Raw genomic sequence first — 72089 nt, forward strand, 5'->3', positions numbered from 1 at the left:
GCAATGTTTTCAAAGTTTGCAAATGTCCAAGCATATGAAGGTACACCCTAAATGAAAAGCTTCTTCCACTGTAAGCTCATTTCAAATTGCTCCATCCATCTTTCAACCACCACAAACCATTAATTAAGCCACCCTCATTTTACTTTTCCAACTTGTCCAATTCCTCATTGTCAATAAAAGTGACTAGAAAATGCTTGGGACATAAGCCTTTCACTATCACCCCTAAATGGCCTTCAAATCTTAACTTACCCATAAGCACTGAGGCATCAAATTCTACCTTCATTCTGCCAACCCCTAATCTCTCATGCCAATGAAGATTCTTCTCACTCGTAACACCTGGACATCTCATAGTTACTGGGCTGCATCTTCCATTGGTAGAGAAATACTCCATTATGTCATCTTTCATGCCACATCATACTTGAGCACATGACCAATTTAGTTTCTCAGTTCTTGCATTGTCATCTGATTTTTATTTATAAGGATTTTTGGTTCCATTTATTTATCATGGTTGTTTTTCCTCTTCCTTCAAAAAAGTCCTTTTCGTCGTGACTTGCTAGGTTAACATTAAGCCTCTTGTTTAAGAACTAGGCACAGTTTAGCATGGAACATGCCCTTTTCACTTTATTTAGGGCCCATACCTAACAAATCTATGCTTTCTTTCGGTTAAATTCTTTTTTCTTGACACAAACATGTTGAAACATGTCGACAACATTTCCTTTTTGCTTAAAAAATTCCTAAAGCCATCTCCACTAAGCTTTTTCTAAAATGTTATTGTTGGCTCTATAAGTTTTTGATGATAACAATGCATTTCCATTCATTAATGTCTAACTATACTACTTGAGTGTGCAAAATAAAAATGTATGTCAATGATAACTTAATTACTTGAAAGCAAATATCAAAACTCATCAGAATAAGGAGTACAAATGAGCTACAAACAGAAGTCGCTTAGTCAGATAACCAAGGGAGTTAGTTAGCTAAAATCTAAAAGTGAAATTGGCTACTTCAAAGATAGTAAGCTCTTAATCGGTTATAGTAAAACTTTAATTGATTAACAGAGTAAAACAGATTGTGAGACAGAGAAGACTTAATCGACTAAGAAGTGTGGTTAGCCAGCTAAAAGCTCACTGTCAAAGAATTTGAATTTGACTGTCTGAAGACAAACTAATGGCTAGAAAAGATTTTAAACTGTTTCCAACGATCTGAAGCTGTCAACATCCATCAGAGTTGATTTTTCAAGTATAAAAGACATCTCCAACAGTTAAAAAGACAATGAGATGCTTCCAAGAATAAAAAGCGCCCAAAAATAGCAAAGATTCTCTCAATTCTTATTACTTTTCACCCCAATCTTTGTAATAAAGTTTAGCACTTCATATTGTACCATTCAGATCAGGTTAGTGATCATAGGTACTTCTTCATATCTGTATTGCTTGATTACTTAGAGTGTGCGAGTCACTCTAAGGAGATTAATCATGCTTGTGTTAGCTTGATTGTTAGTATAGGTTCTAATTCAACTTTAGAAAAGTTAGTTTTGGGTTTTGGTTGATCTTGGGAAAACCATTGTTAAGGTTGTGGCTGAACTTGTGAAAACCCATTATAAAAGCTTGGTGGAAGCTTGAGAATTCCACCGATTCTAGTGACTTGATTTGAAAATCCTTAATTGAAAGATCAAGGTAGTGGATTTAGGTCAAAGAGACCGAACCACTATAAATCTTTGTGCATTGTCTACACTCTTTTATTTTTTCATTTCATTCTTCTTTAAATCATTCTTCCACCTGGTTTTTAACTTCTCATTTTCGACCTTTAACAAGTTTTTAATTAGAAGTTAAGTTTAGTGACATTTAGAAAGTGATATTCACCCATTTCTAGGACATATCTAAGGACCAACAAGTGGTATCAGAGTCTAACCCTCATTCTTAAGGCTTAACACCCTTAGGGAAAATCCAAATGGCTCATCAAAAATCTGTTGTTACTGAAGGACAGTTCACAAATAGACCACCTCTATTTGATGGATCAAACTCCCCTTATTGGAGCACTAGAATGTCTATTTAAATAAAAGCAATAGATTATAAAATGTGGGATGTTATCATTGATGGACCTTATATCCCATCGACCATAAATGTTGTGACTAGTGAAAGGATTCCTAAGTCGAGAGCTGAATGGATTGAAGCTGAAACCAAAAACGTTCAAACAAACTTTAAGGCAATAAATACTTTACATTGTGCCTTGACTCCTATAGAATTTAACAAAGTGTTAAGTTGCACCATTGCCAAACAAGTTTGGGACAAACTTAGAATCATTCATGAAGGGACCTCACAAGTCAAGGAGTCCAAAATTACTCTCCTAACCCATAATTATGAAATGTTCAAAATGGAACCTGGTGAAGATATCACCAGTATGCTTGATAAGTTTACTAACATCACCAACAAACTTAGTCAGTTAGGTAAGCCAATCCCTAAACATGAACTTGTCAAAAAATATTTTAGAAACCTACCTAAAAATTGAAAGCCAAAAGTGACTGCTATTTGAGAGGCTGAGGATTTGAATGTCATCACTCTTGATGAAATCTATCACTCTTTTCTCACTTATGAGTTAGAGCTTAAAGAAGAAGAAGAAAAAAACAAGAGAGAAGCCAAAGAAATGAGGAAAAGCATTGCTCTGAAAGCAAACACTTTTGAAGAAAAATTAAATAATTTATCATGTAATGATGATGAAGAGTTAGCCATGGTAGCTAGAAGATTTAGAAAACTTATGTGACAAAGAGATAAAAGACTTGCTAAGAAAAACTACAGAAGATATCAAAGTTCCTCATGGAAGATTAGAAATAAAAATGAATATAACAAGAAGGAAGATATTATATGTAGAGCTAGCTCGGCCCAACCCAGCCTAGCCTAACCCAAACCTTTGTGGGCTAAGAAAATATGGGCCTGGTCGAGCCAGCTTATTTTTTATATGGGCCATCAAAACCTCAACCCAGCCCACCCCTTGCTAGCCCATGGGCTGGGTTGGGTCAGCCCCATTTTTATTTTTTTCAAAAAAATCATTTTTATAATTTTATAATAAAATTATTTTATGATTTAATTTATAAATGAAAATTATTAATTTGATAAGTAAAGATTAAACACATTAAAATATATAAAATAAACAATATTATTGATAATTAAATTATTAATCTTATATAATTAAATATATAAAATTATTAAATTAATTAAAATTATTTAATTTTTTGGCCCACAAGGTTGGCCCGCCCAAGCCCACCCTAACCCATTGATTTGGTGGGCTAGCCCATTTAGGCCCGGTTCAAATATGGGCCTAAATTTTTAGGCCCAACCCACCCCATATTTGATAAAAAATGAGCCGATCCAATGGACTAAGCCCATTTTGACAAGTATAATTATATGTTTTGAGCACAAGAAACCTGGACACTTCAGATCAAAATGCCCATTGCTGAAGGAGGAAACTCCCACGAAAATTACAAAGAAAGTTATAGTAGTTGTAACTTGGTTTGACAGTGATGCATCAAATTCGGAAGTTGATGAAGAAATAGTGGAAGAAAGAGCAAACCTATGTTTGATAGCCAAAGATGATGGATCCAAGGTATCCTCTATCCTTTGTGATATTTTATTTGATGAATTTCAATAAGAATATGAATGCTTCTAGATAAGTTTGAAAAACTTGCATCAAAATATAAGGCCGTAAAAGAAGACTACATCTCTTAAGAATGATCTAGAAAAGATAAGATATGATTTCAACTTTGTTTTTGAACAAAGAAATTTCTTTCAAATTGAACTAGAACATTCTAGAACAGATTTTGAACTTTTGAAATTGGAACTTGAAAACAGAAATGTAGTGTTCCAAAAGGCAATTGATGAAAACATTGCTCTTAAGGGCTTAATAGAAGAAATATCAAGAAGAAATACAACCTTTAAGAGAAATTCTCATGGTTTCTCATGTAGGTGTTATGTATGTGGTAAAATAAGTCATCTTTCTTATGAATGTCATAGAAGAAAAAGCACTCAAAGAACAAAAATGATTTAGGTACTAAAAGGCTCTCATGCATCAACTAACCTTCAAAGACCTATCAAGGTATGGGTTCTTTTTAGGAAAAATTGAAAATTTTTTTTGCATGTTGAGCTAAACCGAGAGGACAGTGGCTGCTCAAGGCATATGATAGGAAATGAGATGTTGTTTGCTCAATTGGATAAGAAAAAGGGTGGTATAGTATCATTTAAAGATGATTCAAAAGGCAAAATTCATGGTATGAGAACTATTGGTAAAAATTCTCATGCTCAAATTGATCATGTTCTATTTGTTAAAGGCTTAAAGCATAATCTATTAAGTATCAGTCAACTGTATGGCAAAGGTTTTGAAATATATTTTGATTTACATAAATGTGAAGTTATAGATATTAGTACCAGCAAAACTGCATTTATTGGAAAAGAATAAAAAACATGTTTGTTATATTTCTTGAAGATCTTGAGCTAGATTGTGAGACATATCTTATAGTAAATGATGAAAATGATAGCTGGTTATGGCATCGAAGACTTGGACATGCAAGCATGCACACCATTTCAAAACTAATGAGAAAAAATCTAGTTATTGGATTGCCTAAAATAAAATTAAAAAATGATCAGATTTGTAATGCTTGTCAATTAAGGAAACAAGTTAGAACATCATTCAAAGCCAAAAAGATTATTTCAACTTCTAGACCTCTTGAATTATTGCATATATATCTATTTGGTTTAATCAGTGTAACTAGCTTAGGAGGTAAATCATATGGTTTTATGAGAGTTGATGATTATTCTAGGTATACTTGGGTTTGCTTCCTCGCTTACAAAAATGATGCATTACCTACATTTGCAAATCTCTATAAGAGAGTTCAAAATGAAAAGGACTTCTCATTGTTAGTATTAGAAGTGATCATGGTGGTGAGTTTGAAGGAGACGAATTTGAAAGTTTTTACAATGAAAAAGGTTAGACCACAACTTTTCTGCACCTAGAACACCTCAACAAAATGGAGTTGTTGAGAGAAAAATTCAACTTCAAAAGAAATGGCTTGAACCATGCTTTGTGAAAATAATTTACCAAAGTATTTTTAGGCAGAAGCTGTTAATGCAGCAACCTACATTCTAAACAAAGTTTCAATAAGGGCAATGATATCTAAAACTCCTTATGAATTATACAAAAGCAGAAAATCAAATATTTCTCATTTTAGAAGTTTTGGTTGTAAATGCTTTATTCTTAACAATGGAAAACATACTCTTGGAAAATTTGATGCTAAGAGTGATGAGGGAATATTTCTAAGATATACATTAAATTCAAAAGCATATAGAATTTTTAACAAAAGAACTTTAATGATTGAAAAGTCCATTCATGTAGTGTTTGATAAAACTAATATTGTGCAAAAGAAAGCTTTGTTGATGATAATGGTGTAGAGGACATTGGAAGACAAATGGAAGAAATAAGCTTGGAGAACAAGCAAAACAACGAAGAAAACTCCCATGAAAGAGAAGCAGAAGTTTCATCTTTAGAAGATCTGCAAAGAGTTGAAAACCAACACAATGATCTACCAAAAAGTTGAAAATATGTCAAAGACCACCAACAAAAGCAAATTATTGGTAATCCTTCATAAGGAGTTAGAACCAGAAGAGGAGTTAAAGAAACATGTGAATACTTAGCTTTCATGTCACAAGTTGAGCTTAAAAATTTCGAAAAAGCAGAAAAGGAAGAAAGCTATATGTTGGCCATGCAAAAAGAGCTTGAAAATTTTGAAAAGAACAGAGTATGGACATTAGTTCCAAGGCCATTCAATCACCCAATTATTGATACAAAATGGGTGTTTAGAAACAATGTAGATGAAAAAGGTAATGTAATAAAAAACAAAGCTAGGCTAGTTGCTGAAGGATATAATCAGGAATAAGGTATTGACTATGATGAAACCTTTGCTCCTATTGCCAAGTTAGAAGTTATAAGATTATTACTTGCATTTTCATGTTTCATGAATTTGAAATTATTTCAAATGAATGTGAAAAGTGTGTTTTTAAGTGGCCTTATTCAAGAAGAAGTTTATGTCAAACAACTCCTTGTTTTTGAAGATTTTGAAAAGCTTAATATGTCTTTAAATTACATAAGGCCTTATATGGATTAAAACAAGCTCCAAGAGCTTGGTATGAAAAACTTTTAAAATTTTTTATTGAAAAAGGTTACATTAGAGGAAGTATCGATACAACCCTGTTTATTAAGAAATGCCTAAATGATTTAATTATAGTTCAAATTTATGTGGATGATATTTTATTGGGTGCTACTGATGAGACTTTGTATAAGAACTTTGCTAAAGAAATGCAGGGTGAGTTTCAAATAAGCATGATGGGTGAGCTAAAATTCTTTCTTGGTCTTCAAATTAAACAATGTGAGGATGGTATTTTTATCAATCAAGAAAGATACACAAATGAAATGCTGAAAAAGTTTGATGTGATGAAGTTGAAGTCAATCGGCACGCCAATGAGTCCTTCCACCAAGCTTGGTAAAGAGGAAAAAGGAAAGAGTGTTGATCAAAAGCTTTATAGAAGTATGATTGGCTTTTTACTCGACTTAAGTGCTAGCAGACCTAACATACAGTTTAGTTTATGCTTATGTGCACGATTCCAATCACATCCCAAAGAATCACATTTAATCGTTGTGAAAAGAATCTTTAGGTACCTCTTGGACACACAAAGTTTATGATTATGGTATCCAAAAGAATCATCTTTTAATCTTATTAGATACTCAAATGCTGATTTTGCTGGAAGTAAAATAGATAGGAAAAACACTAGTGGCACTTATCAGTTTTTAGGAAATATGCTTGTATCTTAGTCATGTAAAAAGCAAAACTTTATTGCATTATCAATAGTTGAAGCAGAATACATATCCTTAGGAAGTTGTTGTGCACAAATTATATGGATTAAATAGCAATTAAAAGATTTTGGAATAACCATGCATAATAGACCCATATTTTGTGATAACACAAGTGCTATAATCATTTCAAAGAATCCAGTTCAGCACTTTATAACTAAAATACATTGAAATTCGACAACATTTAATTAAAGATCATGTACATAAAAGAGATATTAAGATTGAATTCGTTAACACTGTGCATCAATTGTCTGATATCTTCACAAAACCCTTAAGTGATGAATGATTTTGCGAAATTAGAAGAAATCTAGGGATGCTTAATGTAAATGAGCTTTAGATAAATCTTTTAAGTTCACCTTATACAACTTAAGTAATTTGTCAGAAATATTTCTTGAACAAAAGACATATACCGATTAAGTTACCAGTTGCATAATTGAATAAATTAAACAAGTCAATGAAAACTTAGTTGGTTAAGAGAATCATTTAACTTATTTAAAAACTTTCTGTGCTTGACCTAGTTAATTAAATGTAAGACTTAATCAGATAAGAAACTAAAATAATTAAAAAAAAAAGGAAGAAAAGAGGAAAGGAGAACGAAGGAAAAGAAAACTGTCTAACTGCTGAAAACAAAAAACAAAGGCCAAAATTTTGAATTTTGAAAAGGAGATGTCAGACCTTATTTAAAACGGGAGATTAATAACTTCTCTTAACTTCTTATCTCCCATCCATAGTCTTTTTCCTTGAACTGCCATTTCAAAACTAAAACTCCTCATCTCAAACTCTTTAAACATCTCTCCAAACCCTAAGTCAAAAACCATCAAGAACAATGGCCAAATCTTCACTACCAAGTGACGCTTGGGAAAAGAAAAAAGGAAAACGTCCATCACCCAAGGCTCAAAAGAAAGTGAAAAAGAACGACCTAGTACCAATGATAGAAAAGGTTGGAAAGAAACAAAAAGAGAAGGCATCAGGATCAAACAAAAAGGTTGAAAAAGGAAACCCCAACAACAAAGGTAACTCTACATCCTCAAAATTAGGGAATAAAATTCATGAGGAAAGATTTAAGAAAGTAGAGAATGCACCCATATCTTGTGGAAAATTCATTGATTGGGAAAGTTTTGATGAAGTTCCTAATATCAAAAGAGGTCTATCAGAATATTTTGAGGAACTTAAATTAAAGAAACTAAGTGTTTTTTAGAATAGATTTTATAGTACTAATCTTGCCAAAGAATTTTACTTTAGCATTGCACTAGATAAAATAGAGTTTGATGATCTAGAGGATTTTGTCGAGGATCGTCTTAATATGTTTTTGAATGGAAAAGAATTTGTGCTTACCACTATTGATTTGCATAACTTGTTGAATATTGAATGTAATGTGGGAGAATATGAGATTCCAGAGGAATATGATTCCTCATTTATATGGGAAATCATTACTGAGAAAAAGGAAAGGTACTCCTCTTGGAGTTATGCAAGCTTCATTAAGAGTCCTCAAACTAGGATTTAGCACTATTTTATTGCAACAACAATTCATGGACAAAGCGATAGTTTTAGCTATGTAAGTCTTCAAGACATGTGGCTGATGGAACATGCATTCAATGCAACTCTTTTCAACCTTGGAAGGTTTATGATTGAGAGAATGAAGGGAACTTGTCATGTAGATAAAATTAATCTGGCCTATAGGAACCTCATTACCTTCGTGGTAAGGAAAAAGGGAATTTGGAGTATAATATATCAAATGGATCAAGTCAGAAGTAGAGACCAAGCCATTATTTGGGAAGTCTACCAAAAATGGGATATAAACTCGAAAGAGAAAAATTTATTAAAACTCTGAAAGACACCCAAAGAAATAAAAATCTTCCCTCTGCTCAAACCAAGTCAGCCCCCTCTCAAATCTCCAGTGAATTGATTTTAAATTTATTGATGAGAATAGATGGCAAGCTAACTGATCAGTCTGACATGATTCTGAAAATTAACGATCAATTACAAAGCCTAGCCAATATTGTGAAAGAAAAAAGGAAGAACACCATCTGGTCTTGCATTTGAAGGTACTTTAGTAACCCACAGTCCTATACTAGAAGGACAAACTATTGAGAATACTGCACCTTAGACTAAAGGTGGTGAACCTGAACTTGCCACAGCAAAGAAACAACTTACTCCTGAACCTAAAATAGAACAAGAACGCAATGATGGTACAGAAGTAATTGGTTCTCTTGATGACATCATTGACAATTTTAATCTTTAACAACATGATGAAGTACAAAAAACTAAGCAATCTCCAACAAATTCTAAAAAAATCTTAATTATGGATGTGTTTCATCAAATGGTAAGGGAAGAGCAAGTTGTAAAAAAAGAAGTAAAAAGCAAAATATAGACATCTGCACCTACAAGGACTCCACCTAACTCAATTCACACTACAGGCAGAAGTGAACCTACTGACAAAATAAAAGGGAAAGCAGCTGCATCTGCACAGTCTATAGTCAAACCTACTGGAAAAGGAAAAAAGACAATGGTAATGAAAACTAGGTTCCTTAAAAGAAGAATATCTTCTAGGTTGACTGACAAAGCTAGATCCTCAATTAAATCCTCTAGCCAAAACCTTTTCCAAGTCTTGGACACTCTTTCCCTTGATTCTTCACCCTAAAAATCATCACCCTTATCATCTCCCAAACCCATTAATGTTCACTTTGGGATTAATGAATCCACCCTCTCTGAATCTTCTTGAATCAGAATACCACCTCTATTTTGCTGATGACAAAAAAAGGGAGAAAGTAGAAGTAATAATACAGTGATTTAGGAATTTTATTCTAATGATGCTGATGACGCTTAGTTATTTATGACATTCTGTTATTATTGATTGTTGATGGTTAGCATTTAGATGGTGATAACCTTTTGGTATGCTATTTTGTTATTTTTGTTGGCTTGTTAATGACATTTGGGTCTAAAATGGATATGGTCAGTTGATGATGATATGTTGATGACTTTTGGTTACAATATTGATGATATCTTGTCACTTATTATTGATAGTTATGCAAGTTTGTATGTTGACTCATGAATATGCTTTGTTAAATGTCTCATAAGAACAGAATCAATGCTTGTTAACTACATTAAGAAATAGATAGAAATTAGCTTGCATGCTGAGCAGGAAAAAAAATAACTTGAAAATATCATGCATACATTAAGGGGGAGCACACACTCAGAAGGAGCAATTCCTCACCATGTGCAGCACAAAAGGAATGAATAGACATTGTGCTATTAATTAAGGGATGTTTTGTCATCATAAAAAAAAAAAAGAGATTGTTAGCTCCATAAGTCTTTGATGATAACAAAACATTCCCATTCATTAATGTCTAACTATACTATTTGAGTGTGTAGGATAAAAATCTATATCAATGATAAATTAATTACTTGAAAGCAAACATCAAAACGCATTCGAATAAGAAGTTACAAATGAGCTACAAACAGAAGTTTCTTAGTCAGCTAACTAAGGGAGTTAGTCAGTTAAAATCCAAAAGTGAAATTGGCTGCTTCAAAGATAGTAAGCTTTTAATTTATTAAAGTCTTACTTAAATGATTAACAGAGTAAAGCAAATTGCGAGACAAAGAAGACTTAATCGACTAAGAAGTGTGGTTAGCCAGCTAAAAGCTCACTGTCAAAGAATTTGATTGCGAGATAGAGAAAACTTAATCGACTAAGAAGTATGATTAGCCAGCTAAAAGATCACTGTCAAAGAATTTAAATTTGAATGTCTAAAGACAAACTAATGGCTAGAAAGGATTTTAAACTATTTTCAACGGTCGAAAGCTGTCAACATCCATCAGAGTTAATTTTCAAGTATAAAAGACATCTCCAACGGCTAAGAAGAAAATGAAATGCTTCCATGAAAAAAAAAAGCCAAAAAATAGCAAAGATTCTCTCAATTCTTATTACGTTTCACTTTAATCTTTGTAATAAAGTTTAGCACTTCATCTTGTACCATTCAAATCAGGTTAGTGATCATAAGTACTTCTTCATATTTGTATTCCTTGATTACTTAGAGTGTACGAGTCACTCTAAGGGGATTAATCAAGCTTGGGTTAGCTTGATTGCTATTATAGGTTCTAACTCAACCTTAAGAAAAGTTAGTTTTGGGTTTTGGTTGATCCCGAGAAAAATCATTGTTAAAGGTTGTAGCTGAGCTTGTGAAAAGCCATTGTAAAAACTTGGTAGAAGTTTGGGAATTCCAACGATTCTAGTGATTTGATTTAAAAATCCTTGAATGGAAGATCAAGGTAGTGGATGTAAGTCAAAGAGACCGAACCACTATAAATCTTTGTGCATTATCTACCATTTTTTATTTTTTCATTTCACTTTTCTTTAAATCATTCTTCCATCTGGTTTTTAACTTCTCATCATCGACCTTTAACAAGCTGTTAATTAGAAATTAAGTTTAGCGACATTCAAAAAATGCTATTCACCCCCCTCTAACACACATATAGGGACCAACAGTTATTAACAAACATAGAAAATGATTTCTTGCCTTTTGGGAAACTGTTTTGAAAACTTTCTTGAAAACCAACCTAAATATATCTTCATGCAATCATTAAGCCTCTTTTACATATGTAATAACCTCTATCTCTTATATACATCTAGCAAAACCCTTTTCGATTAATGCTACATATGGGTACCCCTCACTCTCATGATAAGACTAATTATCCATGGGATCATAAAAATTATACTAAATTTTTGTTAAAAAAAAATCTTGCCCTGCGATTTTTTCTCAACGTTAGGAGTCTCTTGTTTATAGGAACCTAGATACTTTAAATAGCAAGAATGCTACAAAATAGCAAGAAGAAGAGGACATTGGGGCAAGGTAGTGTAAGATAAAAAATGGAGAAAATTTACACAAAAAGTGGGCTAGTTGAATGATACTAAAAGTGAAATGAATGATAAAGGATCTTAGCTTAAGAATAGGTCAAATGCAATAGATGGATTTTATTTAATAAATAAACTCAAGTGAAGAAAGGCTGATAGGAGATGATGGCACATGCCACTCTCCCGTACACAAGCTAGCAATGCCCTCATTATTAGGGGAATATTGTAACTTTTCGCACATTCACCTACCCTTTTTACCTTTGCATTGTTCGTTCCTCCTTTGTCACATTGATGGAGAACCGTTTGTCGCTTGGCACCCTCTAATAGCTCCCAACCTCAACTCCCTCATAGGTTCCCTATTCACCTTGATGGCACCTGTTGGTGCTTTCTCACGCAAGTGCACGTATCATTAACAAGTAATATAGTAATGAAGTAGAGTATCGTTCCCACAAAGAATTGTTTAATTCTTACTATTAAGTACTAAAATTATAATACCCTAATTTTATCCAAACAAATAAAAATAAAAAAAAATTAAAACTAATAAACTAAAACTAAAATTAAATAGTAAATAAAACTCACTTAACTACCAAATCTAAGATTATAATATCCCTCAATACTTCATCTGATTATTGTCTCTCTTTCTTAACTCAGTTTAATGGATTAAGTTGCTAACTTAGAGTCCTAAATTATTTACAAGTCTCTGTTGAGTTTCTCATAAAAATACCTCTCCCAATTAATTTACTATATGTCTATGCAAATTATATTGAAGAAAGATTCACTAAGTTTGTGCTCTAATCCTGACTACGTATGGCTTATAAGTGTATGTCTACCTTATATGCAAATCAAATCACCTAATCAACTAAGTGCATTCGATCATATGTTATTCTATTCAAGGTCTACCTAAATTTCCTTCGTCAAGGTTTAACCTAGGTTCCCAATTCAATCTAGTTGGTGATCAGGCAATTAGAAGCATTAAGAATAGAATAAAATAAACAACTTAAATCTATCAAATATAAACAAAAGAAAGATAAATAAATCAAACTACATATTAAGTTCAATCATAATCTTAGATTAACGAATTAGTTCCCCATCAAGTCACACATCATTGTTGAATAAAGTTTAAACAATAAAAACAAACTAAGAAAATAAAAGAATACTCAAAAAGATAAAACTTAAGAATTATAATTTTGATCTTCCAAGTCTTCTTGAATCCTTCAAAATCTTCTCAGCTTCAACGACTTTGTAGCTTGATTCTCAGCTTTCAATCTAGTGTACGTTTTCGCTCTTCTCTTTCTCATCTGAAAGGTTGTTTTTATAGGCTTTGAAGTTGGCCAAGTTGGATGAAAAAAAGAACTCATTTTCAGCTAGAATTTCCTCATAAGACTATGTTAGTCGCAATTTTGCCCAATTAATTAACAAAAATCATAATTGCTCTAGGACTTGCTATAGTATGTCTAATTTGACATGATTTTTTACCATGTTGCAGACCGAAATGGGTAAAGTCATAAACATAAAAGTTGTAACTTTTTCTCTTATCTTTCCAATGGTCTAAGAATTGCTTCATTTGGAGCTTTGTAGAGAAATTTATGGTCAAAATACTAAAATATATGCATTACAAGTCTGCACCTTGAAATTGCTTTCCTTCTTTTACTCAAATTCTTCTTTCTAACACCTACAAAAGCACAAATAAATTAATAACAACCTGTCTTAACCATATTAACACTAAATTAAGCATAAAATTAACCATGATTAGATTGACTCACATAAAATAACTAATTTAAAATAATTAAATAAAATTCACTAATTTTTATGAATTACTATAAGAACTAAGCTAATTTACTATCATAGAGTTATCAGCACCTTGTTGCTTAGGCTCTTGCTGTGGCGGCTCATGTTTGTTACTTTCGCAATCAATCGCTAAAAACCATTTCTTGATTGGGTAGCCTTTCACTTGATGGGCATCTTCACACAAGTAGCACATGAAAACTCCTTTCTCTCGACGTTTGTTTAAAATCTTAACCTTGCAACGGGGAAACTTCCCCTTGACTTCCCTGTCAAACAAGGAGCCTTCATCACTCTCTTCCTCATTACCTTGCCATTATTTGGGGAAGTCACACGTTCAAACTTGACTAATGATTTTAACATAGCTATGGCCCTACTCATATCCTACATGCCTCAATGTTGCAACTCAGCCTTTACCCACAGTTTCAACCCATCAATGAAGTAAAACAGCATCTCTCACTCACTTATGTTTGATACCATGGGCAACAACTCAGAGAACTCTTGACAATAGTCTCTCACCTTGCCATTCTACATGAGCTTGCAGATCTTTCTCCGAGCTTCATCCTCTGCATAATTGGCTAGAACAGTTATCTTAGCTCTTGCGTGAACTCTTTTCATGTGGTCACAGCATGCTCACCGGGCTTCATCCCCATCGTCCTTATGATACCACCATATGAGAGCAATATTTAAAAAAAAAAATGAAAATGCTCACCTTGGTCTCTTTCTCTAGTGTGGCCACTCAAAAATACTACTCCATGCTCCACACGAAGTTCTCAAGTTACTTGGAAGAGCGACTCCCCACAAAATGGCAGTGGCATGGGCATTTCCACCAGAGAACCCCACAAACCAGTAATCGAAGTGGCTCGACAAGAAACTTCCTCTCCCTGCTACTGCTTAAGTTTTTACTTCAATGTCTCCACCATGGCTTCCAGGCTCGTATTCTTCTGGGTCAAGATGTCGAGTGACTAGTTTAAGGCTCCTTGCATCTCCACGAGTAACTTGTTCCCCTAGAACTCTGGCCACTCGATGCATGCCTCGATCTCATCATACTACTTTTTTAGCTCACCCATTGTGAGCTCACACTCTAATCACCTAGGTCTCTCTCAAAGACAACACATCCTTCGAGCTCGATTTCTTCCACTCGTAGCCCCATAGCCTTGCCTAACTTCTAGAGTTGATGCGACTTGTTCTCTTCCTCCACTCATCACTCACACCTAATCATCTTGCTTGAATACCACTTGTCACATGGTGGCTCTTTAAATCACCCCATGTTCCACCTTAGGTCCTCATAACTCCCCCGAGTCCAACCTAAGTCAGCGTAGATAGCCTACCCCTTCACTTGGTTAGCTTTCACTCACACAACTAGCAAGCGAAAAAAGAAAACAAGGCAGCAAAATGAAGGCAAGAGAAAGACTTTATAAGCTTAGGGAAACCCTCCACGGGCAGATTTTTGAATCAGCCTGCAAACTCTAACAAGGGCATGAGGTTGGCATAGTGGGTGTTAGTGCTAACGAGACAATCTGTGTGACTCACCCGGTTTCGTAACTCAACTAAGTTGCTACAACTCTATGTGCTTGACCTGTCTGGCTTATTGCCTGTTCACGTGCCTGGCCTGTATGCTTGGGTAAGTAACCATTTATGGCTCATGAGTGACCTTCTCATCCCTTTCATGGTCTACTATCTACTGGCTCGACACCTCCAATGGCCCTTCCTCGGCCTCTCGGTCATGTCGCATGTGACAAAAGCATGTTATCTAAAAACATGATCATGTAAGGATTTCACAAAGTTTGCAATATAGTTTAGCTAAGAAATTACCTATGTTATGCCATATAGTTCAAGAATGTCTTGTAGATTAAGAATGCCTATTCCATATAATGTTAAGAATGATTTGGTATGCCATGTGGCACTAAGGGCACATTCCTTATATAGTATACTATGTAGCATTAAAGGCATTTTTTGTTATTTGGTATGTCATATAACTTTGTGGTATATATTGTTGTAATTTTATTTATTGTGTGGTATTTGTATGGTTGGATTTTAATTTCATATAAGACTCCGTTTAATAACTAAAAAATAACTTAATGAGGGAAAATATTTTTTTGTGTAAAAATATTTTATAAGAAAATATAACGTTTCCTATTGTTTGGGTAAACTGTTGAAAACATTTTATATTATTCGGATTATCCTGTGAAGAATATAGATTTTTCATGAAAGCATTTTCTTGAAAAACTATTATTGTTATTGTTTGGATGATATTGTAGAAAATATTTTTGATTTAAGAAGATTAATATAATTTATTTAATTTCTATAATAATAATTTCAAAATCATGTATATATATATATATATATATATTGCTCAATAAGTTGTGAATTTATTAAGGATAAAAGTCTTTTATCCAAAATCTGAAAAAAATAACTCGAAACCCATAGAAGAAAAAGAAAGGATAAGTTGGTGGACTTGTCTTTTTCCCATCTCCAAAATTTGTTTTTCACATCTCTAATATTATAAATATTATAAGATACAAACAAAATCAATAACTCGAATAGAGAACTCAACAATGAATCAATCAACAAATCTTACTTTATTCTTTGTATTTTTCTTTTGGGTTGACGGGTCTCCACCAGCGGTAAAGCTATCAGCAACAAAAATTTTCAGTGTTGTCAGTTAAAATTTCAATAAAAAGACAGTATAACCTTTATATCTAAGTGCTTTATTTCTTACTTTTGACAAAAAAGAAAAAAAGACATTACTGTTTTTTTTATTCTCATGATTGATTTTTTACGCGTTGGAGGATCTTGTAATAGTAAGTCCTCTTGTGAGTAACGAGTCACAACAACAAAACCATGACAAGGACTGGCACTAGGACACGCACGAACCAGGAAGCATACGCTAAAAGCAAAGGAGGGTGGACAAGGACGGCAAGGTATCCATGAGATGGAGTTGGCAACAGCTTGTGAGAAACAAACTTTTGTGTTCTACCAGGAAGTTTCGTCTAGGGCAAGTGGAGAGTGGTGCCTTTTCCTTGCGGTTATTGAGAAGGAATTAAGCATGCCTCGATTGTTTTTGGTAAGGAAGTATGTAAAGTGAAACAGAGCATAATGTCGAGTAAAATTGCTTCAACTCAGAAAGGGGTATATATGCACAGGTGCTCTGCATTTGGCTGCAAAAGGTCTTTGCTAATCAAGGCTAGCATTATGTACTCAACCATTTCACTTGATCAATATCAGTTTGCCTTTTAAAAAAAATTAGTAAATCCCCTTGTTTCTCTTGTAAAATGGGTTTTATTTTCTATTGGCTGTTATTTGAATTCTTATGGGTTTTTCTTATTTCTTAAATTTCACTTTCCTTCTCAATACTAAGTCCTTTTGAATTCTAATGTTACTTGAGTTGTAGTGGGTTACTTTCCTTGGTAAATTTTCAATCCTCTTGTTCCATCACCACTTGTTTCAGGTTTGCGTTTAGCTTGAATTGATTTTTTGGCATTTTTATTTTATTAATTGATTTGGGTTTTGAACTTTGTTTCTATCTCGATTATATTTGCGGTAGTAAAGTTGATTCGGGTGGAAAAGATCGGTACAAAGATGATACCTAAGCCTTGAAGATAATTTTATATAGAAGCAAGTTTAAAAAAAAAAACTTAGAAATGTACACTCAAGCATTTGACTTATTGATTGGTGTATGATTCTCTCATTTAAAAAGTAAAATTCAAATCTCCTTCTCTCAATTATAAAAAAAAAAAAAAAAGAATTTAGAAATTTAATAAGAAATAAAGCTTTCAAATATAAAGATCTTGTTGTCTTTTTGATGAAAATTATAAAAACTATATTGTCTTTTTATTGAAAATTAAATACTATTACCTTTACAAGAACTGTCTTTTAGTGAAAATTATAAGAATTGTATTGTGTTTTTGTTGAAAATTAAATACTGTTACCTTTACAAGAACAATGGTAAAACACAAGATTTTGTTTGGTCAGAGTAACCTTTATATGAGAAACCATTATACTACAAGGGATTTATGTAAAATTTACCTTTAAAAAAAGAAAACAGATATTGTAGTGGTACAGGTAGGAAGGAAATTTCCCAACTCGTGGCATTATTGTAAAAACAAAAATAAAAATTGTGGTATGATTTTGACATTTTGAAATTCCAAATCTGAATTTTTCGCATTATAAAAACTTATCCCATTATCTATTAGCTACAAAAATATTGTCACAATTTTGATTAAAAAAAGAAAAAGAAAAAGGAAAAGGAAAGGGAAACCTTCTAGGATATGCATCTGGGGAAATGAAGGGAAGGTTGGACCACAGGCGAAACGAGAGGATAGGAATTTGATACCACACCCTTGTAAACGGTCCCAAAACAATCACAACATGCGGCCCTTTGCAGCGTTCTTTTAAGGAATTTATGGGTATATGCTTTTCATCATCCTTCTTTTATATATCATATTCTTCCGTACTTTCAGCGAATAACTACTTACTTCCTCGTCGAGACAAGAAAATAATTACAATATTCATTTTTTAAAAAAATTTGAAAAAAGAAATGAAATAAAAAAAAATAATGAGTGAATAGGTGTCACATGTACATTTTTTTATCTAATGCAAAATAATACTTGCTTCTTCAAAATTTATTGAAACGAATTAGTCTATGATTTGTCAAACAATTCATAAATGAACTCGTAATCACAATTTTCATCAATTTTTTGTTTTGTAATTTGTTTTATTCAATACCTCCAATTAAAATTAAGTCCAAATATTAATTACAAGACACGTGGCATTTTTCCCCTTAATTATCTAAATATATATATATATGTAAAGAATTCTATGTTGGGAAAGCGTCATCGTTCCACAAAGAGAATGGCACGTTAGGGGCCACACTGTAACTTACAATACGAGTACGTACAAAGTAGGCTCGTCGCCTTCCCCGTTTTAAGGGAAGGAAAGGAGCGGTTTTCGGCATTACGCCAAGCGGTTGTTGTTCAGTTGAGTTGAGTTGGTCCTTTGTTTTCCCTTAGAAAAAGAAAATGGAGAGCACTACTCAGAGTGGCATTAATGTTGAAGATTTCAACACAGAGCTTCTACCGTCAAAGGATGAGCCCTCAGAAGCAGAAGCATCCTCGTCTTGGCGTCTCTCCCTCGACAAGTTTCGCCTTCCCCAACAAGGACCAAGCTCCGGTGCTCATCGCCACCCTGGCCCTCGCATCTCTCCCCTGCTTTGTACCCCAAGTAAGTTATTTGTGTTTGCTTTTTGACATCATCAAAGTGAACTGTGGATACCAAGTAGCCCACTTTGATTCCTTTTCTCTTTCCTGTCTTGTGACTGAATTCAATTCCAAGTTTACAACTTTCCTTCTTTTTTTTATTTGAAGCCAAAACTTTGTTTCTAGAAAAAGAGTTGTGTTTAATTTCTGGTAGAATAAACTGGTTTATGCAATTGCAAATGGATTTTCTTTTCAACTTGCGTTCATTTGGGAAAGTATTCTGCTTTCCTACTGTTGGTGGTCCTTGAACTTGTTATGGTAGCATGTGAAAGGGTCACGAGTTTTGTGCACAAAAACATAATTTGATTCACTTTTGGGGGAGGTACCTATGCTTATCTTTGTTTGTGCTTTGGCATTTGGAAATCTTTTTATATATCTTAACTTTAATTTCAATATATATGTATATATTAAAGGCATGCATGACAAGAAAGAAAGAAACAAGTACGTATCATTAATTTCCACTCAAGACGTCGCTTTCTCCTCTAGGAATTATGAAGAATAGGATATCTTAATTCAATTCACTCACGATAAGGAACCAATTTTACAATTCCATTTTCCCTTCAAACAGAACATCAAATTAACCCCATTAGATACAAGCAAACATTTTGTTTCTGCTTTCATCATATATACCCCTATATATGTATGAAGCCATTAACAACTTTAGTAGAATGAGTTCATGTTTTTATAAGAGAATTTATAAGTTTGTGGTATGTATCTAGCTGATGATAAACATGATCCCATTTCTGAATTAGTGGAATCCTACTTGGCTTGTCTCTAAAAGTTTTAAATTGTTGGGAAAACTTCTATTGGAGCTTGTCCTTATCTTCTTTTCCATTTAGCAAGTTTGGTATTTTTTAATTGACTGAAGCATTATGGAAAAAGGCAAGGCAAAAGTGTGATTTCATTGTAAATGTTTTCCTTCTTTAGCCAAGGGGCCTTTTATTTATTATACTAATTAAACATATATAGAATATTCTTTGTCCCAACGAGATACCAAGATCAGTGTTAGGCCCACTTTTTCTTGATAATTCAGCCTTTTTTTTTTCAAACAAAGAAAATAAGAAAGAAAAACTTTGAGACAACATTGAGACTTAGGCCAAAGATTGACGTACAAAATTCCAAAATATATCCTGGCTTTGATCGTCAACTTTTAGACCTCGAGCTTTATGATTTAAGGGCTGGTCCTTGGAGAACTTGATGGTCATCCAATAATTGGACCCTTTATGCTTAATTTCTTTTAGTTGTGGTGAAGCAGAAGCAGGCTATTAACAAACCTGTTTGTATATGATCTTCCTAAAATTTAAAATTATTGTAAAAAGTGCTAAGCAAACACTAACTTTGGGACTAATTCTTTGATATTAACAAAAATAATCTCAAGATTTTGTATGATGTTGTTATTCTGTGAGGTGTTTGATTAGCAGTTATGGATGCAAAGGGTTTCTTTTGATTGCATCATAGATTTGACAGGAAGAAGCTGACCAACATTTTCTGACTCTCAGCTACCTACAAGGCTTTTCTAGATTCTTAGCAATTGACAACAATAATGAAGGCAAAAGCTCATAAAATCATCTTTCTTTCTGTTCTTTTCCGTGTAACAGTTTTTTACATGTATAACAGGTAATTATAGTTTCATTTGGTAGTCAGTTTGCCATATGATGTCATGCACAATCTCTTTGATATTACTTCATTTTATATTACCAAGATTTATCTCTCTGTGTTGTTAGTTAATCTGTGTAATGCATGTGTCAATATATATCCATAATTTTGGAGCACTTAGGTTCTGGTTTTGACCTAGCCTTCACTTATGATGTTATGATTTATTTTTTATTGGATTTTCTTTCTTTCAATCTTGACTCAGAGAAACAGCGCAAGGTCTCAGAGTACTATAAAAAGCAAGAGAGGCTCCTCGCAGGATTTAATGAAGTGGAGGCCATGAATGAGATGGATTGTTTGCCTGGAATCCTAACGGAGGTTGTTTGTTCTTCATTGGTCTTTTCCCCACAATGTTTTGATTACATCTGTTTGTTGTATTACGTAGTAGGAGATTCAAACTATTTGGATCCATTTTTTACAGAAAGCAAAATTTAATCCACAAATACCTTTCTGAACTCAGGATGAAATGAAGCAACTTGCCAGGAGTGAGAGGATGGCAGTCCATGCGTCCAACATTGCTAACGTGGTGCTTTTTGCTGCAAAGGTCTATGCTTCAGTTGAGAGCAAATCTTTGGCAGTCATTGCATCAACTTTGGATTCACTCTTGGATCTTTTGTCAGGATTTATTCTATGGTTCACAGCGAATGCCATGAAAACCCCCAACCGTTATCACTATCCAATTGGAAAGAAACGAATGCAGCCAGTGGTAAGTTACTGCTCAGGTCTCCAGTCTAATATAAGGTTATGATTAATTTCAAAGATTATCTTCTGTTGATCTGAGCTTCACAGAACTCCCTCTTCTGATTGCTTTTTTTCACTTCTTGAACTAATTTTTCAATAGAAATTGGTTTTTTTTTTTTTAATTTACAAAAAAATATTTACTAACCAAGCTTGAAAATCCAGGGTATCATTGTTTTTGCTTCAGTAATGGCAACTCTAGGATTACAAATATTACTTGAGTCTGTCAGGGAACTTGTTGCAAAGGTATGCTACTTTGATTTAGTAAACATAGCATCTGTCAGATGCTGCATTTACATAAAATTTTTTAGTTTCTTTAATCATTTTGATATAGCCACAACTTATTTTTTACTCGTTTATTATTTTTGTTCCTTTTGTGGCTATAGTCCCACCCAGAGATCAATCACAAGCAAGAGAAATGGATGATTGGTATCATGGTTTTCGTGACAGTAGTGAAGTTCGTTCTCATGGTTTATTGCCGGCGATTCAAAAATGGAATTGTTCAAGCCTATGCACAGGATCATTTATTTGATGTGATAACTAATTCTGTTGGTTTAGCAACAGCTGTCCTAGCTATTCATTTCCACTGGTGGATTGATCCGACTGGAGCTATAATAGTGAGTTAAAATTCCTTCTCTATCACACTTTGCTATAGTTATTTAAGGTTCAGTACTTACTTCTTCCATCTTTTGGTAACTAGTATGCCCCTGACACTCACATTTAAATGATGTAATGCTCTTTACACATTGATCAAAATTATAAATTTGCTAGGATTCACTTCTCAGTTTGTTTCCAGAAGAAGCCAATGACAGTTGCAATTATCCAATCCTGGCCATCTGGATGTGACATGCACCACTTTCACATGTGCATATGTTACTAATATCCTTAGAAGCTGATTATAATTTATCCTTAACAGCAATGCCTTGTTAAATCCATAACTGCAGATAGCACTATACACAATGACTACCTGGGCCAGAACAGTGATTGAGAATGTATGGTCACTAATAGGTAGGACTGCGCCACCTGATTTTCTTGCTAAATTGACATATTTGATATGGAACCACCATGAAGAGATCCAACACATTGACACGGTCAGGGCATATACTTTTGGTTCTCATTACTTTGTGGAGGTAGACATTGTCTTGCCTGAAGACATGTTCCTGGGTAGAGCGCACAACATAGGTGAGAAACTCCAGGAGAAGCTGGAGCAGCTACCAGAAGTCGAGCGAGCCTTCGTGCATATAGATTTTGAGTTCACACATAGGCCTGAACACAAGACCATGGTCTGATTATATGGGCACTGGCACTGCTGGCATTGATTTCCAGAGCTTATTAGTGTCTTTTCAATAACCTAGTTTTATTCACCTGTTAATGTACATTCTGCCTGTACTTCCAAATGCCACATAATTGTACTGTTCATAACTATAGATCATTAGCTGTGCATGAAGTCCACTCGTATTTCAGTTGATTGCTATGGGATTATGTTATTTTGCTTCTGTAAACCTTCCTTTTTGTCTGCTAAATTTGATAGATAGCAGAAATAGCTGATGGAAAGCTAGCTTCAGGAAAGTCATGTTAACCAACTAATTACTTGCTCATTTGTCATTGCCAAATAGAAAAGGCAAAAGTTGTTCAAACTGTCTCTTCAGATTTTAGAGGAAATTTAGACAAAGATAGGTAATGATTAAACAAAGACAATCAAGTTAGATAATGAGCCAATGTCCGTCAGTTACTCTGTTAAGTGCAGGCTGCCAGTGGCAAGATGATAGCTGGAACTTTCCAACTCACTCAGTTTCCCAATTTTGTTTTCATATTCGTCCAACAATTCCAGCCTACAAAGAATTCAAAGAGATAAGCTGTAATTATACAAATTGAATAGAAATTAAAATGTAAAAATATATATAGCCAGGATATGTTCTATATGTAAATAAAAAAGGATATATAGTCTCCTCACCAGTATGCCATACACTGAAATGGAGCATACTTGCCATAAATCTCTTCAATATCTTTTTCAATTGTCTTTCTAGAGCATTTTCCCTTGCCATGCACCTGCGACAATGAAAACAGTAGTGAATATTCTATCAAATGTGACAAAGTAGAAGTGCTTCACTAATAAACTAAAATGTCCAGACCATCTTCAAGTGTCTGATAGTTTCACTATCGAAAGGAATCCTCTCATAAAATCCAATGCACATCATTATATTGGAACAGACAAAGGGACCAAATCCTTTGATCTTCATCAGCTCTTGATAAAATCTTTCGTAGGATGTTGTGTCAGAAGATTCTTCAAGTTTGTTGAGCTCAAGTTCCCCGTTCTCAACCTTTCTAGCAAGTTGAAGAATGCACCGGGCTCTGTACCCAAGATTGCAGCGTTCATTTAGATACTTCTCATCAAGGCAAGCTAGTTCTGTTGAGGTTGGAAAATTCCCTATGGATTGATCAAATCCGCTCATTGACAACTCTGAAGTTGAGCTAGCTTTAGTGTATTTCTTATGCTTTAATCTCTTGGTCGAAATTTTCACATTGGAATTGGATGCTACCCTTTTGCGTTGCAAATGAGCACTAGCCAATTGTAGCTGAAGTGCGCAGAGAGCCCGAGCCATGGTCAATGTCCTCTTCCACCTTGTCAGAAATTTGGAATTGTTGTCTATTAGTGACTTTTTCGTGACATATAATGAAAGAGAAAGGACAAAAGGATGCATGGATAAATGGTTAATTGCAACCCATAAGATGTTGCATCTTCATCTGTATAACTTAACAAAGATAATTGTACCCGCAGTTGCAGAGAAGGATTGACTTGACAGCGTCTTCAAAGAAGGAAGGGGAGCGGAAAATTCTACCAAAGCCTCTGTCCTTGGCTGAACCATGCAATGTTTGGAACTCCCTAACGTCTCTCTCATCCTTGCTTGATATCCTTAGCATTCTTGCGACTTGTTCCTATATCATATCAATGGTGAAACGTTATACTTATAATCTATAGGTATATACATGTTGGTCAAAAGACATACATACCATTATAACAGCTTTATCAGCAGAGGAGATAGAGTTCTGAAGGCCATTGACTTGTATAACAAGGAAAGGGTGGTTGGGAGCTGGGTGTGAGATTGTGACATAAACGGAACGAGAAGAGTCTGCGAGTCGAAGAGGGCGACGAAGGGATTTGGTGGAAGGGATCCAAACGTTTGGAGACATCATGAACAAACCATGATTGCACACTGCTTTCTCCATGTTGAAGCTGGAAGAGCACTCCCCTAATGCTACCTGCAACTCTATCAGCTCACCCATGTTAACTAACTGATCAATTGGGAAGCACAATATTTTACCACTGTTTTACTCAACTCATCATGTTCTTGGGAGAATGATTCTAGGTGCTACTGGTTACTGGTTACTGGTTACTTCCTCTTTTATTAGTCTCGTAATTCACCAAAGAAGTCCATGCATGTTCTTTACGTACCTTCCCTATGCAGCAACTTTATTTATTAGTCTCAGCCTCATTTACTTTGCATTAACTATTAGATCAACGTCAACGCAACTGATGGCATTTGTGTGAAGTGTTTGAATGCGGGGAATCGAACAAGTAGAGAAGTAGAACACAAGGAGAAAGAAAGGAAGATCTTTCATGTTCAACAAAAGAGGATAAAAGAAAGAAATGATAGTAGTGAATTTATGTTGAAATGGAAACCAATATCAGCCATTAGCTTGATTCATTTGATATCAACGGCTGTAAAATGATGTAAATCTAAAAGGTCTTGTATTTGCTTACAAGTGTAAGTATATATGTATATATGTATCAAGTACATATTTGGTTGGAGAAATGGACCTATATTCACAATAATTCTATGTTTAATTTGTTTCCTTTTATAACAAGAAATGGTTATTTTTTACAAACTCGGAATAGTTAATACCGATACCCATTGTAATAGCTATTTCAAACTTCACAAAATAGAGCTTAAATAGTTATATGGACAAAAATAATCTTACTTATCATGGTAGATTACTAACCCTACCATATAAAATATCTAGTTAATATCTAGTAATATATTATTAAATTATGGATACAAAATAAAATTAAAGGAGGAAAAAGGACAATGAAAGTAGAGAAACAAATTAAAAGAATCTAAAATAAAAATTATATTATTTAATAATAAATTACTAATATTTTAATAAAAAATAAATTGAAAGATAAAAAAAGCAAAATGAAAATAGATAAAAAATTGAAATAAATATCATATTAACATTTTAATAATAAATTATTAAATTATTAATATTTTAATAGCATGTTAATAAAAAAAGAAATTAAAAAAATATATCAATCAATTAAATAAATCAAACCAAGTGTGAAAATATAAACTTAGATAGATGTGAGGGAGGATTTTGATATATAATATAGATTATTTAGAAATTAGTCTTGGTTTGTATTCAAAATCTAGTCTTTACAATTTCATTATAATTTGTATTAATTATGTGTTAATTTACCAATATGAGTGATGTCTTGTTATTTCCTTCTAACAAATATAAGTGATGTTTTTTCTTTCTTCTCATTTCTTGGCCTTCTGCACTCTTCTTCCAAGACTAATTTTTGTTAGTCAAATAAATTTTCCAAGTCACATTTTCTAATTCTTTTTAAATAATTTTAGGCTACTCAAAGCAACTTAATTTTTTATTTTATTAAAATAAAATTTTTAAAATATGACATGATGACGGTGTAATGATAAATATTAAAATTAAAAAATAAATTTAAAAGTAAAAGATTTTAGAATATAAATTTTTAAATCATAAATAAGATATACTCGCACTATTCCGTGATATTTATGATGGGTGAAGATTTTGTTGTGATAATATCATGATTTTTTTAAGTGATCCATTGATGTGTATTTTATAAAATTTTGTCAACATTTGATAATAATATCAAATTTCATCATGGATACTTTTTATTTATTTTTTTTATTTTATCTCACTCTATTTCCCTTTCTCTTTTTTTTTTTAAATTGTTTTTTTGCAAACCCTAAATATTAGAAATATTTTTCTAAATTATCCAACATTTGGTAGAATTTTTAAAAAATTGCCTCCCCTAGAAATTTTCAAGAAAATTAGTATTCATAACTTCCTATAAATTTTATCATTGAAACATTTTCTTACATTTACATAATTAAAATTAAATGCTTATGATGCAATCAAAGAAACTCCAAGACGCAATTTATAGTTTACAAAATTTTTTAATTATTATATTTATTATTTTATATGTTTTAATAATTATTTAGAAAGAAACCATCCTATAAAAAAAAGTTGACATCACTCCCAACACTTTGGTAAAGAATCATAATTATTTTCACTTTGAAAATTTTAAGAAAGTTACCACTTGTAACTTTTTTAAGAGTTTACTTTTAAAAGATCATTCCAAGTAATTATAATTTTTAATTTAATTAACAAAAAATTACTTTTCGTAATTAACATATTTGAAATAATTTCCTAGGTTAAAATATGTGCATGAAAAAATCAATAAATAAATAATTAAGAATTTATTTTTTTTCATATTTATAGCTTTTTTTAAATAATTTTCCAAATTTAAATATGTGCATGATAGAATGAAAATACATAAATGAATAAATACCTAAAAATGAAAATAGAAACAAAGAAAAAAATTAAATTTCAATACTATTGAGCTACTGAGCTCAAATAAAAAAGGTCCAAAGATACGGCGGACGGTCCATGTAGACAAGGTTACTCTTGTAATTTCACATACCCGTAATGGGCAAATAGGTATTTTAACCTCACTAAAGCGAATTAGGGTTTCTCGTGTCTTCCCCATTTATAGTCCCCCTTCCTCACATCTTCCTCCCTCAGTCCATCGGCTCTCTCTCTGTTCCTCTGTTTAAAAGCTTCTCCTTTCTCTGTTCTTTTGTCCTTCCATTAGATCTTTATTGAATTTCGTTTTATTTCGATTCTTAAACGCCTGTGATGTACATGGTTTTGTCCGTACCATCTGAGATTTTTCTCTTCTTTGATGTATGTAAGCCTAGTTTCTGAGGCACCATTTTTGTTTTATTTTTGCCTCGATTTATTTATTTATTTATTTATAAATTTTCCTTTCTTTTTATGAGGCGGTGATGACGAAAATTATACCATCAAACTATGAGAGCTCATGTCTCCTTGATGTAATCATAAATCATTACTCTCTGAGCCTTTCTATTTTTCTGTTTGTTTGTTTGGTTTTTTTAGAGTTTTTCAATGGAAAAGAAGGCAATAAATTAGAGTCACTGTTGCGCTTAAATTAAAATAGCGACTTCAGCGCTGTACGTTGCCGATACCCATTTGGGGCTGAGATTCTGGCATTTTCCCTTTATTTTTTTTCTCTGTAAGTTTGATGCATTCAGATGCCCCTACATTTTGGAATTTATATATTTGTTTATTTTCTGTATTTTTTAAAAAATAAAATGAATTTAGAAAGAGATGAATGGTGAAGATGGAAGTGATGATTATTTCCCCAGATGATCGAAGCTGAACAAACTGTGCGATTGTTTTTCTCTAATTCGTTAGAGATTCCAAGCCAGAACTCTGATCCATCTTCACCTCAATTTTACATTATTTTCTAATTTTTAATTATTTTTTTCACTTTGTTATAGGAATTAATTAGTGTTAATTATTGTGGAGGTGATGATTATTTCCCCAGATGATCGAAGCTGAACAAACTGTGCGATTTTATTCTCATTTTCATGAGAATTCAAGCCAGAAATCTGATCCATACTACTTTTTTCTTTATTTGCATTTCTGTTTTATTTGAAATATTTATACTAGGAAATTCCAAATTAAATGGCATTAAATATTTGACTCTAAATTGTGATGAAAATTATAGGCCCTCAAAATCAAAATAAAATTGTGAAGATTAAATATATTCGTCAACATCTCTAACCAACGAGTTTAACAGTTGTCTGCCATTGCTTTCAAAAAGTTTCATCTCTGGGAAAGGTCGACTTATGTAATTAATTTTTATACCAACTTTTTTGTATAATAATTACAACAATAATTATTATGGTTTTGTATAATAATTATTGTAGTTTTTACAAAAATAATTATTTTGTGTTAAAATTACTATAGTTTCGTATAATGATTAAAAAACAAATTTTTAGAAAGAAAAAAGTGATGTCAGCAAATGTTAATGATGAAAATTGAACAAATTAAAAAATTAAAAAATTTAATTTACACAAATTATCAATAAAGTTTAATTGTGTAATTTAACAGTTGATAAAAAATTTACTATACTTTAAATATAGAATTTATGTTTTATTAATGATAATTAGTTAATTATTAATATTTATTTAATTTAAAATAAAAATATAAGAGTTTGATTAAATATAATAAAAAATTAGAATTTATTTGAATATTTTTTAATAATTCAAAAACTTATTTGAGTATTATTCCTTTATTAATTGGGCTGCATTTGGGATGATTGTTTTATTAGTTTATTTTTGTTGTTGTGCAGACTGAGCTCACCTGCTGTGCTTGCTTGTCTTTGTCCAATTTGATCAGTCTAAGGAGTTTCCCCAAAACAAGATCAAATTAAAAGTCCAACAACATAAAACTGAAATGTCCTATTCAGGTGTGAACAAGGAAATTATATGCCTAGTTTTTGATTCCTTTCATACGTAATACATTATGTCAGCCTTTTTTGCTCCAATAAGGCATGAGACAAGTGATACGCAAATTCATACACAGTTAAATACCATTAATAAAAAAACCAAAACCAACAGCAAAGTCTTTGCTGCAAACGACATTCTCCATGCTTGCATAATTCATAACATGGTAAGCCATTGTGCTTTTCCGTGAGTGGAGCAGTTGTGTTTGCGTTCATATCTTTGGAGCAGTTGTGTTTAAAAATTCTCTTATATAACTTGCTCTTCCCCTTCTAAGAAATCTCTTGTTCAAGGAAATTAAAATGGCGAACAACCTTCGGACAGATTCATCAGACTACCGAACGGAGCTTCTGTCACCTGCTCCGGCCGGAGAGAATGACACTATGGCAACTGAACAAACTTGGCGACTCAACATGGATAAGTTTCACCTTCCAGAAAGACGAGTGGAGTCTTCTTGTTTTAGCCTTGGGGCTTTTATCAAGGCTTTAAGTAAGCAATTCCATTGATCTTGTTCATGCTCATATTTACTTGGCATAGTGTTGCAGAGTGCTTGGACCATTTGCCATTGTGTATCCTTTTGCAGGGAGACAGAGAAAAGTTTCAGAGTATTACAAGAGGCAGGAAAAGCTTCTCAAAGGGTTCACTGAAGTGGACACATTTAATGAATTGGGCATTTTGCCTGGGAGTTTGACTGAGGTTTATTGGTTTGCAGTTTTATTTGGATTTATCCTCTTTAACTCCTTAGAATTTGCTAAACATAACGTGCTACGATGCAAAACATATGTTTATTTCAGGAGGAAATGGACAAGCTAGAAAGGAGTGAGAGGGTAGCAATATATGCATCCAATGTGGCGAATTTGGTGCTTTTCTTAGCAAAAGTTTATGCCTCTGTGGAGAGTAGATCATTGGCAGTCATAGCATCAACCTTGGATTCTTTACTGGATCTCTTGTCAGGCTTTATTTTGTGGTTTACTGCTTATGCAATGAGAAAACCGAATCAGTATCGCTACCCTATTGGCAAAAATAGAATGCAACCTGTTGTAAGTCTTCCTTCCTCAGAAAAAACTTAAATTGGAATTTATTTAGAGCTATCAATGCACTAAAGATATGAAAAATATTGTTATGACAACGTAGTTTGATTAGTGCTTAAAAGTTTCCCGTTAAAGGAACCTCATGTCCTTAATGTAATTTAATGGTTCATTGGTCCAAGTATGGCAATTATATAATTTCAGTCAACTTCATGATTCATGCCATGTGAGGTCATATATATATATAGACGGTAACCTGTTGTAAGTCTTCCTTCCTCAGGAAATACATAAATTGGAATTTATTTAAGGCTATCAATGCACTAAAGATATGAAAAATATTGTTATGACAACTTAGCTTGATTGGTGCTTAAAATTTTCCCCTTGAAGGAACCTCAAGTCCTTAATGTAGTTTAATGGTTCACTGGTCCAAGTATGGCAATTATATAATTTCATTCAACTTCATGAATCATGCCGGGTGAGGTCATATATAAATAAAACTTTTTATGGCTTGTGCAGGGAATTGTTGTTTTTGCATCAGTAATGGCCACTCTTGGATTGCAAATATTGTTTGAATCAGGTCGAGAACTGGTTATGAAGGTATGTGAGCCTGCATGCACCAATTAACTACTCTAAGTTGAAGTTTAATTACAAAAAAAAAGGCTTTGGACTAATAAGAAAAGAAGTGTTAAACTTTGACCTTCTAACAATGAGCAGTGATTATGAATTGCAGGCACAACCAGAAAGGGATCCTGAAAAAGAAAAATGGATGATTGGGATTATGGTATCAGTGACATTGGTAAAAGTGGTGCTCACGGTGTATTGTCGCACGTTCGATGACGAAATCGTTAGGGCATATGCTCAAGATCATTTCTTCGACGTCGTTACTAACTCAATTGGTCTAGGAACAGCAGTGTTAGCTATCAAATTCTACTGGTGGATTGATCCTCTTGGGGCAATTCTTGTAAGTTCATGATATACATACACTTTAATATGTTAAATTTTTCTGAAAATACTCATACGTATGTTGCATGATGGAACTAGATAGGATACTTTAAACGTCAAGGACATGGTCACGAGGATGTGACCTAACAAATTTAAAGCACATGAGTTGAACAATGACAAGACTATATATACTAATTAAACTATATATGGTGCAGATAGCATTATACACAATGGGGAATTGGGCGAAGACAGTGATGGATAACGTTTGGGCCCTAATCGGGAAGACAGCACCGTCAGACTATCTAGCGAAGCTGACATACTTAATATGGAACCACCATGAAGAGATTACACACATAGAGACTGTTAGAGCATACACATTTGGTACTCAGTATTTTGTGGAGGTTCACATAGTTTTGCCTGAGGACATGCCTCTTGGCCAAGCACATGACATTGGACAAACTCTTGAAGATAAGCTTGAGCAACTTCCTCAAGTAGAGCGAGCTTTTGTTCATGTGGATTGTGACACCATTCATCCTCAAGAGCACAAGACAAAAAGGCCATGAGCATTAGGATTAAAGTTCACTTCCAGGGACATGAAGCTATTACCTTTTCCACACTTTATAATAGCTATTACAATTTTTATGCATCAAGGGCTTGTTAGAAACCGTCTATTATTTGTTGTATTTATCTAAATAATTAATGAACAACAATTTGAGTGGAGCTATCACAAAATGAGAGTGATATTATTGTATTCAATATATGATCCCTTGTTTCATGAACAAAATAGTCAAAAGGATCTTAGAATGCTTGGAATGTGGAAAACTAGATGAATAGAATGACAAATAGTAATGCCACGGGAAATGAATCCGTATTTCTATATTATCGCTTAAAATAAAAAACAAATGAATCAAGAACGGTTTATAGGCAACTAACCAGATTATATGTCGTCGAAGAATACAGTGAAAATTTCACTCCAACCACTCGATGTGTATAGGTGTCACTACCAATATCCTATGTTTAGGTGTTGACCGTTTAATTGAATCTATCTTCCCTAATGGGATCTATACTTGACTTAGATTCATTAAAAAGGATAGGTTCTAGTTTATGAAACAAGTTTAGGTTCGGGAATACAATTACGCGTGGAGAAGGTATTAGTCGATGGTGGTAGTATGCCTTATAAGCCAATCAAATTGGTTGTAGTCAAACACCATAAAAGCCTTAGCTTCCATACCAGTTTAGACAAATAAACTTAAGGCATGAACCATTTTTACCACCTGTTACTTAGTTTTTGCCAATGAAGTGCCCACCATACCAATCGGTTGTGAAAAAAATTTCTTCCTTATCTCCATTTGTATTTAGCCCAAGTTTCTTACCCAATCTTTATACTTCTTTGGCTTCTTGCATGATTCACTCGTTCCTATTTCTTATATCCCATCAGATAGGGATTTGTTTATCACTGACATATCCTCTTCAATCTCCACACAGGTACCTTCTACTTTTTTTTTTCCATTCCTTTTCTTTTTTTTTTTTGGTTTTTTTTTACATTGATTTGTTCTTCCACTTCACAAGTAAGGAATATAACATGAGCCAATCTTTGAGTATTATTGATGCCCCGTCTCAATAATACAATAATCAAGAGCTTTTAGGAATAATGTTTTGATGCATAAAGATCTCATAATTGTATCCTAATACAATTCATTTGTAAGACATATATAGTTCTATAGACTTTATCTATATAAGTATAAAGGTAATTAAATCACAAACTTATGAATAAAGAACCACCTCAATGTTATTATGAATAACAAAATGTCATACATAAATATCTCAAAATTATAAATTTGATACAATCACAAATTGGCTTGTAAGACTCATACTAACATTTTTCTACTCCTAAATCTACAGTTTTGGGTTTTCTCTCAATAGTATTTTTTCTCTTGCTCTCCTCTAGGTTTGTCTTGAAAAATTGTGGCTTCTCTTTTTTCATGGGTTGTAGCCTCTCCCCACTTTATTTTTTTCCACATCTTGTATTTATATGGAGCTGAAGATGTCATTCTTGGCGCCTCAGCTGACCATTGGATCGCATCATCTTGGCCTTTGCCAGGTGCAAGAAATTGCACCTGGCAGAACGCATTTTGCATGTCATGGTTGTACGATTTCTTTGTCTGCTTGTGTAGCCAGCTTCCAAATTGTTCCTTCAGTTTTGCATTAATCCTATTTATTTGCTTAATTTGATTAAATTTTAGTGTTTGATCCATTTTTATCTTAATTATTTTAACAAAATCTGTTAGTGAAAAATTAGAAATTGGATTTGGCTTAAGCAAGACTTGGAATTGTTAATGGCCCAAAAGAGCCCTTTAAAGAACTTAATTCTAACCTTAGACTCAATATCAGTCCATAGAACAAATACTAATAATAAGAGATTATAAAATATAAATTAGTTTAAATAAATAAAACGGTGTCTACACTTTTATGTCTTTCTCTCAATCCCAGTTAAAGTGAAACAAATGTCATGGGCTTATCCTTATCACTTACGGGAACAGACTAATACTCCAAGGATAGACTCACCAATAACTAATAAGCACTAATTAAACTGTCCATAGAAGTGTGACTTATAAATCCAATAATCCAAGACCATGACGACATGACCTAAGATAAGACAAAATATATAATAAAAACTACTAAAAGGTATTGTATATATATGCTTTTTAGCCTAAACTTTTTATATACATAAACATGTTAGCTTTTTCTTATTTTTCCCCCCAGTAGTTTAATCCTAGATCTGTCCCTGAGAGAAAATTCTTCAAGTTACAGGAAGAAAAAAGGAATTTGAAGAATGGGTGTTGATTATTTCAAAATTCTTCATATGGATCAAAATGCAAAAGATGAAAATTTAAAGAAAAGGTGTTCAAATTCTTTTAATTTTTTTATTAAGGTTTTTGAAAGAGAAAAGAGATAACATATTTTTTTTTATAGAAGAGGTTATTTGTGTCTAAAATATTTATTTATGTTACGAATATTTTTGTTATGACTGAATTCCCTACATTTTTGAATAATATTCAAGGTTATATGTGGATTCATATATCCATCTTGTGAACTATTTAGATATTTTATGATTTTAATTGATTCATCAACTAGATGGTCACATGTGTGCTTATTATAGCTTGCAATTTGACATTTGCAATCATTCATTTGCAAGCACATTTTTTTGGTTATGTAATTAAGATTATTTGTTTTGATAATGCTGGTGGATATACATCTCAAGCCTTTAATATTACATATTAGTTGGAATAACTATTGAACAACCTGTTGCTTATGTTTATATACAAATGATTTAGCAAAATTATTTATTAAACACTTTCAACTGATTGCAAGCTTATAAATTTTAAACTCCCAATGTTGATTGGGGGGCATGTCATTTTGGATGCAGCAGCATTTGTATGCATAAGGCCAAACAAGTTATCATAAATTCTCCTCTATACAATTGGTTTATGGTCAGGAACTAAATATTTTCCATTTAAGAATTTTTGGATGTGCGGTATATGTTCCAATTGCTCCACCACAACGCACAAAGATAGGTCCTCAAAGGATGTTAGGAATATATGTTGGATATGAATCTCCATCTATAATTAAATATCTAGAACCCTCAACATGAGATTTATTCACTACAAGGTTTGCTGATTATCATTTTGATGAAACAATTTTTCCAACATTAGGGGGGAGAAAATAAGTAGCTGGAAAAAGAAATATCTTGGAATACATTATCATTATTTAGTTTTGATCATCGTACAAATCAATGTAAACAAGAAGTTCAAAAAATAATTATTTTACAAAATATAGTAAATCAGTTGCCAGACATATTTACTGACCTAAAGGGAATAACTAAATCTTATATTCCAACTATAAATATTTCTATTAGCATTGATGTCCCTGTAGGACAAGGCACGCCAAAAATGTGGAAATCAATCGATTCCAAAGATAAAATCTTCGAAAAAAAAAAAGGAGCAAATATTTAAGATGGTTAGAAAGAGGAAGCAGAAGCTCTAGAATAGACCATTGACATAATTTCAGAAGAAATTTAGGTACCTGAAATTAGTGAAAATGAAGAGATCTCAATAAATTATGTCATGACGGGAAAAAGATGGAACCGAAATGAAATAAACGTCGACGATATTTTTACATATAATGTAGCGCTCAATATTATGAAAGAAAATGAGGATCTTGAACCCACATTTGTTGAAGAATGTAGATATAGAAATGATTGACCAATGTGGAAAGACGCAATCAAAGTGGAATTAAATTCACTTGCAAAACGTGAAGTTTTTGGACTTGTAGTCCGTACATCAAATGATGTAAAACTAATGAGATATAAATAAGTATTTATGCAAATATGAAATGAGAAAAATGAGATTATGAGATATAAAGCACGGCTTATCGCACAATATTTTACCCAAAGATCTAGTATTAAATACGAAAAGAGATATTCTCTGTGGTGGACACAATTACAATTCTATATTAATTAGTCTTACAATAAATGAGAAAATAAAAATGCGTCTAATGAGTGTAGGTACAGCCTATTCATATGGCTCATTTGATATCGATATCTATATGAAAATCCTTGAAGGATTTAAGTTGCCTGAAACACAAAATTTGAATTCTCGAGAAATTTATTCGATTAAATTAAATAAATCTTTATATGGATTAAAACAATCCAGATATATATAGTATAATCGCTTTAATGCATATTTGTTGAAAGAAGGCTATAGTAATAATCCTATATGCCCATGTATTTTATATAAAAGGGTTTAGATATGAATTTATTATAATTGTTGTTTATGTTGATGACTTGAACATTATTAAAACTCTTGAAGAGTTATCAAAAATCGTGGATTACTTAAAGAGAGAATTTGAGATGAAAGACCTTAAAAAAAATAAAGTTTTATGTGGATTTTTAGATTGAACACTTGTCAAATAGAATTTTTGTCTATCAATCAAATGCTAAAACAATTTTATATGAAGAAAGTATATCTATTGAGTTCACCAATAGTTGTAAGGTCATTAGATGTAAAAAAAAAAAAAAAAGACATTTTTTGACCTCGTAAGGATAATAAAGAACTTTATGGCCCTGAAGTATCATATCTTATTAAAATTAGAGTATTAATGTATCTTGCTAGCAATACATGACTTGATATAGTAGTTGTTGTGAATTTATTAGCAAGATATAGTTCTTCTCCAATTTGAAGACATTGGAATGAAATTAAATATATACTTCGATATCTCTGAAGAACGATGGATATGAGCTTATATTATTTAAATGCATCAAAATAAATTTTAATTAGTTATGCAGATGCAAGATATTTATCAAATTCATACAAAGCTCGATCTTAGACAAGTTATTTGTTCACATATGGAGGTATGACTATTTTATGGCATTTTATAAAGCAAACTATAGTTGCTACTTCTTCTAGCCATGCAAAAATTTTAATAACTCATGAGCAAATCGTGAATGTGTCTTTTTAAGATTTGTAACTCAACATATTCAAGAAACATGTGGCTTGTCAACTAAGAAGAAAATTTCAACAATGTTATATGAGGATAATGCTGCTTGCATAGCACAATTAAAGGAAAGATATATTAAAGGTGATCGAACAAAACACAAAGTTTTTCCTTATGATCTTTAAGAAAAGAATGAAATAAGTGTTCAACAAATTCAGCCAAGTGACAATCTAGCAGATTTGTTCACTAAAGCCCTTCTTACTGCAACATTTGAAAAGTTGAAATGTATCATTTTAAAGATCTCTATAGTGCAGTCATCAGGGGAGTAAAATACGGACTGTACTCTTTTCCTTCATCAAGGTTTTTCCCACTGGGTTTTTCTTGATAAGTTTTTTAATGAGGCAATATTTCATAAGCGTATTTTTGAAAAGAATTATGTACTCTTTTTTCCTTCACTCGGATTTTTTTCCATGAGGTTTTTTTCTTGTAAGGTTTTAATGAGGCATATTCTTAATACAATGGATATTCAAGGGGGAGTGTTATGAATATTTTTGTGAATATCCATTTATATTATCTATGTCTAGATTTGATGTAAATTAGATTGGATTAAGATTTAATCCATATAATCTTAAGTGTTATCTTCATCTTGTAAATTCAATCTAGATAAGGGGTTATTAGTTTATAAATAGGCCCCTTCACTTCATTTGTAAAGATACACTTAAATAAAATCTTCTTATTTCCTCTAAATACTTTCTTTCCCTTAAATACTTTCTCTTATATTTTTCTTATAGCTATTTTTTTAGATTTATTTCATAACAATTTAATATTAGATTGCATTTTTTTTAATTGTTGATTAACAAAGTTATCAGCCAAAGGGCCAAATATATCATTTTAAAACAAAATGAGTCAAAGTGTCCTTTTAAAGTGATTAGAGGGGAGTTTTTGAATTTTACCTCTTTTAACTCCCAATAGTTTAGTCTCTTTTCTTGTTTTCTTACTTAAATTAGCACAATCACTGTTTGAAAATAAGTTTCTTTATATATATATATACATATATATATATATATATATATATATTGTTCTGTTATCATATTTTTTCTAATTTTTATTGTTTAGTTTGAGAAATGAGGAATTTTCTTTTTTTTTTTTGTGATAAATGTGATTTTAGACTACTTAAAGGGAGGTAGCTTTCTACTATTCTGTAAATTTTAGTCTGCCCATTTTAAGATTTCAATGTAAAACCTTCAAAACAGAACTCAAGTTTTAGTTGGATTATCACTTAGAAGAGTAACCATTTATCAAATAAAAAAAGAAAGAATAAAAACAAAAGAAAATGTAAAGAGTAAGAAGATGCTGTTGATGGCATATTCTTTTAAATTATGCTCTTTCTTGTCCATATTATCCCAAACAAGATCCTTCCTACTCCTCCCCTTTCTAAATTAATTTAGTAGTACCTATGAATTATTATTTATTATTTTTATATCATTTATGAATAGTTGAGCATTGAAAATAATAAACCAAAAACATATTAATTATTATTAAATATGGCAAAGAAATTTCAATTTATATGACATTTATTTTGAAATTTTTTGTACTTAGAGGCAATCAAATTTGACTTTTTTTTTGTCTCTTTGCAAAAGAAAAAGGATTATTCTTTTATTTTTACGGAAATAAAATGAAAATACTTAAATGCGAAGTTGGTTGAAAATTCCAATATGAATTAATTTTGTAGATACAAGCATAAGAGAATTTAAAAGTTTCGAATTAGATTTTTTTAAAAGATATAAAGAATATTTTGATAAATTAATTTTTTATTAATTAATACATAAATTGATAAAATAATAAATTTCATAGATCAAGCTAGTGAATAATTTTTGGACGAATTTATTGCCAATTTGATTAGAAGAAAATACAAAAAGAATTATAAAAGTTGCACCAAATTGCGAAGAGGAAGAAAAAAATAAATAAAATAAAAAACCCACAAAAGCCTTCAAATTTGGTCCACGTTCAAGCCTTGAATGAAGCACACGTTCCACTTGGCTTCATGGCAATGTTTAAAACCACTCAAAATCTCAAACCGTACCTTGTTTTCAACTTCACAAAATCGTCTCTCTTTCTTTCTCTCATGAGAAGCTAAGAGCTTTTGAGACCAAACAATTGGGAAGGCGCCCATGGCTTTTCTGCTGACTAACCTTTCTTCTTCTCTCCTCCTTCAAACCATAACTTGCTCTAACGATAGAGAAAAACCCATTCACCAACCACTGCTTTCCCGAACTCCCAAGCTCTCCTCTGAAACTCTAACTGTGCAATCCCCAACCCTCCAAGGCTCCCAGGTTAAGGTTCACTCTCCCTCACTTCACCAGGACAAGCACCAACAACCCCACCAAAGAGATGAGTTTTATGTCAACCTAGGACTTGCTGTTAGGACTCTTCGTGAGGATTTGCCTTTGCTTTTCACCAGAGACCTCGATTATGACATTTACAGGTAATTTCTTCTTCTGGGTTTTTCTTTTCTTCCCTTGGGAATTCGGGATTTTGTTTTTTTGAAGTTTGTGTTTCTCTCTTTTTTTCAGGGATGATGTTACTTTTGTAGACCCTTTGAATACATTTTCTGGTATTGAAAACTATAAATTGATCTTCTGGGCTTTGAGATTTCATGGTAAAATATTGTTCAGAGAGATTTCCCTTGAAGTTTTTAGGATTTGGCAACCTTCAGAGAATGTCATATTGATTAGATGGAACTTGAGAGGTGTCCCTAGAGTTCCATGGGAGGCCAAGGGACAGTTTCAGGGTACTTCAAGGTACAAATTAGATCGAAATGGAAAAATCTATGAGCATAAGGTTGATAATTTAGCATTTAATTTCCCACAGCCGCTTAAACCAGCAGCCTCGGTGTTGGATTTAGTTGCTGCTGGCCCAGCAAGTCCTAATCCAACATTTCTATGGGGCCCTGTGGACATGTATCAATCTTCTTGGGTTGAGTTTTATCGTGCAGTTAGACAGACATTGGATCGAGAAGGATATTTGCTTGCTCAAGATGGTTTGGCTACTTGTTCATAGTCTGAGTTACTTCATTCTTAGTGCATATGGTGAAATTTTATGATATATACGTGTATCAGCACATTACAATTTTTATAATGGATCTGGAAATAGCTAGTAAAGGTTTTGTATGTACATAGGCCAGAACGCTGGAGAGTATCATGTAATTCTTGAGTTGCCAGAGGAAGACAAGCCTGGGCATATTTGGTTCAGCTCTTAGAAGGCAATGTGTATGTATACAGAATCTTAATCTATTGATTTAATTAGAGCTTATATTATATTCACTTGGTTACATCATTGAATATCATAATTTGCTTTTGGATTGAGTCCACAATCTGTTGTTGCTTGCATCAAGACATGAGAAGGGTGAGAAGTAAAGGATGGATAACAGGCTTCCTTTTCAACAAACTGCCTATTTCTATGATTGCAGTTTAGAAGGAAAAATCATACACTTATGCTGTTGTTCTCAGAGTTTATACATGTATCAAAGCTCTCTAATTTCAAAAGTTACAGGACAGAGTTCTGTGAGAAGTGGAAACCTTTATGTGTGCTATTTATTATATTTAGAATGAGTAGGAACAACATATCTGTGTAGTGTAAAGCTTTCATTTTCCTATTATGTCTATCAAGATATTAATGTCTTGTTGGTCAGTATTGCATCTCTAGCTTCTAGTTTAAATAAGCATATACTTCACTGTAAATTATTTATACAGAAATAGATCTGCATTTAGACATATAAACTGGGTTTTATAGCATGTGAGAGGTTGAGCTTTAATATTTATAGGCTCATCTTTAGCCAGATTATTGTATGTGTCTCTGTTTACTCATTGAACACATCACATCTTTTGGAACCTCATTTCCAGTTATTTCTTCAAGTCAGCCATATCTTCTTTAGCAATATGCAATTATAGCATAACCTTCTCCTTGGTAATATTGTTTAATTGAAGAATGTTGTCCGTCGAGTAGGATTATATGGTTGGTTAACGAGGAAAAGATTATTTGTTGGTGCCTAGAATGATGTAGTTAAACTGCTGATCCTTCATCTTTCATAAAGTAGGGCAGCTGCTGAGTACACCGCTCAAGCTACTCTTTCTTGGGTTTAATCTTTGTCTGATAGTTATTTAGGTGGTCATTTTATAGACGCTGCACTTCTTTAAGAACCATTAGTTTACGCGTGACACTATTCAGCTGAACTCATTCATTTTGAACTATTAGGTGACTGTCATAAGTTTTTGCTCCTTAAAGGCTCGGATGACTGTCATAAAGGTTTTATTACTTGAGCAATTTATGTTTAGCCTGATAATTTACACCTGTGCAACATGAATCTTTTGCAGTATGATATGATAGGGACACACTGATATGGTAATCCTTGAAAAGGTAGAATATGGTACAGCAGATGCATGGTCATTATGCAACAGTTGGAAGTTTATTATAGATCAATCTTTCTCATAAATAAGCTAAACCTTTTATGATATATAACTTCTGTGCTTATTGGTTATGAACTCATTGTTTGTCTCAGCTAAAACGGCTATCTCCAGGTTGCATTCATGTTTGATGTATATCTAGATGTATCTAAAAGGTATTAGATGCAATTTAGAAATTGTCTTTTTTCCCAGATGCAATGTAGAGGTTGATTTTATTCTTTTATAAGAAAGAGTATTTGCATATGTTTGCAAGTAAAAGCTATGCATATAGAACTGTCTGTCTGGTATCTTCTGTGTTAGACACTCGTGGGATATGACACTTTTTAGAAGTATTCTGTAACATAGATTGAAATTAAGATCATGAAGATTTATCTAATTTTCAAAAGGAAACATTTGAAGTGTTTTTCTTCGAAATTCTTGTTACATTTTTGTCAACTGTATGGCGGTCTTCTCGCTATAGTCTGTAAGAATATTCTTCTTATATTTGCCTTGAGCTTGTTTCTTTAATTTGTTCACTGGTTTGTCCATCTTAATCCTTCCATCTGTTTGGGGTGTTGTTAATCTCACAACTTGTGATTTTCACTCACCCATCTTTGATCCTGGAATGCATTTGTAACATATAATGTGTTAAATGACAAGCAATCTGCTATTGCAATGAACATGAATTGTCTAGTCGTGCTATTCACTCTTGTATAAAGAATGATGTTCTGAATCTGATATTCCTTTCAATTCATCATTCCCTTATGTGGGCTGTGGCTTTGCATGAGAACTGAGCTATGGCTGAGTTGATTAAGTCAAGCTGAGTCAAGTTATTTATGGCTTTGAGTTGTAATTGAGTTGATTAAGTTATTTGCTTAGTGTTTAGGCTAGGATAAAACAAGTGGAGTTTATTGTACAATGATCTCGTTATCAGATTTGCATCACTTGTTATCTTTATTCTTTGGATCTTAAACACATATCCAGAAACATTTACATGACAGGATTAATACATTTATTATATATATGAAGATAAATGTTATATGACACGACACGTTTGCATGATTAATAGGTTTGAAATTTATACGATTTATAATCTTTTACACAATTAACTCGATTAAAACATGATTAAAATAATTTAATTAAAATATATACAATTATAGTATAATTCAATTATTCAAATTTACCATAAATATAATAAAATTCAACATCATTAAATCCACAATTATCATCCACAATTATAAATTATAATAATATTTAACCATAATCATCCAATATTAATCATGATTATGATTAAAAATGGATCAAGTACAGGGGGCAAAATAAATAGCTAACAACTAGGAAATTGAAAGAAAAGACAACAACATATATAAAGAATGCATGACCTCTACATTGAATAATTATGAAACAGTACAAAATTGAAGAGTGGATAAAGATTTGTAATTGTGATAATGAAAAGCAAAAGAAACTTGACTTTATTCATAGAGAAAGTCAAGTCTGTTTCTTAGCTTTGTGCTAAAATCGTGGCTTCTCTGTTGCTTTGACTCTCACTTTATTAGGATATTACTAATTCAATCTTTAGCAAACTTTGACTCCTACTTTATTAGGACACTACTGATAGAAAATTTGACTCAATTTTCATCAATTCTCCCACTTGAAGACACAATTCCATCACTTGAAATTGAACAACGAACTGCTTCAAGACCTAGAGAATTTTTGAACCAATTAAACTTTTTTCTTGTCACAGGCTTAGTTAACATGTTTGCAGGATTTAGGTTCGTGTGAAGTTTCTTCAAGATAATCTTGTCATCTTCAACAACATCTCGAACAAAGTGATAATGAACATCGATGTGCTTGGTACGTGAGTGGAAAGCTGGATTTCTAGCCAAATGAAGAACACTTTGGCTATCATTATTAACACAAATAACCTCTTGTTGTCTCATCGTCAATTCCTCAAGAAGCCTTTGTAGCCATATAGTTTCCTTGCGAGCATGTGTTGTTGCCATGTATTTTGCCTCTGTTGTTGATAATGCTACAACTGATTGTAGTTTTGATTCCAGGCTAATTACACCTCCTGACATGGTAAAAATATAGCCTGTAATAGACCTTCTTCTATCCTTATCACCAGCAAAATCTGCATCAACAAAACCAGTGCATTGCGGCTTTATGTATCCAAAACACAATGAGATATTATGAGTGCCTCGTAGATATCTAAGGATCCATTTGACACTCATCCAATGATCATGACCTGGATTTCCATGTACCTCCTAACTACTCCTATTGCTTGTGCAAGGTCTGGTCTTGTACATACCATGGCAAACATAAGGCACTATGAATATGGTACTCGAGACATCGCTTCCTTCTCCACTTCAGTGCTGAGAGATAATTTTGAAAACAATTTAATATGAACAGGAAATGGGATACTTACTGGTTTTGCATTTTGCATGTTGAAGCATAACAAAATTCTTTCTATATAACCCTTTTGAGATAACCAGATCTTCTTGTCTTTTCTTTTATTGAGTACCCTCATCTTAAGAATCTGATTCACAGCTCCTAAATCCTTCCTTTCAAATTCCCCAACCAATTGAGCTTTTATTGTAGATGCTTGTTCCAAATTATTGCCTGTAATAATCATATCGTCCACATATAATAACAAGATACATAAGCACTTATTACCTAAGTTACAAACGTAAGTATAATGGTCAGCCTCGCATCTTTTAAAACCTAAGCTCATAATGAAGGAATCAAATTGCTTATACCAACACCTGGGCGCCTACTTGAGATCTTAAAGTGATTTGTTGAGCCGAAAAACCAGATTTTTCTTTCTTTTTCAAGGCCTCAATGATGGAACTTTTCGAAAAGCTTGCGAAGGCAAGTTTGCTTGGAAACTTCTCTAGGTGAAAGAATATCTCTGGGTCTTACCAGCATGATGAAAGGGCTTGGAAAATGTTCTTAATAAAAAAACCTTTACTCGTACTAGGGTTTGTATTCATGAAAATATTATTTTTACCAGCAAATGATTACCCCAATAATGAGATTTACTTAATAAGCTTGTGAATGAAAGGTTTCCTTAGTAATACCCTAAGTGAGAGAGCATTCTCAGGTCCCATTAGTATCATGGGCGAATTTGAGGAATATTTTGAAAAAAAAAATTTCATTTGACATTTATTGAGATTTATATCATGCATTTTATAGTTGCATCATGTGCATATCACACCTGTAAACCGAATAATAGACTTTAGGTCACAAATAAAATAAAAAATAATCTCATTTTTTAAAAAATTTGTTTAGAAAAAGAAAAAGAGAAATTTTTTTTATACGGATGATGTATATATATATATATATTTTTAAATTGTACCTCAAATATAAGAAAGAGAAAGAGAACAACTAGAATAAATAAGAAATAAATATTCTTACTGGATATTGAAATTATAATTATTGTTTTCTTCACTAGGGACTTAACCCAATAGCAGACGAGGTATGTCTCCCATAACCACGATAAAGAACTTTTCGAGCAATAAGATTTGGAGAAGTGGTACGCTTAATAAGTCTTCCGAAGCCCTTTTGGCATTTAAAACAAAACTCCCTTTAGGGATGAAAGACCTTGATCTAACCCCCAAGAATCCTCGTCACCTTCCTCGTTTGTGCGTGGGCTCACTCTGTTAGGGCAAGATCCAAAGCATTTACAAGAAGGAAGCCTTTGCTTGACCAGACATTCACCATAGTTGTACGGAATTATTGCTCCATTCTTCTTGATTTTGCACGAATCTGAGCGTCCATCACTTTCACTTGATCTTATGGATTGACCATCGGGCCTCGGATTCATTAATTTTGTAATATCCTTTAGAACACAAGGTTTATCAGCATCCAATGCATTTACTGCAGGGATCGGTGTCTTCTTGTCCGTTCCTTGAGAAATGTCAAGCTACTCAGGTTTTCTCCCTCTTGTCCGATGAGCTTGAGGTTTTTCCGGTTGCTTCATTCTTTTAAATATAAACTCGTAAACTAGTTTACCGTATTTTCCTGTCACTAGCTCATAGTCCACCACCTTGTACAAGCCTTGATAAACAAACTTATTGGAAGATCACCAGGGATTCTTAACCTTTCGTACAACTCTTATGGGGTTTTTCATCATCATGCTATTCTCCAACGCCAGGTTTCCTCGTTCAAACGTTTGGTCTTCAGGTTTTGCTATGTTCTGAGTGCTTGGGTTTCCACCTTCTCCTGAATAAATAAAGACATCAGGAGAACTTGGGTAATCAGTCGTCTTTGAATACCGTCCGGAATCAACAACGCTCGTGACTAATGTTCTTCCATTAATCTTTACATAATCAATGCCTCTCCAAAGCTGACAATGGAGGCCAATAACTCTCAATTCAGCTCTACATTGAAAAGCGTCACCGACTTCAACTCCTGGGATAGCTCCAAGCCGTTTTTCGGTGTTGAGCCATTTTCCCTGTTCTCGGAGCAAAACGGCGGCCTTGATATGATCATTAACACCGTCACCGGTCCTGGGAGTTTCCAGCCTGACATCAGGTAGTACCTTCCGGAAAATTTTGATAGTCTCATCAACTTTATCACTACGAACACTATTCTCAAAGTTATCTTCAACAGACTGGGCTTTGGGCGGGTAAAAGGTGGAGGTAACAGCAACATCCCATTGGATTGGTGTCTGCTGCAGACTTCCCAATTCCATTGGCTGAAGTACTGTTAAACAAGCGAGAATGATGGGTTCTGCATCTACCAGGAACAGGAACTTCCGCGAAAGGTTTTCCATTGGCTGGGTTACTGTTTATCCGAGCCGAACAACAAATTTGGTTCTGACAGCCGGCCGGAAAATCTCTTCCAGCTTTGAGTTTCGGACTTGGGGCTGGTTCAAAGCCTAGATCTTCTCGCAATTTATGATGCTGATGAAAAGCATCAAGCTTTCGTTTCTTTGCTAAAGCTGCAGTAATTGCCATGACAGTTCTACTGTAACAAGAAAATTAAACTTAATAATATAAAATCTTATATTAGAAAAGAGTATCGTTCGAAAAGTTAACCAAGAATAAAAACTAAAAGATAAGGCATAAATTTCATCAAAGGTTGGTTTGTAGCAAAACAAACAATTATTAAGAAACACTGATCAAAGCCCAACAATTTCTATATATTTTCAATAACAAATTAGATCAGACAAAAGAAAAGGTCTGAGAGAAAGTTCATAACAATGTAAAAGAAACTATGAACAGAGGAACCAAGAAATATTGCAGAAGAAAGAGTACCCAACGCTGGGAAACAAAAAGAAAGATGAAAACCCTAGACTCCCCAGTCTTCGGATAAAGAGGTTTTGTAGTTTGTTTGAATAAATTAGAACCATAATTACAGCCAAATTCTCTCAAAATCGAGATTTTCTGAGTCACGGCACTTCCTATAAACATTTAGGGCTGCTTCTTGACTTGCCAAAAAAAATAGCCGGCGTTAAGTCTCATCAGAATTATCCCTATTTGACTACCTTGGTTACCTTCTCTGGAAAGTAGACCTGCGAATTTATGTAGTAAAAATCTTTTAGTTCAGATATTTAGATAAACATGAATATGATTAATTGTGTTAAGATTTTAAAGGTGTATATGATATGTTTTATATTTATATAACATGATATGACATGATTAACGCATTTACTAAACGTGTAAGTTTAATTTTATACGACATGACACTATTAATTTAGATGAATAATATAATTAAAATTTATATAATTTATAATTTTTTAACAATTAACATGATTAAAACACGACTAAATAATTTAGTTGAAATATATACTATTATAATTTAATTCAATTCAACTGATTTTTTTCATGGTTATCGACCAGCTGCAGTTTCATGCTAAGTCTTGAATTTGGTATACTGATTTGTAGCTATGGTTTTTGCTATTTCTTTTGGCATCAACTGGATGCTTTTGTACTGCCCTCTTTGAGGCACCTTTGTAACCCACATGGTATGCATTAATACTTCAGTAGCTACTGCCTTTAAAAAAAAAAAAATTCAATTATTTAAATTTATCACAAAAAATCATAAATATAATAAAACTTAACATCATTAAATTCATAATCATCATCCACAATTGTAAACCATAATAAAATTCAATCATAATTATCAAATATCAACCATAATTAAATAGACCACCATATCACATCATTAGCCATAAAAAAATTCAAATAACATCAACCATAACACTAAAAAAATTCAAATATCAATCATATCACATAATCCACCATAACACCAATTATTCAATTATTCAAATAGCCAACACCTATTTATGAAATAAAAAAATATATTAATAAAATTAGATCAAAATAAAATTTTAACTTAGATCACAAAATATGAAAAAAATTAGGAAATCTATGCCGAAAAGAAAAAAATTGAAAAAAAAACCAATACTGTTTTTTTTATAAGAGCAAAACTATGTATTCTCAAAGTAAAAATTGGTGAATGCAAAACGGCTATAATGAATTATGACTTGAAGTTGCGTATTTATATAGCAAAAAAACATCTTTCTTTCAAGCTTCTGACAGTGAATGAATTAATTTTTTTTTAAATGAAAGTATTGACTTTGATAACTCTCTAATATAGAGTTATTTGAATTTAATTTAGATAGTAATTTAGCTTAGTTCTTGTAGCAATACATAAAAATTAGAAGATTTTATTTAATTATTTTAAATTAGTTAATTTAGATGAGTCAATCTAATCTTAGTTAATTTTATGCTTAATTTGGTGTTAATGTGGTTAAGATAGATTGTTATTGATTTATTTGTACTTTTGTAGGTATTTGATGAAAGAAGAATTTTAATGAAAGATGAAGAGTAATTTTAAGGTGTAGATTTAGACTGCACATGTTTCGGTGTTTCAGCCATAACTCTCTCTACAGAGCTTCAAATGAAGTGATTCTTAAACCATTGGAAATATAAGAGAAAAATATACAACTTTCATGTTTACGTATTACCCAGTTCGGCTTAAAAGATGGTCAAAAATCTTTTCAAATTTGATGCATTACAGTAGTTCTAAAAAAATCATAATTTATGTTAATTAATTGGGTAAGGTTGCAGCCCACATAGTCTGATGAGGAAATCCCAGTTGAAATGGGCTTCTTTCTCCATCCAACTTGGCCTAACTTCAAAGCCCATTAAAAACAACTTTTTGGAGGACTTTTAGAAGGGAACGAAATACCAGATTAACAGCTGAGAGTCAAGCCACAAAATCATTGAAGCTGAGAAGAATTTGAATGATTCAAGGAGATTTAGAGATCAAGAAAACAATCCTTGGTTTTTTCTATCTTTTGTTATTCTCTTATTCTCTTGGTTTTGTTTTTAATGTTAAAATTTTATTTAATGATAATGTGTGACTTGATGGGAAAGTAATTCATTAATCTAAGATTATGATTGAACTCAATATGTAGTCTGAATTATTTATCTCTCTTTTACTTATGTTTGATGAATTTAAGTTGTTTATTCTATTCTGTTCTTAATGTTTCTAGTTGACTAGCCACCAATTAAATTGAATTAGAAACCTAGGTTAAATCTTGATGAAGGAGATTTAGGTAGACCTTGAATAGAATAGCATATGATCAAATGCACTTAGTTGATTAGGTGATTTGATTTACATATAAGGTAAACATACACCTATAAGCCATACGTAGCCAAAATTAGTGCACAAATTTAATGAGTCTTTCTTCAATTAATTTGCATAGACATATAGTAAATTAATTGGAAGATATATTTTTATGAGAAACTCAATAGAGATTGTAAATAATTTAAGACTCTAGGTTAGCAACTTAATCTATTAAACTGAGTTAAGGGAGAGAAACCATAATCAGATGAAGTATTGAGAAATATCATAATCTGGTAATTACTAGAAGTTAATAAGATAATTTTGTTGATATATTTTAGATTAGTTCTAGTTATCAGTTTTAATTTTAATTTTAATTGTTTAGATAAAATTAGGGTGTGTTAATTTTAGTAGTTAATAGTAAGAAATAATTAAATTCTCTGTGGGATGGACGCTCTACTCACCATCATATTTGTAATACCCCGCACCCTCGTTGGATACAAATAAGACCTTATTGATCAAACGAATGATCGTTTGATGTGAATTGACGTGCTAAAGAGCGACAAAGGATGAAAGGAACGTTCAAGAATAAAATGCTTCGTGCATGCAAAAACAACAATTAAATAATAATATTTTCGTTGGAAAAAAATTAGTAAGCTAAAGGATGATTTGGAAGTAAACCGAGATGTAATGATGCGTTTCGGGACCAAAGAAGGCAAGTGAAAATTTTTGAAATAAAATAATCTTTTATTTAATAAAATAATATTTTATATGTTGTCAGAATTAGTCATGAAAAATGAAATATGACTAATTTAAGTGGGGGAGAAGAAGTAAAGAAGAATTTTGAAGGAAAACGATGATAATTGTGTCAGCGTGATTTTATTAAATCGAGCTAACGCGGGTAAGTAAATATTTAAATATTATGGTGACACCGCGTTGAAGTACAATTTCGATATTTTGATTGTAAGCGTGTAAAGGAAAGAGATAGAAGAAAATTAGAATTTTTAAACGCATTGGAAAGATCAAATTTTAAAATGTGAAAGTTGGAGAGTTATGATGTAAATAAAATAAAATCAAGGATTAAGTGCAAATGTGTAAATTGAAATTAATAAATATAATAATATAAATATATGGGAACAAAAGGGCAACCACCCATGTGATCAATATGTAACCTGAATATATATATATATATATAATAACAATAATAATAAGAGAAGATAATGGTGGTGGCCAGCCAAGTAATATACAAGAGATGAAAAAGGGAAAGGCAAGGAAAAGTCAAAGAAAGGTATGGGTTCATGGGAGAGAAGGATAAGATATAATAATAAAGAATAAAGAAAGTAAAGAAGAGTGTAGAAAGGAAGGTGGGGGCCAGCCATGTGAGGAAAGAAAAAGGAAGAGAAAAAAGTTAAGTCGGTTAGTGAAGAAGAAAAAGAGAAAAAAAATAAAGGAAGAAAGAAATGAAGAAAAAAAGGGAGAGAAAGAACCGTGAGAGAGGAAGAGTAAAGAGAATGGTTTTGCTACACTTTGAGGAAGGAAAAAGAAAGTTTTTGCTGCAATTTTGGAGGAAGAAGAAAGCTGAAAATTTTGAGGTAAGAAAGCTGATTTTTTTGAGGTTAATTGCTGAAATTTTTGAGGTTTTTATGGCTGATTTTGGATGCAGAAAAATTGGAGCTAATTGTTGCCAATTTGTACAAAAAAATTGGAGCTGTTTGCTGCAGAAAAATTAGAGCCGCTTGCTGCCAATTTGTACAGAAAAATTGGAGTTGTTGTTACCAATTTGTGCAGAAAAATTAGACAGCATTGTGCTGCCAATTTGAGGGAGAAAAGGCAGCTTAGTGCTGCCAAATTTTTGAGAAAAAGAGAGCTGGAAGTGCTGCCACCGGAGGAGGAAGAAAACGAGCCAAGAAGGAAGAACGTGGAAGAGAGAAAAAGAAAAGAAAAGAAAAAAAAAAGAATGGGCATGGCCTAATAGAAAATAAGTGGGCATAGCCCAAATAGGAAAAAAAATTTGAAAAAAGTCCATGAAGTGGGGGACCAAAGGTTATAAAAAAATGAAAAAGGCCCAATGGTAAATTAATGTTATATTTTAAGATTTACGGGTAATTTAATATTGTGCATATTTTGGATGAAAAATATGCAAGTATTTTTTTTAAGCTGGAAAGAAATGCAGGGCCCAGCTACCCTGTTAAATTTTATAAATTACGAAATGAAAAGTACAAAGGAGGGGGACATGATCCGGGCCTCCAAGTTACATGAGCATAGGAGGGTTTTGAAGACAGTCCTAGAGTAAAAATTTGAAACTTAAAATGTATTTTGCAATACCTAAATTTCTTGATTTTTCTCTTGATTAGTGCCCTAGTAATACCTTTCGTGTTCCCAACTAGCTGCAAAGTTCACTGAAATGGCATCTTCATCCGAGTCCTCATCATTTTCCCACATGTCCACGGCTTTGTATGAGGCTAAACTTAGCATTTTATCAATTGAAACTTCAGTGTTTGAATGTCTCCTACGACGTATCTTAGGATGGACCTTGATTTCTGTGAATTTTGTTCTAGAGAAAGAGGGAAACGAAGGAACATCACTTAGTTCTTTATTGTACATGCACTTACCCGAGACGGACTCTTGGGTGGGGGGGATGTCTGCTTCTGATGAAATAACTCGGTGTTGGTCATCTATGTTCTGTCCATCTGTTGGGCTGTGTTCCCCACTTTCTTCAATCATATCTTCTGATTGTTGGAAATTGTTGGGTTGTCCATTGGGCTGTATGAGCCTATCTTCTGATTGTTGGCATTTGTTAGGCTATTCATTAGGTTGTCCGAGCATATCTATTGGGTTGTTCATCGGGTCTGCCAACCCATTTTTTGGTTTTTGTTGGCCTTTCCCATGCGCAGAGGTCACGAACCATACTTCAGACTGCATGAAATAATTTTTTGCTTTCTCTTCTTGCCGAAAATCCTGCATTGACGTCCCATCAGCTGACGTAGGCGTTGATAAATCCTTTTCCTTGCTCCCCGTTGTCTCCCCTGTTGGGTCCCGCTGCCCATGCCTTGCGGCAAGAGTGCCCGCTGCTGATGCCAATGTTTGCTCGGCCCCATCAGGTGCTGTCACATCACAAGTTTCTCGATTAATGGCCCTCATTGAAAGTTGTTTTCCCTTTTCGTGCAGGCTGCATTTTGCAACCCGAGCAGTCGTCTGCTGTTGGCTTTTATCTTTTTTTAAAATTTTTGCTCTCATAATCGACAGCCGCTGTACGTCCCCATGCAAAGTCAATTCCTCCTGCCGTACGATCACTTTTTGCTTTGTTTTTCTCTTTTTCTGTTTACAAACTGCACCATTGTTATTATCTTCCACTGCCTCCTCCACTATTTTCTACATTAACGTCACATCACCTTCTGTTGTTGCTGCAAGCTCTATTTCTCCTTCACTCGGGGCTGTGCTTTTTCGCTGATCGGATAAAGGGGAGGAGGGGTGCGTGGCAGGCTTTCCTGCTGCTGGTGTTGTTGATCTATCATTTTCCACCAGCTCTAGCATAGGGGACGAGGGCTCTCCTTCACCTGAGACTTTGTTTTCCCGTTGACCGGCCAAAAGGGGGAAGGGACGTGTGGCAAACTTTCCTACCGTTGCTGTTGCTCCATCTACGTGAACATTTGCTGGCACATGGGTCACGGGTTTTGGGTATTGTTTATCCTCCCCATGCGAGATGGCTTCTACCACTCCTATCGATCGATTTTTTTGATTTATTTTTTGATTTTTATTTTTTCTGTCACTTACCGTACGCCCACTTTCCACGTCTGCTTGGTTTTCGCATCCCCCATAGTCGAAAATAGGCTCCTGTGCATCTCCTTTTGCTGTCTGTAATTTGCAGAGTAGGTTGGCACCTTCCCTGGTCCCGTTTCTGCTGCCAAAGAAGTTTGAACCCTAGCAGATATTGTCACTCGGTCAACGTTTCCCTCTAAAATCTGCACGTCTGCTCCATGCATTCAGGGATTAGCGGCCAAGCTTTATGGATTCTTTCCTTTTTCGTTCTTTTTGGACTTTACGTCTTGCGCATGGTTTTCATTTCCATGCAAAATCTCCTGCACGTCGCTTGGCACAGACTTCAAACTTATTGAAACTGCTGCTATGGTCTTGGCACCGGCCAGCTCTGCCTCACCGTTTTGGCCTTTCGAACCCACCTTTTTTTCTACCACCATTTCTCGAAGCAAAATTGCCTCATTTTCTCTTCGTACGTCATCCTCAGTTGGTTCCTTCAATAGATTTTTCCTTCCCACAAGATCACTATTAACAAGCTCTGTTTGTCCCTGTGTTTCAATCCAGTTTTGCACCTCTTCTTCTTCACCCTAGTTTACATGAAAACTGTTTATAACTTGAACACCAGTATCATCAGGGACCTTATCAGAAACGATTTTTCTCCCCTACTGATCCTTAACTCCACTAGTTCCTATTTTGCCCACTGCTTGCCACCCTTGTACCGGTTTTGCTGGAGCCTACGAGAGTAGGTTTTTTTCTTTATCCAGAATTTTCACATTGCCTCCTACCCTCTTTGCGGCTTTCTCCACATTCTCGGTTCTGGCTGGCAGTGAGAGAGTTTGTTGCCCTTTACCCTTGTTCTGTAGATTACTCGATTCATATTGCTTTGGCTTATTCCCTAGCACTAGGCAAGCCGATTCGTTATGACCCACATGACAACAGTGACCACAATAATCTGGCATCCGTGCAAAATCCACTCTCTGAGAGTAGCCACCCGTGACGGCTCCCGTCTCTCTATTCCTGATCACGATCCGTACTTCTCTATAGGCGGATGTCTACAATCATACTCAACGCAAACCCTTGCAACACTAGGACGAGACCCATTAGCCGTAGCTTCATCAACATAAAGTGGCTTTCCTACCGTTTTGGTGATCAATAGCAAAGCAAACTTTTCATACAAGTGAGCCTTAAGGTTAGGGAATGAAATCTAAACCGAATCCACTGCAGATTCTTTCTCCGCTTGAAAGTCCGGTGTCCATTTAAAAACTCTCATTTTTTGGTTTAAAATGAACCACTGCTGCTTGACCCAAAGGCGATTAAAATCCTGTTCATTCGATAGATGAATCAACACATGCTTATAGTCCATCCACCAGATTTCATATGCACCCGATAAACCTATCCCCTTGAACGCTTGTTGGACGTCTTGCAGTCTGGGCGTGCGAGTGAACTTTCCAACAATGGAATGGGAGAAAGGACGCGCCAAAATTTGGATCTCATCTTTAAAAAACATGGCAGCTGGCCTATCCTTGTAAGTGCATGGGTTCCTCGTGGGAGGAATCACTGACGGCTTTTCTCCTGCTGCCACAGATAGGAAGGATTTTTTGAAGGCCCGAGGGGATAATGGTTGTTGGTTTTCATCTCGTATAGCTTGCGATAGGCCATCTTTGACTGGTTGCTGTAGGTTTTCTTGTGGTATTGGTTGTGGGAAACCATTGTTTAGTGGCGGCCAAAGGTTGTTTGATGGCAAAAGGTTATGGGAAGTCCTGATCTGTATAGATAGGGGTGTGGTGGCTGGATGGAAGCTGAGTTGTGCAGGTTGGTTTTTCGAAGTGGTAAGGTTGACCGGAGTTGCCGGTGGCCTAGGGTAGGCAGTGGAGGGAGGGGTCTGGCGATCGGCCAGCCGCCATTCCCTAAGGATGAGGGAGAGGAGGAAAAACTTTTGGGTTGAGAGCATTTTTCAAACTTTTTTTTTTTGGGTTCAGGGTTCAGATGAAAAATATGCAAGTTGCTTAAGAAATTTTTAATTAAGTTGCTACCCATACAAATGTGTGCTTAAGTATACTGACTTTAAATTGTTGTTAGGAATGTTTGTCATAGAGGCGTGCTGAACGAAGTATGTGCCTGACAAATAGGAATAATTATATACGCGTACGAATCAATAGTGAAGTAATATCCCACTATTATGAGGTGAGTAGGGGGTGACAATTTTAAAAATTTTGTATATATATATACATGTATGTATATTTTACATGAAGAACAAAATTTATGAAAAGTATGCGTCGATAGAATTTTAATGAATTGTGGGTGAAAGTTATTTTTAGAAATTATTTGGAATATATATATATTATACGTAAAGTGTTTTAAACCGGCAAAACAAGCTTTTCGAAAAGATTTACATCAAAGGAAATTGTGCCTTATTGTTTGTGTGGTTTGCATTAATGAAATTTATTACATATTCACCATGCTATTTTGTTACAAAATATCATGCAAATATTTACAATGAACATTTTACGAAAAGAGAGTTTTAACTTGATGTGGGGACCGATATTTTGAGAAAGATTTAAAATATCCCCTTGAAGATCAAATTTGAATTCTTTTAAAAGGTGATTTCATTTTAACCAAGAAATTCAAGAGTAATTAGAGACTACTACTTGTTGTGTTATAAATTGTATTTCGAATTGAATGGCTTATGATAATGTGGGCATGAATAGGCTGGATTGTGATATAATTGCCATGTCATGCGGTTGAGATTTTATTATATAGTGGGTTAGCTTGCTACAGTGGGCAGGTTCCGTGGACTAGCCTATTAGAGGGGCACGGTAACCCCGTTATATTTTACCTAGGTTGGAGAGGCAAGTAAGGTAACTCCCGAGGTATGACTTTAGAGTTCACTTCACGCCAAACCATCACGTAAGGGTGAACTCAGTCAATGCCAAGGAACAACTATATTTTTCAAAATAAAAACATGAGAAATGGTTACATAACTTTTTAACAGCCTTGGCAGACTCGGTTGGAATAACCCCAGGCCAAGGTATCCCTGACAACAGAGTATGAGAATGATTTTGGCACAAGCCGAGTTTTTAAGAAAGTCATAAGCCATGTTTATTTTGACAAAAATGTAATGATTTTATATGAGTTGAAATAAGTTTTAATATTATGAATTATATTTTGTTGCATGGTGAAAATGGAATTAAACGGTTTTTCGTAGCTTCCCTATTTGTTTATCCGGGAAATGAATCTGTAATTTCTCACATATGGGGCGAGTTATGATTTGTGCATGATTTTAAATATTATTTAGTTTCGCGGGAGCTTGCTAAATTTTATTGATTTGATTCGAAAATGATTATTAATATATTTTGATGCGAAAAATTTTATTATCTCAATTATTTATACTGTATAAGAAATTCTCGATTTTTATATAAGGCATAACCCTCATTTGAAACGAATTGCTTTTATAATCTTGCATTTTTATATTCAACTGATCTGCCGTTTGCTTGTTTTCCATCTACGCCCTACTCGCTGAGTCGATGATTATCACTGAGTCTATAAGACTCACACCCTTTTATTTCCCCTTTTGTAGATAGGGATCAGCCTAGCGTGTAGTCAGTGACGCGTTCGGTCCACTGTGAATAGGTAAAGGCATCTCTTAGCATTTTATTCCGAGTCGCTCCGCTGCTAGAGGTCAAGTCGTAGCATTTTATTTATTAAGTTGTAAACGAATTCTAAATTTTTATATAAGCATTAATTTGGAGATTATAGATTTTAATGCATATACTTACGAATAAAAAGGAAAAAGTTTGTATTGATTTTTATATTTATGGTTCAAGTTAGTATATGAAAGTATCAATATTATATGGTGATTGAATGTAGTGGATTAAAGAGCAAATTCTAGACAGGCTTGTTCTAGACTTGGCGGGTCTTTTTCGGAAGTCTTAGACGCCGGCAGGGACCGGGGAAAGGTCGTTGCATTATTATCTTTACGATACATATACATGCGTGGGTAGAAAATTGAACAACAAGTTTTTGGCACCGTTGCCGAGAATTGATTTTTAGTTCTTTCTTCTTAATATTAATACCAAGCATTCTTAATTTTAATCCAGACTTTCCTTTTCTTTAATTTTTCAGGTACTTTTAGTCGTTTTATGCGAAGAGCTCGAAATTTGGAAATTGTTCATTTTCATCTAGAAATTGAAAAAACTTTTCAAAGACTTCGAAGGAAAAATAAAAAAGATTATGCTCTAAGTAAAACAATAGTTGATCAACAAGAGGAAGAAACTAAGCCTTTGAGGGATTATGCTATCCCACGACTACAAAATCTCCACTCTAGTATCCGAAGACCTCCTATTCAAGCCAACAACTTTGAAATTAAGCCATCAATCATTTAGATGATTTAGACTGCTATTCAGTTTGGGGGTTTGCCTAATGATGATCTGAATGCTTATATTGTAAATTTTCTGGAAATCTGTGATATATTCAAGGCTAATTGTGTTATTGATGATGCCATAACATTGAGGCTTTTCCCTTTTTCATTGAGAGATAAAGCACAGAGTTGGTTAAATTCGATTCTTGCTAGTTCCATTAATACTTGGGATGATTTGGCTAAAAAATTCTTAGCAAAATTCTTCTCACTTGTAAAGTCAACAAAAATGTAGAATGATATCGCTTCTTTCATGCAATTCGATTTTGAATCACTATATGAGGCTTGGGAGAGGTCAAAGGATTTGATAAGAAGGTGTTCTCACTATGGATTACCTAAGTGGCTACAAGTTTAGACTTTTCATAATGGTTTGCTGGGACTTTTTATGTCAAACCCTGTTCTATAAAATAATTACGACGTCATTTACATGCTCAATAGAATGTTTGCATATTTAGGAAGTTCGAGGAATCGTTAAAAGACGATATTGCCCCTAATGGTACCATTAAGTCGATTAAGCCTTAAACTGGTTCAAATAGGAATTTTAAGGTGAAATTAAGAGTTTCCTAGTCTAGGGATGACTCAAAATGGTAATTCGGAGTTCGAGAATCAATTTGGAGTCAAATCGAAATTTTTACTATTTAGGGGTAAAATAGTCATTTGCCACTTGAGGACAAAATGAGAATTTTTAGAAAAGATTTTTTTGGCCCCATTTGACTTATTGGAGTATGATTTGAGTATTGGAGTATGATTTGAGGTTTAGAAGTGAAAAATTTTAATTTTCGATATAATTTGGAGTATAGGGGCGAAATGGTAATTTTGCCATCCCGGGGGCAAATCGGTAAATTTTCACCCCCAACACTTGTCAAGACCAAGGGATTTTATTCATCATGGAAATGGATAAACATGAGAAATGTGTGGTGGAGAATTAAGAATTAAAAGTCAAATATTTAAAATTTGAACCAATAAGGAAATGCCATGTGTCATGTTTTTATTATTTTATTATTTCTTTATAAAAAGGCAAAAAATCAGCCCATTTCTCCCATAGTGATCAGCCAAACTAGAAGAGAAGAGAAACCAAGGAAGAACAAACCCTAGGTGGGAAAAATCAAAGAGAAAGTGTTGGAATTCAAGGATTTGATCAAGCAAAGGTAAAATTTTTTTGATTTTGCTAGTGATTGACCTTACCCATGCATTTTTCCTTAATTTTCATGGTTAAATTACATGTTTTCATGATGAATTCATGGCTGGTCAAAATGGGTATGGAGAGAGAATGATCTTGGATTGATTTGATTTTTAGGTATGTTAGTGTTTTTAGGTAATTAATGATGTGTAGCATGAAAACAAATGTAGAAAACCACCAAAGGTTTGGTGCCCGTCAATAGCCGAATTTTTTAAGTGAATAATGAGGAAGAATGGGATGTTATTCTAGGTGATTTGATTAAGAAATAATAGTTTTTGGTGTAAGAATTAATGAATTATGGAGAGAAAATTAAATAGGAAAAATCACGGAGTTAGTGTACCATTGTTGGCCGAAAGTTCCAAGAAGAAAAGTGAAGTTAAATTTGCCTAATTGTGTGTTAATTAGTTGTGCTTGGTGAATTGAGGGATTGGAAAAGAAATGGAGCAAGTTGAAGTGAAATTGGACGCATTGGCAAATTTATCGGATGAAAAATTGACTTAGGCTAATACCGGGTCTAGATGGCTACCCGTGCATTTTTCATTTCATATCATGCATATATATTGAGCCTGAAATAGCTTATGACTGTTAGACACAATTTAATTGGAATATGTGTCATGGATTATGGCTAAGTGGTGAGTCATTGGATACGGGTAAAGGACTGTACCCGTGGACTGAAAATAGGAGTATTTCTACTCCTAATGCTGTGAGTGGACAATTTATCGTCTTAAATATCTAGAGTAATTATACTTGTTTGATGCTTTTATTAAATGGTGAGTTTAAATTATAAAATATTATGTTTTTCAATTAAAATATTTTTTTTAATAAAAATGAGATTTATATTGGTTTTGAAATCTAATATTGTTTTGGGAAAATTGAGTATATGGAGACTGTGTTGAATTTATGATTTTATATGTTATTGAAATTGTGACTTATGACAGTATGGTAGCATGATGGCTAAATTTTTGGGTTGGCATGAAATATATGAACATTTTTTGATTGGTCTTGGTAGATTGGATTAAATTTTATTCGCCATATTATGCTACTGGAAATTTTATGGGTCTGGTGGTATATTAAATGGTCACTGCAGTGGTGGGGGTTTTCGTGGATTGCCTATGAGAGGGGTACGGTAACCCAATTATATAATTACCTCTAGGGGGAGATGTTGGATGAAGTATCTCCTGAGGTAAGATTTGAGTGCACCTCACATTCGGGTCACAACGTGAGAGTGAGACTCAGCCAACGTCAAGGAATGGTTGTGTGTCAGATGCGAAAACGTGTTCATGGGTATGGATCATTTAACAGCCTTAGCGGTCTTAGTGGGATACCTTGAAGAGGGTACCCGCGAGAATGATTCTGGTAGGGGCCAAGTTTAAGAAACTCATAAGCCAGGGAAATTTTGATGAAAAAAAATTATTTGGTGTAGATTGAAACGAATTTTGCATTATGAACATTATTGAAATATATTGTTTTTATATTGTATCCATCTACTCAGCTTTAGATGCTTTTGATGGTAATTGTTTACTCACTGGGATTATGTAATCATAATCTCACCCCTCTTCCTATGCATTTTTTCAGGCTCAGGACAGTTTGTTGATAGTTGATTAAGACGAGAATTAATCTCGGAGTTACATCCTAGAAAGTAAGGGTTCATAGCCCTACACCTTTTTGGTCAGTTGGGGGCCTACGTGTCACTGTAAAAGTAATTTGATACTTCAGTTATCTAATTTAAAGTATGTATGAACATATCTATCTTTTACACCATGTTTTTGACAGGTTTCGGTATTTTTGAAGAAAAATGACGAAAATGCCCCTGTGAGCCAGAAAATAATATTTTATTGTTTTAATTTGGAAATGACTTATGATTTCTTGAAATGCGAGATTTAATAACTGTCGCTCACCGGGGAGATGCCGAAGCTGATGCTAAGCCTTGTGGGGTTCCGATCAGCATTCGGGGTAATGAGTGCCTATCTGGACGTCGCGGCGTTTGTCACGGGCTCGATGAGAGTTCCGGGTCATGACATTTTAGAACTACTATTGATGCTGCCACTAGAGGTGCACTCATGAGTAAATCCATTGATGAGGCCTATTATTTGTTTGAGGAGATAGTTTCTACTAATTATTAATGACGATCTGAGAGATTAGGTACAAGAAAAATTACTGGAATTCATGAATTAGATGTGATGAACACTATTTCTAAAAAATTGTGTTCTTTCACAAAGAAAATAAATAAATTAAGTGTTAATGTTATTCAGAACTCCTTTATGACATGTGAATTTTGTGGGGAAGGATATTCCAATGACAATTGTCCCATCTATTCTGAGTCATGTCAATTTTTTAGAAATAGGCAACAAACAATCCCTATTCTAAAACTTATAATCCTGGTTTGAGGAATCATCATAATTTTTCATCGAATAACAACCAAAGGTCTTCATCAATGGCTAAGTCAAACTTTCCTCCTGGATTTCCATCTAGAGCCCCTATGCTAGAGAAAAAGCCTTTAATAGAGGATATGTTCATGCAGTTCATGACAAAGATTGATACATTCATAGTAAAGACCGATGCATTTTATGACAAGGACTGATGCCTCCATTTAAAATCAAGCAGCTCCAATTAGAAATCTTGAGACACAAGTGGGTTAACTTGCCAGTGCTTTAAATACTAGGCCTCATGGTACCTTGCCAGATGATATTGAACCCAATCCAAGAAGAGAAGGTAAGGAACATTGTAAGGCAATCCATCTTCTCAATGGAAAAAAGGTAAGCAGTAAGGATTTGAATTTTGAAATTTCAATTCAATCTAATGAGAAAGAAATAGAAAAAGATGCCAAAAAAAAAAAATTTGTGGTTGAAAAATCTATTGGAGATTCAAAAGAAAAATCACAATTAAAAATTGCTCCTACACCCCCGCCACCTTTTCCTCAAAGATTTTAGAAAGAAAAACTTGACAAACAATTCCAAAAATTTATTGATGTGTGCTACAAAGTGGACTCAGTTAATAAAGGTAAAGGTAATCCTACTCTACCATTTACAAGTAAGCTAGCACAAATTCTTGAGTTAGAGCCACCGCCTCTACATATCAAAACTAAGCAATGTTATGATAAGCATGATCCACCACCTTTAGTTAATCTTGATTTTAAAGTGGGACAACAAGTGTTACTGACCAAATCAGTCAAGCTCCTTACATGGAAACAAAAATCAAAGTGGTTAGGTCCTTACAAAGTGGTTAAGGTCTTTTTGTGTGGTGCAATAGATATTTGTAGTGAAGCTACCAGAACATTCGGAGTGAACGGATAACTTTTCTAGCATTACTTGGGAGGTGAATTAGATCGCCAAAGATCCTCAATTACTTTAGTAGACAACAAAAAGAAGGCATCATAGTCAAGCTAGTGACTATAAAGAAGTGTTTTTAGGAGGCAACCCAAGTTATATCTTTTTAAGTTGAGTTGTTATTTTAGTTAGTTGTATTTTTCTATTTAAATAAGTACTCATAACCTTTTCCTAGCTTGTTTGTTGAGTCTGCAGGTTTGGATAGCATGAAAATAAGGAGGAAGAAAATTACAGCTTTCAATGCACTGTCACCATTGATAGGGGAGTTTCTTTTTCTTATTTTTTTTAACTTTTCACATTGATGACAATGTGTAATTTAAGTTTTGGGGAGGGTTTTATTGTTATTGGTTTTTGTGATATTTTATGCTAGTTTATTTACATCAAAAATTTTTTATGCTTGTGCATTTGCATCTTAACTAGATTTAATTGTGCCAATTTCATTTAATTTACCTATCCAATGATGAGAACTTAGTTTCATTCCTATTTTGATTCTTTAAAACATGTGAATATTGTTTCAATGTTATGTAAATTCTTATACTAAGCTTTATTTTTAAGATGAAATTTCTACATTTTGAGCACCATGTCTTTTACTTAGATTCATTATACATATTTAGAGAAGGTTTATGTAAATATGAATTTTTGAATTATGCATTGAGCTCTAGAATTTGTTTGATTTTCTCTCGATGTAAAATTCTAGGCTACACTTAGTTAAAGAGATGATTTAGGTCATTTTTAAACTAATTGAGCCTTTTGTAGCCTTCTTTTACATAAATTATACTTAGTTTCCCCCTTTTAGCCTAATGACACCTTTTTTTATATTTGAACACTTAATTTTTAGCCTAGACCCTTATATTAATATTTTCAACAATTCTTACATCCTTCATTCTTAAGTGCATAAGTCAATTTAGGAAGTATTATGAGGTATATAGTGAACGAGGTAGTCAAGATGAGAAAATGAAGAAAAATTCAAATTATGATTGTATTCATCTCACTACCTAATAAAAGAAATAAGTTTGGGGGTGTGAAATTGAGAAAAAGAAAAAGGGAGAGAAAGTAGAAGAAAAAGGATGAAGTAAAGAACAAAAGAAAAGTCTTGATGAAAAAGGTACACAAGTGATGGAAGATAAAGCTCTTAATAGGTTCTATAGTGACTATGGGCTTAGGATGATTTGAGTCATACAATGTACCATATCTCACCTTGACCTTAGCCATACATTACAAGCTAATTAAAGTCCTATTAATCCTTGATTTAGTGTTAGTCTACATTAGCAGAGAGAGAGATGAAAAGCAAACTTATGAAATTTAATTACTAATTTGAATTTTTCATAAATATAAACTTATCCAAATTGTACAATGTCTAGGTGAAAAGATTGCACACACACATGGAAATTCACTTAATGATAAGCTTGCATTTGAATTGAGACATGAACTTGAATAATATTTGTATGTGGATTAGAGTTATGACACAGAGGAACTTTTGAGGATATTAAAGGTAAGTAATGAAATGATGCAATTGAACTCTAGTTAAATGTTTTCATATATAAGTTATTGCATTTATTTTTTTTATTTTTTGCTCGAGGACTAGCAAAATCTTAAGTTTAGGGTTGTGATAGCTCTGTTATATAGAGTTATTATTAACACATTTTGGAGGCTTTAAAAGCTAAAACTTTGAGTTTTAGGTTCAGATTTTAGCATTTTAGGTGTTTTTCTAATGTATGATGTTAGTTAGATTACATGTTGAATAATTAAATTAAGTTGTTTTAGTTTTATTTTATTTTATTTTATTTAAATTACTTTAAAGAGAGTTAATACCAATTTCTCTCATGCTTTTTGTGTAGTTTATGTGATGAGCAAGGTGAAATTGAATTATGATAGCATAAGTCTGGTGAAAGTGTCACTCGCACATGCTGCAGTAATTTAAAGACAACTTGAGTTGTAGAAGTCTATTGATGTGATTTTTGATTCATTGGAAAGGTAAGAGAATGATCTACAACTTTCATATTTACCACTTTGCCTAGTTTGAACCAGATCAAGGTGAAAATCACATTCGAAGATGATAAACAAATGCAAATTGCACACAAGGCAGCATGGTGATTGAGGCAAAGGTGCTGAGTCACTCAAAGTTGCAGCATTGAAGGGACCACCGCCGTAGCGCTGGAAGCTTGAGGTTGTGGCGCTAGGCTGGATGGGTGCATCATACTAAAGGCCAAGAGCATGACGCTGCAGTGCAAACAAAAAAGACTCGTGGTGTTACCAAAGCTTGTCACTACACCATGGCTCTAAGAAGCCATCGTTGTGGTGCCACCCCAATTTTCAAAATCAAACTTTTGACGAAAAATTGAAAAGTAAGGCACCTTGCACATATTTAAGAGACTTTTTTAGAGTATTCAGAGGGAGAGACGTCAGCAGCTTTTTTGGAGAATTGGAGTTAAGAATCAAATAAGAATTCAAGAGTAATTGAGAGAGGTTGGCAATCAACCAATCTGTTATTCAAGAATTTTGGATACTGGTTTTTCAATTATTTATCATGAATGGGTATCGCTTTACTTATTCAAATCTGTTCTCAATGTCTTTAATTGCCTAATCAAAAATTAATTGATTTGTGAATATAATTGAAACTCGATAGAGAGATTTTAGGTTAGACTAAGATTTGAATAGTGTATGTTCACATCGCTTAGGTGATCTGATTTGCGATTCAGGTAAACGTTCGCCAATTGTCATACATAGCCAAATTAGGACACTTGCTTAATGAACTTAATTTAATTGATTCCTATAGACATATAATGAACTAATTAAGTTAGGTATTTGTGCAAGCATCTCGATGGAGACTTGTCTATAGTTTTGGATTCTAGGTTAGTAAAATCACCTTGGAAAGATAAAATAATAAGAAAAGATGGTATCAAATGAAATGTTGAGTGAACCCATGATCCTAGGTTTTTAAACTACTGCTTTTCTCAACATATTTAGTTTTTGCTGATTAACTTATTGCTTATTTTTAATTTTATCTTTGAGTAGCTTTTCAAGTTTCGGTTAGCTTAAATAAGATTAATTTGTTATATAATTTTAGTACTTAATGAAACTTTAGAAACAAATCCTTGTGGGAACGATAATTTGGACTTATTGTCTATATTACTTGTTTGATACGTATACTTGCGTGTGCAAAATCAACAACACTGCTACATTGTTAGATTCATCTAAAATTAATGAATTGAATGCTACTGGAGAAGAAAGAAAGCAATGAAGAGTCACAAGGGATAAAAGAAGCTACAAAGAGTTAAAGGGTGCGTACAAAATGTGAGAGTAATTGAGACTAACTACGAGTGTGAATAGATAAATAGTAATATAATTAATTAAAATTATTTAAGTGAGGGTAATTTAGAAAATTACAATTAAAAGTTATTAGTGGGGACTATTAATAGGCAATTAGGAGTGCCAATAGTCCCACCTTTGATTTAGTAATTTATTATTAAAATATTAATAATTTATTATTAAAATAAGGTTAAATATCTAAATAAGTCCTTGAATTATATCAAAATAGTAAATTAAGCTCAAGTTCGTTTATTGCATTTAATTAAGTCCCTGAATTTTTATTTGAGATTAAATAAGCCCCTCTCACTAACCGTCGACTAACTTCTGTTAGTCAACGATAAACTTGGCAATTTTATACTTTTTCATTTGACAAGTGACAAGTTGACATGTCAATTGATAACGTCAATGTCACGTGATAGATGATGTGGCATAAAATGTTTGTTGAATTGGAATGGTTATTTTTCTTTCTTTTTTTTAGCCATATGACAAAATGATTAGCTTAGTGATTTGAAAAAAAAAACAACCTAATTACTATTTTCCCTAATCTAATAGAATAATCAGTTTGTCTTTGAACAAACTAAATCATCTAGTTTAGTGTTTAAACCTTAAACTTACAAAATCATCTTAGAGACCCAAAATCAAATAAATCATTCTAGCCGATTGAAGCCATTTTAATCCATTAAAACTTTTCTAGCTTGATTAAAGTTGCTTCTCATTCGTTGTTGTCTTTGATGGCCTTGGTGGCACATCTTTTGTCAAGTTCCTTAGATACGATAATATTACATGCAAATTAATACTAGTAATATTCATTTCATTCCATGAATTATTTACCTTTTCCATTTTAAAATTGTTTTTTGTAGATAATAATTTGATATGCTTTTTGGGTAAAGTAGGAATGAACTATATAAAAAATGCGTTACTGCTTTACAAGGTATATTTTTGTTGAATGGAGGAGATTTCAATGCTATCACAAAAGCATTAATGGAGGCTTTTGAAAATGATAGAAAAACTTTCTAAATTGGTAAGCCAAAAATGGATTCTTTGAACCCACAAATATTGACAATTTTTTAATATGATTTGGTAGTCTTAATATGATTGTAGATTTTTCCACATTTTTTGCTTTTTAGAGGACACCCAATACAATATACAAATCTGTAAAGACAAAGGGAAAAAAAGGACAAAAAAAAAAAGAGTTAAGACTATTGGTGCAAATGGGGTTTAGTTGGAATTCAAAAGGAATCAACAAAATTAACTTTAAGGCATGCCTTCTAATAGATGTTATCATTAAAATTTATTTTGTTCCCATCACTCGATATGAAAAGGAGTATTATGTGAATCGCTTTAGGGATATAATGATGTTAATATCTAACTTCGTCTTGCACATATGAGAGTAGACCACTAGACACAATCGTGAGTTGTAAAGTTGTTTGGCATTAGAGCCTAATTTTTGTAGCAGTAGAATATAAGAAATTTGGAATCCTTTGGAAGATGATGGGAACTCAAAATGTTTATGTTTATTTTATGAATTTTAAATCATAACATATATAACATTTCTATTATGTATTTTGATTTTTTACTTTTTATCTTGTTTATTTTTGGTGTGTCAAAATGATTGGTAACAAGTCCTTTATATAGACTTGTGAGTGTCTTTTCTTTGAGGACACAACCCTTTTATCAAGACACCTATACATGTTGCAAGACACAACCTTTGGATAAAGGTATTGTTCCAATAATCACTTTATGAAAGGATATCCATTCATACTATAAGACATAACCTTTGAGCTATAATATGAAAAGATAATTTTTCATATGAAAACTTTTGAGTAGTGATGTTTTTAAATTGTCTCATAACCTTTGGATTTAAAGGTGTTTTTTTAATATGTCGCTTTACCTAGAGACATAACTTTCCACATGAAAAATCACCTACAATCTAATAGTCAAACTATGTGACATAATCTTTTAATTGATGTGACTTTCAAATAGTCACAACTTTTTATATGAAAAAACATAACTTTTCATTTCAAACTTTTCATATGAAGATATATAACTTTTATTTTGAAAATACACCAACAAAGACAACTTAGAGTAAGGTTGTTATGTTTGGAATTTTTGAAGTGATTATTGGGCAACAGCAAGAAAATGGAAAACTTTTGTAAAAAAGAAAGAGGTAATCAAACATTAGCAAAAAATGAGAAGCAAATATGTCAAAAATTCTTAGAGCTTAAAATCAACTTTTCTAATAGTAGTCTTATTGGCATCAACACTCCACAACAAGATCTCTATCATTGGACTCCCTTTCTTGGTTGCAACATTGGCTCACTACCTTTAAGTTACCTTAGACTTTCTCTTGGCATAACTATTAACTAAGTTCCCTTATGGCAACCTATCATCAATTGTTTCCACTCTAAGTTGGCTTGTTGGAAAAGATGATATCTCTTAATGGATGGTAGACTCACACTCACAAGGTTAGTCCTCAAGAGTCCTTTTTATTTTCTCTCCATCTTGAAAATGCCAGCCAAAGTTAAAAACAAATTAAAGGAATATTCATTATGTCAAATAGCCTTTGGTAACAAAACCTAAAAGTCATGGTGGTCTTGGTATTATTGATTTGGGTTTGAATAATCATGCTCTCCTCAATATATAAGTGGCTATGGCATTACATCAATGAGCCCAATAAACCATGGAGAAATGTCATCTTTGCAGAAAATGAGTCTGACTAACAAGACATCTTCCCATTACTCCTACTTGCAAATCATCTACTATTTGGAGAAATATTACTATTCTTTTTATATCAAATGATGCTTGTCATGACTCTGTAAAATCGAATCTTGGCTTTTTCCTTGGAAATGTTAAATCCATCCACTTCTGGACTAATTTCTAGTTAAAGGATCGGCCCTTTTCTTAAGAGTTCCCTAGGATTTTTGCTTCGACAACCAACAAATCTATGTTTGTTACTAAGTTTGGCTACTAGAAAGGTAACTTGTGGAAATGGTCTATCTAACTCAGGCGCAGACCCTTCAATTGGGAACTTGGCCAATGGAACTCTTTTCTTAATTTCATTAGACCAGCCTTACCACATCCCTTATATTTTGATAGAGCTATTTGGAAACAAACTACCAATGAAGCCTATACGCTATCCTTTTTTATTAAGCTCTATTAGATGTAAAGTGGAAAACCCTAAGCTATCTGTATGCAACTTTGGAAATGCCTTACCCCCCCCAAAAGTTATTATTTTCACTTGGCAGGTTATCCATGGCAAAGTCGTTGCCAAGCATGAGCTCCACAAAAAAGGTCTTCTAACGGCTAATGCAACACTTTGTTGGTGTATTTTCAAAATTAAAGATTATGTCACATAATGAAAAGCTATCTTAACTTAAAGGTTATGTCACATAAAGTGACATAGTATGACTATTGGATTGTAGGTAGGTCTTCATGTGAATGGTTATGTCTTTTAGTAAAATGACATCCAAAGGTTATGAGACAAATTGAAAAAACACCATAGCTCAAAAGTTTAAATATGGAAAGTTATTGTTTCAAATTATAACTCAAAGATTATGTTTTATGGAATGAATAGTTGTCCTTTCATAAGATGATTATTGAAACAATACCTTTATCCAAAGGTTATGTCTTGCAAAATGTAAAGATGTCTTTTGGACAAATGGTGTCTTAATGAAAGGGTTGTGTCTTTGAAGAAGAGACACTTGTAAGGCTAAATAAAAGGCTTGTTGCCAACCATTTTAACACATCAAATCAAAAACAAAACAAGAGCAAGAAAAATATTGTGTTCTATTAACATAAACACTTAAGTTCTCATCAACAACAAAAGCGTCCAAATTCCTTAAAATATACTTGTTACAAAAGGTAGGCTTTAAGGCCGAACAACTTGGCAAACCCTTGGGTGTATCTAATGGTCTACTCTCATAAAGTGAAAGATGAAGTTAGACATTGGGTTCATTGTATCCCTAAAGTTATTCGCATTATTCCCTTTTGCATAACGAGTGGTGGAGGCGAAATAAGTCTTAAAGATAGTGTCTATTGAAAGGCTCGCCTTGAAGTCAATTTTTTCGATTCCTTAAATTTCATCTAAACCCTATTTGCACCTACAATTTTAAGTCTTATTTTTGTGGTATTCAAAATGGCTTCACTTAAAGAGATGGTTACCGACATTGTCAAGTTAGATCACTTTGAAGGAGGAAACTTTATTCGGTGGCAGAAAAAGATGTGCTTCCCCCTTACAACTCTCAATGTCACTTTTGTTCTAGATACACCAAGACCAAATGAAGAAAATGGTGAAGAATCCATGGATCAAACTCATTTGAGGTAAAAATGGGATAATGATGACTACATACGCATCGGACACATTCTTAATGGAATGACGGATGCATTTTTTCAATACGTACCAGAATGAAGCTAGTGCAAAACAACTTTGGGACAAATTGGAAGCAAGATACATGGCTGAAGATGCAAGTAGCAAAAAATTTCTGGTTAGTCATTTCAATAACTACAAAATGGTTGATAATCGTTCTGTTATGGAGTAATTGCATGAGCTTGAATGCATTCTAAATAGCTTTAAGCAATATGGTCTTCAAATGGACAAAGCTATTGTGGTAATTTCAATAATTGATAAGCTTCCCCCTTTATTGAAAGACACTAAGAAAACTCTAAAACATAAAAAAGAAGAAATGTCTTTTGAGGACCTTGGTAATCATCTTTGAATAAAAGAAGATTATCGCAAACAAGAAGAAGTCAAGCAAGATGAAAAAGAAAAGGATTCTAATGAAAAGAATCTTGAGACTTCGAAGGTCCATGTGATGGAACACAAACTTTCAAACAAGTCGGTCTCACGTAACAAAAGAAAACATTTCGTGGGTATGAATAACAAAAGTCATAAGATCAAAAAGAATAAAAAGGGGCCATGTTTCCATTGTAACAAAATTAGACACTTTAAGGCAGAATGTAAACTTTTGACAAACAAGACCCAAGGTGTGAACAACAACAAATTTGTGGCTATGGTTTCTGAGGTCAATCTTCTCCAAGATGATGGAGCATGGTGGATTGACACTAGTGCAACTAATCATATATGCAACAACAAGAGTTTTTTCAAGACTTTGGAAAAAGTTAATGATGGAACCGTGCTGTATATAGGAAATTCCTCCAGTACATAAGTAAAAAGAAAAGGCACTGTGGAACTTATGTTTACTTCTAGAAAAATACTTGTACTAAATAATGTCTATTATGTACCGAAAGTTTGAAAGAATCTTGTATTAGGTGGTTTGTTGAATAAGTATGGCTTCAAATTAGTATTTGAAGCAAATAAGTTCATCCTTACAAAAGGTGAACAATATGGGGGAAGTGGATATTTGTCACAGCCCAATTCTTGAGCCATGACGGGTGCAAGGGCCCAATAAGCATAGCCCACTAAGGCCAAGCAAGCCTTTCTTTCTTTAAGATCTAAAACTCATAATTTCTAATAAATATTCTTTCGAAATTAAATTGTGAGAACCAAGAATATATATATATAACGTTATATATAACGTTCCCAAAATAGGGTTATCTTTCGTCAACCCTAAACGACATGGTTAATCAAATCAAACATATAGAGTGCACAACAATCTCATAATTTACATTTAAGTAACTATATACACATACAAGAGACTTTGACTATTAGCAGAGTGACTCTGGGCGTGGGTACTATTACTAGATGCCGTGGTACCTACCAAATGGCGAATATAAATGGACTCTTCGACCTAGGTCCCAACTACCTCCAAATCTGAAAAACATGAAGCTGAAAAGAGTGAGTATAAACCTAGTGAGTCAACATAGGAAGGGAACAAACAAACGATATGGAAAGTTTAGAAATCATGATGCACTTATGTTAAAAATAATGCAATTTAGTTTAATTCCTTGTAAAACCCCTCAATTCAACATTTGATTATTTAACCCGTTAGTATTGAAGGATCCATGATCTATAATGAAATCGAAAAGTGAAAACTACAGTAAATATTCGAGCAAGACAAGCAAGACAGAGAGTTTTTTTTTTTTGTTGCATTGAAAATCAATTTGGAAACAATTAACAATTTCAACATTCAACATTCATTGCAATCACATAATATTTTCTCTAACATTTCTATGGTATGTGTAAACATGTATACAACCACCGGCTCATCAGCTCATGTGCACTCCCACACCGTACATAGCTGGAATCATCATCAACCGGTCATCAGCTCATGTGCATTCCCATACCGCACATAGCTAGAATCACCCGTCATCTCCCACATGTGCACTCCCACACTGCACACGTGTGGTTACAATTATCACACAATATTATCATTCAAAGCATAACATATATATCATCAGAATATAGAAACACATGGGTTCATCACATTACACATTTTACAACATAAAACGTTTCATCAAGGGCTTGTTCCTAGGCATGATTTAGAGAAAAAATCAAATAAAATCATTTAGGTGTTTTATCCCAACACATATGTATTTTCCAAAAATAATTTAATGCAAGTTCTGTGAGACCCCAACCTCTATAGGCTTGTAACTAAGCATAGATGTAATTATACGAGCTAGGGGTAGTTTCGTCATTTTCTCTAATAAGCTCCCAGAAGAAAGTTTTATGATATTTTAAGGTCTAAATAGGTATAAGACTGCATAAATGATGTGTACTGATGAAAACAAGAAGAAAACTAGAAGTTTCAACAATTTTCATAATAGGGGCAAAATAGTCATTTTACACATCGGGTAAAATTTTAATTTTTTATGAACCCGAGTATGTTTAGACCATTATGGACTTTGTCCCAGTGTTAAAAGAGCAAAAAGATTGCATAAAAGATTGGAGGAAAATAAGTTAATTGGTGGAGGGGTATTTTCGTAATTTTAAGGGAATGGATAAGATTGGCTATAAATATCTTGAATTTCCAGCAGCTTGTCTCCTTCTTCTTCTCCTCTCTTACGTTTCTTCAAAACTCCATGAAAGCTTGATATAGAGCTTGCATGATTTTCTCTCTCTAGCTCTAGTTTTCATACCTTTGAACCCTTTTGACTAGAACTCTTTAATTCTTTCACTCTCTCACTTCAAAACCCTTGATAAAGTTTATTTCCAAACTTTCTCTCACTAGTTGGGCATTCTGGAGAGAGAAAGAGAGAATTACCCCATTTATTTGGAAGCTATTGGAAGAGAATTCAACTACAAAGAAACCTAAGAGTGAGTGATGAATTAAATTCGGTTTTTAGCTGTGAATAATGACTAGTAATTTAGATTAAGAGCTGTTTATTGTTAAGGATGTTCATTACTTTTTAGTGATTAAGATAATGAACATAGATAGCCATTTAATGTGGCAATTGAAAGCTAGCTAAGAGATAGCTTTTAGGGTTCATAGTGTGTGAATTGACCTATTGATTATGCTAATGTGATCCTAGGTTCTAATGAAGTCCCATCCTTCCAATTAGATCATTAAGGGAATTAGAGTCAACTAAAGGCTCAACAATAAATCGGTGAGTGGACTGCCTTTAAAACTTGTTTTGGGAAATATATTATAATTGCCAGCCATTTGAATGAATTATCAAGCTTTTCATGAAAACAAGTGCCTTGGGAACAAGCTTTTGCAAAATGGTTTTATGTTGTAATATGTGATTGCTATGGATTCATGCACTATTGTATTATGATGATATATATATATATATATATATATATATATATATATATATGTGTGTGTGTGTGTGTGTGTGTGTGTGTGTGTGTGTGTGTTGTGCATGATGAATGATATTATGTATAATGACTATAACCGTGTGTGTGCACAATGTGGGGGGGATG

General features: G+C 33.3%; 4 protein-coding genes, 1 long non-coding RNA gene and 4 other non-coding genes across 10 annotated transcripts; 8 read left to right on the plus strand and 1 right to left on the minus strand.

Annotated features, from left to right (window-relative positions):
* Window positions 1-18354: 18354 nt before the first annotated feature.
* LOC18594936 (metal tolerance protein 9-like) lies at window positions 18355-22673 on the plus strand. Its single transcript, XM_018125091.2, has 6 exons — window positions 18355-18745; window positions 20639-20751; window positions 20894-21139; window positions 21337-21417; window positions 21558-21788; window positions 22116-22673. Exons 1-6 carry the CDS (start codon window positions 18544-18546, stop codon window positions 22458-22460), a joined length of 1218 nt encoding a protein of 405 aa, XP_017980580.2. The 5' UTR covers window positions 18355-18543; the 3' UTR covers window positions 22461-22673.
* A 184-nt stretch (window positions 22674-22857) lies between these two features.
* On the minus strand, window positions 22858-24456 carry LOC18594937 (uncharacterized). The gene is made up of 6 exons (XM_088808731.1): window positions 24184-24456; window positions 23945-24108; window positions 23712-23793; window positions 23304-23630; window positions 23126-23220; window positions 22858-23003 (listed from the first exon to the last, which is right to left on the minus strand). The coding sequence occupies exons 1-6, from the start codon at window positions 24454-24456 to the stop codon at window positions 22901-22903; spliced, it is 1044 nt and encodes a 347-aa protein (XP_088664857.1). The 3' UTR covers window positions 22858-22900.
* Window positions 24457-27121: 2665 nt separating this feature from the next.
* On the plus strand, window positions 27122-27203 carry LOC148761839 (small nucleolar RNA snoR117). The gene has a single exon (XR_016027737.1). It is a non-coding gene; the product is annotated as a small nucleolar RNA snoR117 (small nucleolar RNA).
* A 67-nt stretch (window positions 27204-27270) lies between these two features.
* On the plus strand, window positions 27271-27355 carry LOC148761840 (small nucleolar RNA snoR116). Its single transcript, XR_016027736.1, has one exon. It is a non-coding gene; the product is annotated as a small nucleolar RNA snoR116 (small nucleolar RNA).
* A 279-nt stretch (window positions 27356-27634) lies between these two features.
* Window positions 27635-27735, plus strand: LOC148761841 (small nucleolar RNA Z103). The gene has a single exon (XR_016027762.1). It is a non-coding gene; the product is annotated as a small nucleolar RNA Z103 (small nucleolar RNA).
* Window positions 27736-27816: 81 nt separating this feature from the next.
* On the plus strand, window positions 27817-27914 carry LOC148761842 (small nucleolar RNA Z103). Its single transcript, XR_016027761.1, has one exon. It is a non-coding gene; the product is annotated as a small nucleolar RNA Z103 (small nucleolar RNA).
* Window positions 27915-28602: 688 nt separating this feature from the next.
* LOC18594938 (metal tolerance protein 10-like) lies at window positions 28603-31504 on the plus strand. 2 transcript variants are annotated; one of them, XM_018125092.2, is made up of 7 exons: window positions 28603-28768; window positions 29127-29291; window positions 29386-29498; window positions 29597-29842; window positions 30347-30427; window positions 30561-30791; window positions 30988-31504. In XM_018125092.2, the coding sequence occupies exons 1-7, from the start codon at window positions 28756-28758 to the stop codon at window positions 31333-31335; spliced, it is 1197 nt and encodes a 398-aa protein (XP_017980581.2). In that variant the 5' UTR covers window positions 28603-28755; the 3' UTR covers window positions 31336-31504. The 2 variants fall into 2 exon arrangements, with proteins under 2 accessions (XP_017980581.2, XP_007022709.3); XM_007022647.3 differs by lacking the exon at window positions 28603-28768 and having other exon boundaries at window positions 28991-29291.
* Window positions 31505-38343: 6839 nt separating this feature from the next.
* LOC18594940 (plant/protein (DUF2358)) lies at window positions 38344-39435 on the plus strand. The gene is made up of 2 exons (XM_018124068.2): window positions 38344-38750; window positions 38839-39435. Exons 1-2 carry the CDS (start codon window positions 38437-38439, stop codon window positions 39323-39325), a joined length of 801 nt encoding a protein of 266 aa, XP_017979557.2. The 5' UTR covers window positions 38344-38436; the 3' UTR covers window positions 39326-39435.
* Window positions 39436-49635: 10200 nt separating this feature from the next.
* On the plus strand, window positions 49636-50544 carry LOC148761843 (uncharacterized). The gene is made up of 2 exons (XR_016027585.1): window positions 49636-49874; window positions 49946-50544. It is a non-coding gene; the product is annotated as an uncharacterized LOC148761843 (long non-coding RNA).
* The last annotated feature ends 21545 nt before the right edge of the window (window positions 50545-72089 follow it).

Source organism: Theobroma cacao, chromosome 7 (genome assembly GCF_053813885.1).
Source record: "Theobroma cacao isolate CCN51 chromosome 7, ASM5381388v1, whole genome shotgun sequence".
In the NCBI taxonomy this organism is placed as follows: domain Eukaryota; kingdom Viridiplantae; phylum Streptophyta; class Magnoliopsida; order Malvales; family Malvaceae; genus Theobroma; species Theobroma cacao.

Excerpts from the sequence above, each read along its gene's own strand:
- LOC18594940 (XM_018124068.2), top strand. The coding sequence starts at position 38,437 with ATGGCTTTTCTGCTGACTAACCTTTCTTCTTCTCTCCTCCTTCAAACC. Across the intron at positions 38,751-38,838 it reads CTCGATTATGACATTTACAG|GGATGATGTTACTTTTGTAG; the intron begins GTAATTTCTTCT and ends TCTTTTTTTCAG.
- LOC18594937 (XM_088808731.1), bottom strand. The coding sequence starts at position 24,456 with ATGGGTGAGCTGATAGAGTTGCAGGTAGCATTAGGGGAGTGCTCTTCC. Across the intron at positions 23,221-23,303 it reads CTATCAGACACTTGAAGATG|GTGCATGGCAAGGGAAAATG; the intron begins GTCTGGACATTT and ends TCATTGTCGCAG. Across the intron at positions 23,004-23,125 it reads TTTCAGTGTATGGCATACTG|GCTGGAATTGTTGGACGAAT; the intron begins GTGAGGAGACTA and ends AATTCTTTGTAG.
- LOC18594936 (XM_018125091.2), top strand. The coding sequence starts at position 18,544 with ATGGAGAGCACTACTCAGAGTGGCATTAATGTTGAAGATTTCAACACA. Across the intron at positions 21,140-21,336 it reads AGAAACGAATGCAGCCAGTG|GGTATCATTGTTTTTGCTTC; the intron begins GTAAGTTACTGC and ends TTGAAAATCCAG. Across the intron at positions 21,418-21,557 it reads TCAGGGAACTTGTTGCAAAG|TCCCACCCAGAGATCAATCA; the intron begins GTATGCTACTTT and ends TTGTGGCTATAG.
- LOC18594938 (XM_007022647.3), top strand. The coding sequence starts at position 29,105 with ATGGCGAACAACCTTCGGACAGATTCATCAGACTACCGAACGGAGCTT. Across the intron at positions 29,843-30,346 it reads AAAATAGAATGCAACCTGTT|GGAATTGTTGTTTTTGCATC; the intron begins GTAAGTCTTCCT and ends TGGCTTGTGCAG. Across the intron at positions 30,792-30,987 it reads ATCCTCTTGGGGCAATTCTT|ATAGCATTATACACAATGGG; the intron begins GTAAGTTCATGA and ends TATATGGTGCAG.